The sequence below is a fragment of the Homarus americanus genome, unplaced genomic scaffold, assembly GCF_018991925.1.
Source record: "Homarus americanus isolate GMGI-L3 unplaced genomic scaffold, GMGI_Hamer_2.0 scaffold52559, whole genome shotgun sequence".
Lineage (NCBI taxonomy): Eukaryota > Metazoa > Arthropoda > Malacostraca > Decapoda > Nephropidae > Homarus > Homarus americanus.
In genome coordinates, this window is record NW_024747268.1 from 1 (window position 1) to 72089 (window position 72089).

The 72089-nt window shown below is 44.1% G+C and overlaps 1 protein-coding gene across 1 annotated transcript; it reads right to left on the reverse strand.

The window, feature by feature from the left end:
• Window positions 1-1141: 1141 nt before the first annotated feature.
• On the reverse strand, window positions 1142-27802 carry LOC121879540 (optomotor-blind protein-like). Its single transcript, XM_042386197.1, has 5 exons — window positions 27776-27802; window positions 25672-25818; window positions 22792-22868; window positions 7428-7615; window positions 1142-7223 (listed from the first exon to the last, which is right to left on the reverse strand). Exons 1-5 carry the CDS (start codon window positions 27800-27802, stop codon window positions 6262-6264), a joined length of 1401 nt encoding a protein of 466 aa, XP_042242131.1. The 3' UTR covers window positions 1142-6261.
• Window positions 27803-72089: the final 44287 nt, after the last annotated feature.

The window sequence follows — 72089 nt, forward strand, 5'->3', positions numbered from 1 at the left end:
ATCGTCAAACAATGGCAGTGAACTGTTGCGTTGATTCAATAAATGTAAATAATCGTTGTGTATAACCAATCAGTTGAAAGACTAAAATGATTCTCATAATCAACATATAGTCTTGAGACATATAACCGGAAGCGTAACTAATGGTAACATCAAACAAAGGTAAACACCTCATTAGTCGTCACATTTACTCATCAACAACTAGGCGATGGCAGAGACCGGTATAAGCTATCACCTCATAATATCCGCATCTTATATAATCTATATGATGAGTAAACTTTCCTTCAGTTGGTAAGAGTTAGATACACTTACCTTGTTCTGAGTCTTCTGTGTCCACCTGACCGTGCTTGAACAATTACCAGGTTCCACAATAATCACAAGTTCACTTTACAAACACACTGTTATAAATCGCACTTATAATAGTCAAGAGACAAATTCAATGTTATCTAAGCTCATATATATAGTGCGTAACACATGTTTATTACCTAATGATATTGATCAGCGCACGACACCTCACCCTCCAACAAAAAACACTGACCGACTGGCCAGCTTCAACGAATCGCCCGCAGGCAGCAACAAAACCTTGCTATTAGAACCGATATTAAATTTTTTTGTTATTTTATTTTTTATATTCTTCTTGTCGTTAATATTGTTATGTTTTTAATACTGTTAATGTTGTTATTATTTTGAGTTTACTTAGATATTTTGGTCGAGGATGTTTTCATTGTTATTGTTTGTTACGGCCAATCGTTATTTCCTCAACACTAGGCTGAAGTGCTTCCCTGCGTTGTTTTATGTTTGTTAGGGCCACGGGTTTGATTAGTAAGTGTGAAACGAGTGGTAAAGCCTAGATTAGAAGGGTGGACCCATCCATGGAGAAGTAGGTTGTGCTCACCAGTAGAAACTGCCAGAGAATTCTTTCACAGTATTACTTGTTGCATATGTAGAATTCTAACAAAGCATCCCGATTATCCTCGCTGGATGCAAAAAGTGTACAAAGGTGTGTCCGTAGGTCTGTCCCTGGGTCTTGTCTTACCTGTAAGCAGAAAACGATCGAAAAACAGTTGTGATTCCTCGGGATACATAATGTTTACTTAGGAAAAGCCACCAGTCACATTTTTGAGGATGAATAAGAGAACAAAGATTTCTTCAAAAAGAGTATATTTTCATACAGTACAGACATGACCAGAACATAATTATTATTTACATCAGAATAACCAAATAAATACACATAACTATTAATTAATATTATCAATATCTATTCTCGAAGATGCGTACCACCGACGTCGCCACGGAACGAGAGAAGTGAGCTCCAGGCAAGACAACCAAGCATAGTCTCAAAAGCTCTAACAACATTTGATGTCTTGATTATAAAATTTCCATCCAGTAAAATAATTTTCGATTTCTAATTAAGTTCCTTGAATGACTTTACGTTCATTTTGTGTATTTAAATGATATATTAATTGGCAATTTTGTACTGAAACTAGACATGAGATGTGGTTCGAAGCTTCACAAGCTGTCTTTGAAACCAGGACTTTTTTTTCTGCCTGGAGCCGACCTCTGTACACTGGTGTGCAGAACATCGCTATCCACTGAGAAACACGTCACGTCATGACCAGGTGATGGAAAACATGAGGTGATGAGGATGAATATACATGGTATGAGATGAGTTAATGAATAAGAAAGGTAAATGTTTCTTTTTTCTACATAAGTGATTCCTAAGGGCACGACCTCTGTGTTTTGATGATGACGTAGTGATGACGCGTGGATGACGTAAGAACTGTGGGCGGTGTGAAGTGGAATATAATAACAAATAAAATGGCAATGTTAATAAAGAAAAACGTGCCATCATTGAAAGGAAATGGGATGAGGACCCCGGTCATGGTTACACATCCTTGCTCGAACAAACTGAGTTACCACAGGGAAGCCGAGCTTTCGGCGGTAAACAAAATATTTTTACTTGCTTTCTGTCAGGGCGCAGCTGTTGCATTCCGGCACCGGATATTCACTCCATGCGCTAACTAACCAAAATTCTCAAGTCATATTAACTAACAGCCAATCAGGAGAAAGTAAAGATCAGCACCAGGAGAGTTTTTAACCATTGAATGCATTGCTGGCCAGAGAACAGGATTTTGTATTTACCTTCGATAACCCAGCTACGGCTGGACATGGGCTACTAGTTGGTGCTTTGGTGGGTAGAGAGCAGCACCCGCTGAATTTAGAAAACGGGACGAGAAAAGGGATACTGTACCTATGAAAGAAATGTTTGTTTTTTTGGTGGTGGTGGTGGTGGGGGGGATGGAATAGAAATTCAGTAATTAAAATTTCGTTATTCCAAGTAATATATATTTAATTAAAAGACGATCCAGAAGAAAAATAATAATATATGATAACATGAAAATGTAAAATAAAACAATTGGCTCTTCAAGAAGTTTACAAGTTTACAATAATATTTATTCTTTTTTATGGCTCACAATTCTTATGCAAAATTATAGGAAAACGGACCAACGTGTAATACATCTTTCTTTTTTTTCTTTTCTTTTTTTTTAATATTTGTATGTAACCAAAAAACCCAACGCAGGAGGGATAAATGGGGACAGTTAGGAGTGAATTACCGGGATTATGTGGATTACTGTAATGTTATAATGTTCACAATATCACGCTGACCAATATCTGATGGTTGAATTATGTGTTTAAGTTTATATGTATTAGATGACAACAAGTGAGGTTGAGTTAAAACTGGATATAATGTGTTCCAGTGTCTGATTTTATAAGGAATACGATAGTAATTTTATACAGTTGATCTATACGACTCTGAACAGCCCGATATCATGTATACCAATAACTGATACTGTAATGAGGAAGAGTTTTGTGAGGATCTATTTTTATTTATTTTTGCTGTTTATGGGTTTAAAATTATGACGAAAACCTTGGGAACGTAGATGGGGAAGGGCGATAAAGATGTAACCAAAGAAGTGGAGAGCAACGGGGAGCGGTCGGGGCAGGGCGGGCGGGGCGGGGCCGGGCAGGGGTGCTGCCACCTACCACCAGAGCTCGGGTAAGTTCCGACACAGACAGGAGAGAGAACATTATAGTAATGCGAGGGTTGCGGTACCGGCGGCGCCAGGGATTACAAATAATCTGGGAAAAATATCCGGGGAAAAAAATCACACTTTTTTTCACTTTGAAAAAATATTATGTTTAGTTGTGAATCTGTATGAGAGCCACTGAGCCTCGATGGACAGATCATTGCTGACTCATAATAGGAGCAGTCGGAGTAGAGTTATTGTGTTGGAGGTCGCTGGCCTACCTGACACGGGGCTTATTGGTTTACTCTGGATATACTATACAGTATATCCTCAGTGCTGGGAGTAGTCCAAGACACGGTGTGGTGGTCTGATCAGAGATGCCAAGTAACAATGTTGCCACCGGTCGCCCACCCAGTAGCAGCCAGACCCGTGGTGACTAACAACTGGGCGGTGACCAGGGAGTTACCCAACACGGCCATTCTGTTATATATATATATATATATATATATATATATATATATATATATATATATATATATATATATATATATATATATATATATATATATATATTTGAATTTAGGGATATACATGTCTGCCGTCACCCCTGTAACCTCTGCCTCAGTAACACAACACCACAATGAAACATCTCAACTCACACTCATTATGGTAACAACTTTAACTTGTATCACTGAATGGGAGGTATACCAGGTGTGTCTTACAGTACCATGATGAGAGTGAACAAGACCCAGCTGTGTCCGTCTGTGAGACAGGTGATGAGAGGCTGGTCAGCTGGGACGGTTAGCACTCGGGTGAAACTGTGGGGGCGGGGCAGAGGTGGCAAGGGTTGGCGTCCTCGTCACAGATGGTGAACCTCATGTACTGGTGAACCGTGACGCCATTACTGATGCACCATCGAGTTATAACTGATGGCGAACCCTGAGGTCATCACTAGTAAACCCCGAGGTCACACTCGTGAATCCCGAGGTCATCACTAGTGAACCCTGAGGTGACACTAGTGAACCCTGAGGTTATCATTATTGAACCCCGAGGTGACGCTAGTGAACCCTGAGGTGACACTAGTGCACCCTGAGGTTATCATTATTGAACCCTGAGGTGACACTAGTGAACCCCGAGGTTATCATTATTGAACCCTGAGGTGTCACTAGTGAACCCTGAGGTGACACTAGTGAACCCTGATGTTATCATTAGTGAACCCTGAGGTTATCATTAGTGAACCCTGAGGTCATCACTAGTGAACCCTGAGGTGACACTAGTGAACCCTGAGGTTATCATTAGTGAACCCTGAGGTCATCACTAGTGAACCCTGAGGTGACACTAGTGAACCCTGAGGTGACACTAGTGAACCCCGAGAGTGACACTAGTGAACCCCGAGGTTATCATTATTGAACCCTGAGGTGTCACTAGTGAACCCTGAGGTGACACTAGTGAACCCTGATGTTATCATTAGTGAACCCTGAGGTTATCATTAGTGAACCCTGAGGTGACACTAGTGAACCCTGAGGTGACACTAGTGAACCCTGAGGTTATCATTAGTGAACCCTGAGGTCATCACTAGTGAACCCTGAGGTGACACTAGTGAACCCTGAGGTGACACTAGTGAACCCTGAGGTTATCATTAGTGAGCCCCGAGGTCATCACTAGTGAACTCTGAGGTGACACTAGTGAACCCTGAGGTGACACTAGTGAACCCTGAGGTTATCATTATTGAACCCCGAGGTGACACTAGTGAACCCTGAGGTGACACTAGTGAACCATGAGGTCATCACTAATGAACCCTAAGGTCACGCCGGTGAACTAGCAGGTCACACAGGTGATCACACTAATGAGGCGACCCAGTTGGGATGATCGATCTCTTTAGGTGATGAAAGAAGTCGTGTGCCGGAAGGAGTACTGAGAGGTCATGATCCACACCCAAACAGTTTCCGACATTCTCGTATCTTCAAATGCACTTAGGAGTTCCCGACCTGTGCTTAAGACGCCACCTGGCTGCAGAGGCCACACAGTGAACGGTCCAAGTTCTCCACATTGTCAAAGCTTAACTCTGCTCCACGAAATATCCAAGATATTCATTACAGATAAGAGTTTCAGGTCATTGTAGGCAAGTTTATTAAAATGAAAACAAGAAGACACCCAGAGAAAACAAAGCACCATAATATTTCCATTACACCCCGCCATCGGGGAGCCAGTGCCCTCTAGCGGTGCACTGGGAAACTACCTTAAGTAGAGTTCACTGGATTTTTTTTTTATTATTTATTAACGGTTAGTTCATGAGTTCCTCCAGAGGCCGCTACCCGCGCGAGCCAGAGGCCGCCAGGTAGCGGCTATGAGGTAAGACAGGCTTAGGTTACACATACACGCTGGTGAGAGCTTTGCTTCTCGCCCCAGGAGCTCCAGTCAGAGCCCAGCTAGTTCTCTTTTCTATACACTTCGCCGTGCACGCGGCGCACTAGACACCAGGGCTACTCACAGCTTCCAATTGGGGGTCTTCGTGTCAGCCATTTTCAATGTCTAGGAAGACCACCGCCACGCGAACATTGGGAGGGTCACGTATTTATTAGCCCTTTACGTAGCTTTTTGAAAGTTTCTAAAAGTATTAGTTTTTTCTTTCACGTTTATATAAACTGAACGCTGCCATGTCTCCATCTCGTTTCTAATCCATCTGTACATGTGACACTGTACACATAAACGGAACCATGGTCCACACGCACGCACGCACGCACGCACACACACATGCACCCGCAAAACAGCTGCTGTCGGTCCGCTCTTTGGTATATGCTCTACTAACAAGTAGTTTTACGGACTATATACACGTGCAATATACGACACACTCTGTCCTTCACGCAGCGCGGAACTGGGTTTTTGTGCACGTCTTGAGGTGTCGCACGTCTTATTTGCACTGGTAGCGATAAGCTGGGCGAGGAAGGGTCACCCCGGTGACCAGCCAGGACCCAGGAGCACAGCTTGGGCTCTGCTGGCGCTCATCTAGGTTACCCTGAGCTTGACCTGGGGGTCGTCCGGGCTCTCGTCCGCTCATATTGTTCACTGGGGTGCCGGCGGTCCCCAAGGGTAAGTGTGTGTCCTTAGGTCCCACACCGGCAGAGAAGGGAGGGGGCTAGAGGGGATTGGTGGAGCAGACCGAGCCGCCACTGAGGGCGTGGACGGCCACCAGGTGGGTGTGCAGGTGACCAGAAGCGGCCCTGGGGGCCCGCCCTCATTTGTCGGCCATTTTAAGCGGATCTGGTAAATCTGGACGACGGTCTAGCCCGTTCACCATCTTCTCGATCGACTTGAGTTCTGAAGCGACTGAGGCGGCGTGGGCGACTGAGGCGGCGTGGGCTGCAGAGCGGCGTACGCCCTCCTCTAGACGCGACCCCGCCTTCGGGCTCACAGCCTGGAATGCTGAGGATCCACCTAGCGTAGTCTCGCCAAGCAAGGAGGAGGAAAGCGTGGGCGTGAGACATGACGAGGACAGTGATGAAGACAACGACGAGGAAAGCATGGAGGAGAGGGATGCGGCGGTGGAGGAGGGCAGGTAGGGGGTAAAGCGAGGCGGTTTGAGGCGGTCCGGAAGAAGAGGCGAAGGGGCAGCTGGTGAGGAGGAGGTGGGCGGGGCGGCGCTGAGGGACCCACTGCCACACCCGCTCGCCGAGGAGACTGCCAGTCCTGCTAGGCTCTGATAACTGGGTGACCCTAGCAGGTGGTGGCCTGCTCCTGCCAGTAGGTTGTGGGCCAGCAGGAGGTTATGAGCCACAGGTAAGGAAGTGGGCGGGGATGAGAGTGGCGAGGACCCGTGAGGCGGCGCTCCCCCCGACCCCAGTAAGGGCAGTTGTAGATTGTGATGGCCGAGACCTGTACTGGAGGACCCGGGCATCATAAGGCCGTGTAGCCCCGCCAAGCTCTGTGCCGCTCCTGGGTATAGTCCGTGTGGGTACAGGTAGGGCAGGAGGTGGGGAGGCTGGAATGGCGGACCTAGACTGATGTTGGGAGTCGGGTCCGAACACGAGGAACTCGACGGCTCGTCTTTTTCTGGCGCTGCCTTCTTCAGGGCCGCCAGCGATGATGTGTCATCCATGTCAGAATCCAGATCGCTCTTCCGTTTGACGGAATCTCGACCAGAGTCGTCGGCTGCGTTGTTGTTGGTCTCCTCTCCCGACACGTCCGAGTCCATTAGTTCTATCGGAACAGACACACAATTAACATTACACTTCATAAATCACCGCTGCCTCAGAGCATCATCTTATACATGAGCCTAAGATTATCAATTTAAAGTCAATGTTTACAACTTACTTCCCATCATATGTATTGTATATATCACTGAACAGGTCAACTACGAGACATGCCATTCATTCTCCGCCACCACGTGCGAGAGGTACTAACCGTGTGGCGCGTCGCTGTGGGAGTCCGTCGTCCCCACCACATCTAGCCGCTCGTCGTCGTCATCGTCGTCGTCCTTATGGTTTTCGGACTCCATGGGTGCCGAGTTATCAGGGTAGCTGCGGATGTTGGGGAGAGCGATCTGGTGATCAATCTTCTGTTCTTCAGAAGACCGAGACATCACCACGTTCCTGCAAAATGAAGAACTGCAAAATTTAGTCCAAAATCTGCATTGTTATGATGCAGAAGAGACTATGATGGGACGGAGAGGAGAGAGTAATGTGAGTAAATACCGAGAAAATATTAAATCTATGTTATACATAGTGACAATTGCTGTAAATATGGAAAATAAAAATGATGTGAACATAACGTGAATTCTTTCTTTGGGTTAAAATCTAGAGAATCAAATCTAAATACCGACTTTGTTGTGATTTTTCAAGTCAATAGGATTTTGTAACAGTAACATTCATGATAATAATGACACAGAGAATAAATAAATAAACTGTATAATATTTGTATTTTTCTATTTTTTCGTAGACTACATCATCATGGTAGCTCAGGCACATTCCTCTTTATACCACTATATAACTCGATAACTCACTCAATTATTTAACTCTTGGTGGCTAGTCATGTAATCTTTCCCCATTTATTCCCTCAGATTCTTTCCCTCGCTCCTTCCACCTCAACACTTACATTCTCCCCTCATACACATTCTCACGCTTATCATTCCCTCGCCTTTTCGCCTACACATCCTCCCTATACATTTCTACATCTACATTCATCCTTTCTCTTCCCTTCCATACACCTTTCCATCTCTACAATCATTCTCTTCCACACACACTTCTCGTAATAACCTCCCTACCTACATTTTCGCCTCCCTCACCCATCCTCCCTCCCTCCTCCCCAGCTAGGCTCATCAGCACCTCGCCTCACCGCCCATAACCACTCTCGCTATCGTCACCATTTCCGGCTTGGCCTCCCTCCCGGTCTTCTCATTATCTCGGGCCAGGTGTGAGTTCTGCCGCCTCTGATCCCCAGGTAGGCCGCCCAGAGAAGTGCATCAGCGTCAGTAGCCTCAGGTAGATGAGTTAAAAACCCACCGCCATTCAGGTGTGAAGATCCCCCAGCAGGCGGTTCCTCAGTGGCCCAGACTAACAGTGACAATAATAGGTACTGAAGGGAAGAATCCTCCTAATTTCAGCTCATCTGCAGTTACGTTTCTATTATAGGTAAGAGACGCCCAGTGTGAGATCCCCAGCAGGCGGTTCCTCCTTAGTCTGAACTTCAAGTGGCGAAAGCAGATACTGATGACCAGAGCTTCCCTTAGCGGTTGTGTTTGTGTCTAAGTGTTACTTAGGCTACAGTGAGCAGTGAAGCCCCGAGTTGTAACTGAATCAGGCTGTTTATCCGCTCAAGCTACCACGCCTCCTCTTACACATCATGAAGCGATTACAAGACGTTGCCAAGACTTACTGAACTAGCGAACAGTGAACGCATAAATATTCAACCACAGTAAATATCGCAGATAATTACTAACACATATCAACACTTGTCACCCAGGAGGTTAATTATGTAAATCAGATATAATAACTAGTTCTCGGGAACACTAACTGAGGCAGATATACCAGCACCAATGATAACGTATCGGCAGTAATGGTATAATATTCTCTATGATACTGTTAATAAATACTGATAAAAGACTAATACATTTTTATATTTAGTTCCACAACAGATTAATGTTTGCTACACGCCTGCTGGAGGAGTGTCTTGTGAACAGCTCCTGGCGTCACTATCACTAACACGGTTCAGTTGTTCTCCACTAAGACATATGTCTGACGCTCGCTAAATTTAGATCTTCCCTCTTGAAACATATCAAAGTGTGTGTGTGTGTGTGTGTCGGAAGTTCGCCTATAATTTAAACTCATTTATGTATAATTCAGGTAATCTATACAAATAGTTTTGGTATTATGTCGACAATCAATCGGGTTCTTTACAAATTATCTTAGAAATATTGATGATTTGTTGATATAAAATACTAAAAATACCTCGAATTACATGTCAATTTCTTTTAAGTGATACTCAAAATATACTCAACTATATGTTTCCAGAGAGAGCGTAAGGGAGACGGTGTTAGTTAAGCTCACTAGCAGGTGGTCATCAAAGGAACGCCGTGGTGACTTACAGAGAGGACCCCCTGCTGTAAACACGACCTGCCCTTATTCAGCAGCACCCGGTGGACTTCCGCGACAGCCCTCATGCCCTGTGTGTGTGTGTGTTTGTGTGTGTGTGTGTGACCTTCCTGCCCCTACCTAACCCCTCACCCCTCCATCCCTCCCCTCACACCTCCGCCTTCCCGTCTCTACCTTCTTCATTCTATCCTCTACCCCTATCTTCTATCCTCCACCGTATTCTCCATCCCTCAACTCCCCCTCCATTCTTTTACCTGTTTCCTTTTCCTTTCTATCCATACCTCATCCCTGCCATCATTCCTCACCCCTGCCACCATTCCTCACCCCTGCCACCATTCCTCACCCCTGCCACCATTCCTCACCCACCACCATCCCTCACCTCCGCTACCATCCCCACCCCTGCCACCATCCCCACCCCTGCTACCATCCCTCACCCCTGCTACCATCCCTCACCCCGCTCCATCCCCCACCCCTGCCACCATCCCTCACCCTGCCACCATCCCTCACCCCTGCCACCATTCCTCACCCCTGCCACCATTCCTCACCCTGCACCATCCCTCACCCCTGCCACCATCCCCCCACCCTGCCACCATCCCTCCCCTGCCACCATCCCTCACCTGCCACCATTCCTCACCCCTGCCACCATCCCTCACCCCTGCCACCATCCCCCCACCCTGCCACCATTCCTCACCCCTGCCACCATTCCTCACCCCTGCCACCATCCCTCACCCCTATACCACCATCTTCACCCCTGCCACCATCCCCCACCCCCGCTACCATCCTCACCCCTGCTACCATCCCTCACCCTGCTACCATCCCCCCACCTGCCACCATCCCCACCCCTGCCACCATCCCTCACCCTGCCACCATCCCTCACCCCTACTACCATCCCCACCCCTGCCACCATCCCCCACCCCTGCTACCATCCCCACCCCTGCTACCATCCCTCACCCCTGCCACCATCTCCCACCCCTGCCACCATCCCTCACCCTGCCATCCCCCCACCCCTGCTACCATCCCTCACCCCTGCTACCATCCCTCACCCCTGCTACCATCCCCACCCCTGCTACCATCCCCCACCCCTGCCACCAACCCCCACCCTGCTACCATCCCTCACCCTGCCACCATCCCCCACCCCTGCTACCATCCCTCACCCTGCCACCATCCCTCACCCCTGCCACCATCCCTCATCCCTGCCACCATCCCTCACCCTGCCACCATCCCTCACCCTGCCACCATCCTCACCCCTGCCACCATCCTCACCCCTGCCACCATCCTCATCCCTGCCACCATCCTCATCCTCCTGCATCCCCGGGCGCCGCCGTGTGACTGCCTGGTGGAGGTGTGTGGACAGAACTGATCGCCTCTGCACCATACAAACTATATTTATCCTCCCCATCAGACGACCTCCTCATCCCGCCTGCAGGAACCATCTTCAGTCAAACCTTCAGGGGTGAGTACTTGGACCTCGTCTGCAGGAAGGACCTTGACACTGCCCGTCCAGATGCTATTTAAGATGACCGTGTGTCCTTTGATAGGTACCTTAATATACTTAAAAATATGAGTCTCCCAAAGAAGTGATAAAAAACAGCTGGTATGGAGCATTACAACCTATCAAATACAACCTGTTAAATACAACCTCCTCCTCGTCTACCCCACCTTCTCCTCTTTTCCCCTCCTCCTTCTTCTCTACTTCTCCTCCTCCTCCTCTACCCCCACCTCCTCCTCCAGATGAAGCTAAGTGACCAGAGACAATAAACCAAGGTAAGAGGTTCCTCCCAAATCCTCCTAAATAAATCAATTTTCAGAGTTCCTTCACACAGGTGCCGCCGACACCCACACACACAGACGACCTATTCATAAGTAAGGAATGGGAGAGGTGGGGGGAGGATGATATGAAGAGGGGCAGGAAGAGGGTGATAGAGAGTAAGAAGGAAGAGTGTTAATGAAGAAGGAAACAATGAGTAAATGAAACTAATTACCCATATAAGATTGAGGGGAAACTAATCACATTTTTGTATTAATTGAAATGGTAAATGGTCTGATATTTCCACCTAATACATCCCAGAAGATAATCTCTCTCTCTCTCTCTCTCTCTCTCTCTCTCTCTCTCTCTCTCTCTCAGCAGCCAGCATCTTGACCTTGATCTAAATACATCTTAAAACGAAAACTCACCATAATAAAAGAAGTTAGTGTAGGAGAAAACTTCAAGTGATGCCATAGTGTTGGGTATAAACTAAATGTGATGAGTGTTCGTGAGATAAATGTATAAAGAAGGATTTTAAGTAACACAATAGAGTAATAAGCTGACAACATTATCTTCTTTCCCTGGATCATCATTCCATTCCTTCATTTCCTTTCTTCCTTCCTCTTTCCTTCCCTTCTTCTCTTCCTTCCTTCCTTCCTTCCACCCTCTCTCCCCTTCTTCTACTCCTTTTCCTCCTTCATTTCCTTCCTTCCCTTATTCTTTCCTTTTCTCCTCCCTCTCTCTCCCCTCTTCTTCTACTCCTCCTTCCCTCCCTCCATCCTTCATTTCCTTCCTCCCTCTCTCCCTTCTCCTTCTCCCCTCCCTCCTCTCCATGGTATTTCAGTATCACCACTAAACCAACGACACGGCCGCTGTTGGTGTAAATTCGTCACGTTTTCCGGACATTGTCTCTTCTCCCGTAATCAGAATACATGAAGATCTACACGTGATATATTACCCTGAAGTTTCACTGTGCGAAACGTTTATCACTGAACCACTTATGGCCGAAGATTGGTGTCGTAATTATACCAAGATTATTGCCGTAACTAGAGAGGAAGAGAGAGAGAGAGAGAGAGAGAGAGAGAGAGTAAGCCGGTATCGTCGTCAGCACCACCTACAGGTACAGTAACATGGCGACAAGTCTGATTTACGTTCTCCTCCGTCAGCCGTGGAGGAGGGAGAGGGTCAGATATGAGGGGAGGAGAGTCAGATATGGAGGAGGGAGAGGAGAGGAGGTCAGCTATGGAGGAGGGGAGGGAGGAGAGGAGGGTCAGCTATGAGGAAGGGGGGACAAAGGTCAGCTACCTAAAGTTGACAACCATCCAGGCTTCCTAGTGACTTGCGTGCCATCCAAAACAGATCACTCACACAGCCGGCGAGTTTTTTTTTTTTTACCTGGAAATTTATTAAGTTGGTAATAATTTTCACCCAGGATCTGTAGTTACGATACCGGAGAGTCAACAATTTGCTCCGATCGCACCTAACAATTTGCAAGTGCCTATTCATTCCGATACGACCGAAATTACACACCTGGACTTAGCGACACGAATTGTTACTTAATCTGTAAAATATTCACAACAATAACAGACATGACGAGTTTTGTTTACCTCTTTCCATTTCTTCCTTCCTTGCTTCTTCCTTCCTGCTTCCTCCTTCAAACCTCTAGCTCCTCTTCTTCCTCTTTCTATTTTCAAGACTATTTCCCCTTACATCCTCCACCTTCTCTCACATACCTCCTCATACCTCCACATACCTCCTCATAACCCTTCCTTCCCAACCATCACCTACCCTGCATGATGGCGGCAGGTAAATAACAGCGTTACACCTGTCTCCAGTTGGTGCGCAGGGGTCACCAATCATGGATCTATACAGACGCCATCTTGGTGCTCAAATAGTAAACAATGTGTGGTTGGTGTCCCCAGGCGTCGGTCCTCCCCCCTATAACAAAAATGGAATCGCCTACAAATATCTGTCTTCTCTCTGTAAACCTTCTGACGTAATAATAATAACCCATTGTATAGAAAACACACACACAAAACACACACACACACACACACACACACACACACACACACACACACGCATAAACACACACACACACACACACATTACCTCGCGAGACGTGGTGAGAGAATCATGTAGAATAATTCTCTATTATTCTCGATCAACAATAAACCACATCCCATAACACCCACAAGACCACAGGAAATGAAGACAATTGTTGCCATCGAGTTAAAACAAGAACTGAGTCTCTTTAGTGAAGGGAGACGAGAGATGGTGTTTGAGGGTGGTGATGACGAGACTCTGAGACACCTGTGATGAGCGAGACAACAGGACCAGGACACATGTAATCAGTAAGACCCCCAAGACACCTGTAATCAGCGAGACCCTAAGACACCTGTGATCAGCCTCAAAGCTATTGTAAGTTGAAAATTTATAGTAAACAAAGATATAAAACTATCGATTATGGTCTTAGTTAACCTAAACCACAAAACAACATCAATAAACTTACGATAACTTTGGACGTTACTTTTGGACGATAACTTCGGACGTTACCTTCGGACGTTACCTTTGGACGATAACTTCGGACGTTACTTTTGGACGATAACTTTGGACGTTACTTTTGGACGATAACTTCGGACGTTACCTTCGGACGTTACCTTTGGACGATAACTTCGGACGTTACCTTTGGACGTTCTTTGCTAGGGTTCTTTCTTACCGTAATTGTGTAATGTTATAGCAGTACTTTAAGTCAATCACATTATTACATCTTTTTCCTTACCGAGAAACATGGAATGAATCTCTGGGACTACCACACCTGAGCCGTGACCTGACCTCAACCACACCACCATCAGGAGGTATTTGTGTGTGGGGCACTACCTACTGGTGACAAACTCACAGAGAGGCTCTTGTAAACACACCAACAAACACCCTTCGCTAATACAACCACCACAACATACTTACTAGATGCGATAAATTAATACCTGTTTATGTATGTTTAAATAATACCCAAACAGTCAAACACGGATGACACACCTTCAGTCAAGATCCGGTTAACATCATTACTTTAATCCCTCTTGAAATAAACATGAAAAAAAACACTAAACATTTCCCTCATTCAATCGTGATCTTAGTAAACAGTTTTGATTACAGTCTCCTGCCTCTCCACCAGGTCCTGACATATACAGTGTACAAAAAAAAAAAAACACATTCCCTAAACAACGAGAAAATCCTGTTGGTTCTCTTTGATCAGGTCTCCTCCACCTGGGATGGCTATGTAATATGCAACCTTTAAAGCAGGTAAAGTTGCCTTGTTTACATCTCACCCCCCCTGAGCTGGGCGTTTACAAATAATCTTCAGGACAGTCAAGATCGTATCTATATAATCCCTACACATAGTCACGATCTGGCTAAATCTCTTTGATTGAATCCCCCACAGGATCTGGTTAAATCCCCTTGATCAAATCCCCCTGGGCAGGAGGGTTGAGGATGAGAAGGTGGGGAGGGTACAGGGAAGGAGGATTCCAGTAAGCATCCCCCTACCACCCCTCCCGACAGCACCTTTACCCCCCCACCCCTCAAATTGCTTCGACAACCTGAAAATTTATTGCTTTCCTTGTGGTGAGATCGAGGACGTAACGCGTACCTAGTGCACACACACACACACACACACACACACACACACACACACACACACACACACACACGGGGATAAGGATTGGAGGGGCTTGGTGGATAGTAGTAGTAGTAGTTATGACAGTAATGGTAGTGGTAGTAGTTGTAGTGGTGGGTAACAGGCTAACAAGGGGCACGGGGAGGAGTGTTGTGTTATCTCAATAATAACTTACGAGTGAGTGAACACTTGTGGCCGGGACGAGGTGTGTGTGTCGGCTTAGCGAGGCTTGTGTGGCGTGTTTATGTCCTTGGGTGTTTGTGTCACACTCTCAGTGATTCTCCTCCTCGATGGTTCAGATATATACGTCTTGTGCTGAGTATCCTAAAACTATCGGAATAAATCTATTATGCCGATTTATTTCCCTCGCTTAGTATTTCTTTTAAACTGTCGGAATAAATCTATCACACCGATTTATTTCCAGGGCTTAGTATTTCCTTTCAACGATGGGAATAAATCTATTATGCCGATTTATTCACTCGCTTAGTATTTCTTTTTAAACTATATGAATAAATCTACCATACCGATTTATTTCCAGAGTTAAATATTTCTTTTAAACCATCAGAATAAATTTATTATGCTTAATTACTTCACTTAACACAAACACACTTCTTATAATAATTATGTCAGTGTCTTTCACTCTTGTTTAGTTTTCATTATTATCAAAGACGGACTAATCTTCTCTTGTATAACATATAAACATATTTATACCCAAACTAATGGAAAAGTCAATCAAAAACAATAAAAAATATAATTAAATAATTCAAGGATACATATAAAAAATTAATTAATTACTCAGAATATATATTTTCTTTTTTACTTTGCCTCGTTAACAAACTCAGGTGAGACGGAGGTACAGGTGGATTGACAGACAGGTGAGTGTTACTATGCCGTCTAACTTATCCAATGACAGAATAAACAAAAATATATATTTATACACACAGGTGAACGTCAGTCAGTCATGGTTTAGATATCAGGTCTTGCGTTTTACAAGTCGAGGCGGGTCTTAATTCCATATAATACAGTACAGGTAAAAATGAGCGAACACGAACGATTTATATGCAAACACAGAGAGTATCGATAATTGCATACACATTGACGTAACACACACACACACACACACACACACACACACACACACACACACACACACACACACACACCAAAAACAATACATCACAACCAAACATTATACAATATGCGTGTGCGTGTGTGCGTGGTTGTGTGTTGTTGTGTGTTTGTTGTGTGTGTGTGTGTGTGTGTGTGTGTGTCGTCAACATAACTACAACCCTCTACTTTACACAACCTTCACCCCCACCACCGCTAGGAATCATTAAGAGTTAAATTAAATTGACCCTAAAATTTGAAACAAAATCGAATATCACTACAAAGCCAATTTCCCGGTGGGTGCCATTATGTGGAGGGACGCAGGGGTGTGGAATAGTACTGGTGCCATTATGTGGAGGGACGCAGGGGTGTGGAATATACTGGTGCCATTATGTGGAGGGACGCAGGGGTGTGGAATAGTACTGGTGCCATTATGTGGAGGAACGCAGGGGTGTGGAATAGTACTGGTGCCATTATGTGGAGGAACGCAGGGGTGTGGAATAGTACTGGTGCCATTATGTGGAGGAACGCAGGGGTGTGGAATAGTACTGGCCATTATGTGGAGGACGCAGGGGTGTGGAATAGTACTGTGCCATTATGTGGAGGGACGCAGGGGTGTGGAATAGTACTGGTGCCATTATGTGGAGGGACGCAGGGGTGTGGAATAGTACTGGTGCCATTATGTGGAGGGACGCCAGTCACCTCCTCCAGTCTCAGTCCTCAAGAGTAACTGTTTCCTCCAACTGGTAACGAGAGAGAGTGTCTTAGATCCGATACAGTTAGAATTAATTGTGTATTTTACGATACAACAACAACCAACACCACTACCGAACAACAACAACCAACACCACTACCAGACAACAACAACCAACACCTGCCAGACACAACCAACACCACTCAGACAACAACAACCAGCACCACTACCAGACAACAACCAACACAACTCAGACAACAACAACCAACACCACTACCAGACAACAACAACCAGCACCACTCCAGACAACAACAACCAACACCACTCAGACACAACAACCAACACCACTACCGACAACAACAACCAGCACCACTACCAGACAACAACAACCAACACCACTCAGACAGCAACAACCAACACCACTACCAGACAGCAACAACCAACACCACTGCAGACAACAACCAACACCACTACCAGACAACAACAACCAACACCACTACCAGACAACAACAACCAACACCACTCCAGACAGCAACAACCAACACCACTGCAGACAACAACAACCAACACCACTACAGACAACAACACCAACACCACTACCAGACAACAACAACCAACACCACACAGACAACAACAACCAGCACCACTACCAGACAACAACAACCAGCACCACTACCAGACAACAACAACCAGCACCACTCCAGACAACAACAACCAACACCACTCCAGACAACAACAACCAACACCACTACCAGACAACACAACCAGCACCACTACCGGCAACAACCAACACCACTCAGACAACAACACCAACACCACTGCCAGACAACAACAACCAGCACCACTCCAGACACAACAACCAGCACCTACCAGACAACAACAACCAACACCACACCAGACAACAACACAACACCACTACAGACAACAACAACCAACACACCACTACGACAACAACAACCAGCACCACTCCAGACAACAACAACCAACACCACTACCAGACAACAACAACCAACACCACTGCAGACAACAACAACCAGCACCACTACCAGACAACAACAACCAACACCACTACCAGACAACAACAACCCACACCACTGCAGACAGCAACAACCAACACCACTACCAGACAACAACCAACATCACTACCAGACAACAACGACCAACACCACTACCAGACAACAACAACCAACATCACTACCAGACAACAACAACCAACACCACTACCAGACAACAACCAACACCACTACCAGACAACAACAACCAACATCACTACCAGACAACAACAACCAACACCACTACCAGACAACAACAACCAGCACCACTCCAGACAACAACAACCAACACCACTACCAGACAACAACAACCAACACAACTACCAGACAACAACAACCAACACCACTACCAGACAGCAACAACCAACACCACTACCAGACAACAACAACCAGCACCACCGCAGACAGCAACAACCAACACCACTGCAGATAACAACAACCAACACCACTACCAGACAACAATAACAATAAAACAACTAAAAAAAAAAACCAACCCTACGCAATAACCCAGACAGACTCAACTGTGAATTCACACTTCAGTAACCATACCCTTCCTTCCTTTCCTCCCTCCCTCCCTCCCGTCAGTACCTACCCTCCCTTTCCACCCAGCAGGACTACTGTTACTGCGTGTGACGTGTGGTTGTGACAGAAGGGGTGAGGCAAGAGACGTCAACACTGTAACAACTGGGGTTCGGGGTTCGTCACAATGCCCCCCCTCAGCCTCACAACTCTCTTCTTGGTATTGTTAGCCAGATTGTGTTTGGACTGTGTGGTGACTACCACGAGGGCTGGGGAGGGAGGCAGAGAGAGAGAGAGAGAGTGTGAAAGGGGTAGGAGGGAGAAAGGAAAGAAACAGGAAGAGGAGAAGATGGGGAGAGACAAAAGGGGAGGAAAGGAGGATGAGAAGAGGGTGAGGAAGGAGAAAAAGAGGGCTAAGTGGGAGAATGAGAAACTAGTGTGATGGAGAGAAGAAATATGTGTTGACTTTCTCTTTGTTTTTCTCCTTACATCTTTTATCTATCGTCTTTTATTCACTTTTTATATATATCTCTCTCTCTCATCTCTAGCACCGTTCCTCAAAGGGTCGTGAAATTTAGTTAGTGAGTCCTGATTAGGGCGTGTTTCTCCATGTACTGCATTTGTGTCTACATGTATGTATCTGTGTGCATCTCTATGTAAATGTGTATATGTGTGCACACGTATGTATCTGTGTGTACAAGTGTGCATCTGTGTGTACGTATTTATGTGTGTGTACAAATATGCAACTGTCTACATGTGTATTTGTGAAGTTATGTGAATCTAGATGTTCATTTCTTGTACCGTGTGTGTGTGTGTGTGTGTGTGTGTGTGTGTGTGTGTGTGTGTGTGTGTGTGTGTGTGTGTGTGTGTGTGTGTGTTCCTGAGGTAACAAAACACCTGGGCATAAGGGAAACAGGTGGAAATTACTGATAGGTGAAGACACTGTGATGACCAGGATTACCAGGAGGGTTAGAAGTGGTGGTGTGGGTGATGGTGATGCAGGTGTGGGTGGGTGGATTACATGGGTGGTGATGGTGATGTTGGTAGTATTAGTGTAGATAAGGCAGGTGGTGTGGTGGTGTTTAAGCGTAAGTGTTTGGGTGGTGATGGTGGTGGTAGTGTGATGGTGATGTTGGTAGTGGTGATGGTGATGTTGGTGGTGGTGGTGATGGTGATGTTGGTGGTAGTGGTGTTAATGTTGGTGGTGGTGGTGTTGTTGTTGTTGGTGGTGGTGTTGTTGGAGGAACGCTTCTGTTTCCTTTGAAGACACAAGTTGGAAAGTTGGAGAGTTGAAGGACAGGAGTAAGAGTGTTGGAGGATACGAGAGGTAGTAGTGGAGGAATGAACTGGTGAGTGTTGGAGGGACGCCGGGGGAAGAAATGATGCACAACAGTCTACTCCTGATGATGATGATGATGGTGATGATGATGGTAGTGGAGGGATAATCTACATAAAGGATTGTTACTGGTAGTGATGGTGGTAGTGGTGGTAGTAACTAATGGTAATCCCTTAATGCGAGGTGTACGGCGTCACACTACAATACCACCACGGGAGCTGAGGGGAGAACATGACAATGGCTCGCCCTCTCCTCCTACTCCTCCTCCTCCTTCTTCTTCTTCTTCTTCTTCCCCTCCTCCTCCTCCTTCGTCTTCTTCCCCTCCTCCTCCTCCTTCTTCCCCTCCTCCTCCCCCTTCTTCCCCTCCCCCTCCTTCTTCTTCCCCTCCTCCTCCTTCTTCTTCTTCCCTCCTCCTTTCCCTCCTCCTCCTTCTTCCTCCTCCTTCTTCTTCTTCCCCTCCTCCTTCTTCTTCTTCCCCTCCTCTTTCTTCTTCTTCCCCTCCTCCTTCTTCTTCTCCCCCTCCTCCTTCTTCTTCTTCCCCTCCTCCTCCTTCTTCTTCCCCTCCTCCTTCTTCTTCTTCCCTCCTCCTCCTTCTTCTTCTTCCCCTCCTCCTTCTTCCCCTCCTCCTCCTTCTTCTTCCCTCCTCTTCCCCTTCTTCCCCTCCTCCTCCCCCTTCTTCCCTCCTCCTCCCCCCTCTTCACCGTGACGTCAACCACCATAAGCACTATATTAACAACATACTCTGGGAGTTATAACTTAAGGTTGTAACGCTGGAAAAGTTCATGGTATTTGGGAGTTAGTTGTGTTAGTTGTTAAATTCGTAATCTATGGTATACTCTACCTATCCTAACCTAACCTATCCTATCCTAACCTATCCTAACCTATTCTAACCTAACCTTTCCTAACCTATCCTAACCTATCCAAACCTAACCTAACCTATCCTAACCTAACCTAACAAGGGAACTGTGACTATTAAGCGCGTTGGAAGGGTGACGAGTCGTGTTGTATAGTGCTGTAGCTGATGATGTGTTTTAATAGGTATATGTAATAGGATTGGTAGTGCTGTGTGTTTTCGTACGTACACACACACAGACACACACACACACACACACACACACACACATTTCCACGCTTTGTGAACGCCCTGGCGAGTGTGAAAAGCGGTAGAGCAGTAATTGAAAAGTGTCTGCCCTAAGTACGTAATTCTTTATGCAAATTCTTCAAAGGACTTTTGAGGGAGGGAGGGGGTGAGGTGTCGAGCCTAGCACCTCCCTTAGCCCTAGATAATTTATTTCAAGGCGGAATTTATGATTCTCCTGGATGTAGGGCAGGGGAAGCTCTGGTGGAGGTGTGCTCAGGGGGCAGGGAGGTGGTGTTCTGGGGACACGGGAGAAGGTAGTGCTCCAGGGGCAAAGTGGGGCTCTGAGAGTATATGATGGGGGGTGGTTCTAGGGGCAGGGGAAGGTAATGTTCACGGGGGTAAGGACGAGGGAAGATGTAAAGCCCCAAAAGGTGAAAATGAAAGCTGTTCTAGATGTTTAGTGATGTGTGTGTGTGTGTGTGTGTGTGTGTGTGTGTGTGTGTGTGTGTGTGTGTATCACCCTCTAAAAAGTCTTGTATTAGAGAATTACAGTATTATAGATATACACACTATACATAAATAAACATATATAATATATTATTTAATACAACAACCCTTATTTTTTATACCCTCGATAATTACTAACATGAATTAGTTATACTCCATTTTAATTTCGACTCTTAGTAAAGTTTGCTTGTTCCTGACACGATAGAAAACCCTCGGCCTACGATATAACACAATTATATAATACAACTTCATTTGCATACGGATCACCTGTGAGTGTTTTTTTACAACCTGTTATTACTGATGTCATTTCTATGTGATGATTTCGGGTTAAATTAAGTTAAAAGTGCTAAGTTAATGTTGGGTTAGTAATGTGGAGTGATTTGGGTGTTGGTGGATATCCGGAGTGATGTGTGTGTGTGTGTGTGTGTGTGTGTGTGTGTGTGTGTGTGTGTGTGTGTGTGTGTGTGTGTGTGTGTGTGTGTGTGTGATTCGCGCTCAGGTGTCTGCTTTTCAGGTGTGTTAATTAAGGCGTTTAAGAGAAGGTAGTGAGTGAGAGAGTCAATGAGTGAGTGAGTGAGTGAGTGAGTGAGTCAATGAGTGAGTGAGTGAGTCAATGAGTGAGTGAGTGAGTGAGTCAATGAGTGAGTGAGTGAGTCAATGAGTGAGTGAGTGAGTGAGTGAGTGAGTCAATGAGTGAGTGAGTGAGTGAGTAAGTGAGTGAGTGAATGAATAAATAAGTGAACCGATAACCACACACACACACACACACACACACACACAGAGTTAATGACGTAGACACAACCCCATGATCTGGTATAATTAGCCGTGTACACAACTAGCATAAAATGTTCAAATTGTTCATAGCTGCAGTTAACAAAAAAAAATGTTCCTGTTCCAAACTGTCCGAATCAGAGTTGAAATTGTTAATGTTTGTTATTATTAAAATACCTGATTCATAATAACATAATATCATGTGGACTCCATATATATTTGAACAATACAGTATTTTTCACAACTATATAACTGTACTCATTTACAAGAGCAAATATCATTAGTGTATATTTCTAAGACGAAGTTATTCTAAACTCTTTATTTTGATTTTGAATTTCAACATATAACTGTGTCATAATTCCCCCTTGAAGTGTCATAATCTTTCACCTTAAATGTGTCGTAACTCCCCCCTTCAAGTGCGTCATAAGTGCATCATATCTTTATAAGTCCCCCTTCAAGTGTATCATAACTCCCCCTTCAAGTGTATCATAACTCCCTCTTCAAGTGTCATAACTCCCAAACTCCCCCTTAAGTGCGTCATAACTCCCAAACTCCCCCTTAAGTGCGTCATAACTCCCAAACTCCCCCTTAAGTGCGTCATAACTCCCAAACTCCCCCTTAAGTGCGTCATAACTCCCAAACTCCCCCTTAAGTGCGTCATAACTCCCCTTTAAAATATCGAGATACTTACTTCTTTTCCCTTTTGCCAGCACCAGTGTCCCGGAACCCCTTAGCGAACGGATTGTTGTCAATCTTCAGTTGCGTGATCTGGAAATAGAAGGAAATACCTCAATTAGTATAGGTCATAAAGTCTTGATGGGTAGTAGTAGTGGTTGGTAGTTAGAATGATGGTGGCAGTAGTAGTAGTAGTAGTAGTAGTAGTAGTAGTAGTAGTAGTAGTAGTAGTAGTAGTAGTAGTAGTAGTAAGCATGTCGACTATGAGTAATTTTTTTGAATCTAATTACTGTATAGTCAAGACAAAGTAAAACAATGATGGAAAAAATAAATAAAATAACCTCTAAATAATAATAAATATTTCACAAAGACTTTAAAAAAATATATCTAGAACGACATAACTTCATTCAAACAAAGACAATGAAACAATGGAAACTCCTTAAATAAACCCAATCACTTCCTAACACACTCAGAACCATTTATTTTCCAACCTCTCCATCAATATTTGGCAACTATAAACTCATATAGTCTTTACACTCAATTTCAACACCCCCTATTACCAATTTCCAAACCTTTCTGTAATAATCTACACCAATATTTGAATACCATTACGTCGGCACCCATCCAAGAGGTGTGAAATTGGAATCGGGTTGAGATATTAGATAATAGATTTCTTTATAAGACGAGCGTTTTCTCTCACCCCACACGGAAAGGTCTGGTGGGAAGGTCATTGAAGAGGAAAGATATTATAGAACACAACTAAAGAGTTCTGATCACTGAGAAAAAAAAAATACTGGAATTAATCGGTCATGGAGACACACACAACACAAGAATCAACAAAGGAAATGAGATGAAAATCGACTATCCTATACTCTAATACTGTTGGTGATTTAGAGTGCCAACATCGCCTCTCCCGTAGTGCCACACGATCAACTATCTGGCACCATCATTCTTTCGGGTCAAGAAACATGGCACCAATGACGTTTAAAATTCTGACGTGATATTTAGCCATGTCAGGTTTTAAAGGGCAGTGTGGGGGGGAGAGTTAAGGGGTGTAGCTAAGGGGAGGTAGAGGAGAAGGGTGTATAGTTGAAGAGGGTAAAGTCTTCAGAATTGGGGTGAGGGGAGGGAGGGTGTAGGTAGGGGGTAGGGGGGGTCAAGCCCTATCTACTGACAAATAAAAAGAGCAACTTGGGAAGGCCTTTGTTGTCGTCTGTCAAGCTGGACGCGATAACATGCAAATGCCGCTGTCGACCGCTCCTACAAAAACACCAGTCGAGATGCGGTTCTGTTTTTGTTTAGGGAGGGGATAGAGGGGATGTGGGGAGAGGGAGGGAGGCTTCCTTGTTCCGGATTTCCGTGAATTCTCATGTAATTCTCTCCCCCTATTATTCCCCTTTACTCCCCCCCTCTTCCTCTTTATCCCCCTCTTGTCCCACGCCACCCTCCTCCTCCCCTACTTGTCAAACTCACCCACAGAAATGACGTTTTTTGGGGGTACTAATCTTTAATTACCACAAATATAGAGAAATCACTGAGATATATAGACCACCGCCAGCCTGTAGACGGTGTTTAATAAACTATTTTATCACCCCATCAAAGTTTCCCATTAAAATAAAATTTGTAGAATAATATAAGGTAAAGACTGGCCCCCCTCTCTCTCTCTCCCCTCCCGCCTTTCTTACTTAAAATTCAGTGAGAATAAAGATGATGAAATGGCTATAAAATATCATCGGCGGGAGAGTGTAATTGAATCATAACATTTGGGGTCGACCTCCATCCTCCCTACGACGACATGTGTCAACACTGTTCCCTCATCCTTATCCATACACGCGGCCACGACTACAGCCATCATCACCCTCCCCAAAACACGTGTAATATCTGTCTATACTCTTGTACTCAAACTCAAATGAACTCTTGATGTTAGATTCGAATGATATAGAGAGTGAAGTAATAATAATGGGAAATTTACTGATAACAAAGGATTTTTTTTTATCTTCTGTTTTTCAGGGTGTGAGGATCGGGATGAAGACAATTTGGGTAAAGAATACGACGCAGTGATCATTTCCAGCAAGTGTCAGTGGGGCGGCGTGAGCTCTGGCCTGCCTTGACTGACGCCCGCACCATTACCATCACCTCCCTCCCTCCCCTGCCATGCCCTCACCACATCATACACACGTCTCTAACCCCCCTCCCTTCCCCCCAATACACACACATGCACAGCACACTGACCCATACACACAGGACAGTGACCCATACACACAGAATACTGACCCATACACAAACGATACTGACCCATACACACAGGAAACTGACTCACACCTCCATATAGTGACACTCCGACGCATGGACCCACGCCATCTCATGTGGACAGTCGGACACAAAACCGACAAGACATGCTAACACAGACACACACATTCTTACTCAGATAAATGGGCATTCGGACACGAGAGAAATTCATCTGCGAACTACGATACAGTCACACGGACGCCCACACAAACATAGAGACACCCTGACACAACTCGAAAAGGTTCTACTCTACAGAATCAATTTCTTACCAACATTGTCATTTGATACAGTCTAGAAATTTCTATTGCTTATAGAGTCAATGTTAGACAACACATCTTGGTAAATGATACAAAAGCTCTCACAATCTAACAAAAGCTCTCACGAAAATCAAAACTTCAAAAGCTCTCACAATCAAAACAAAAGCTCTCACAATCTAACAAAAGCTCTCACAATCTAAACAGAATCTCTCCAATTTAAATAAAAGCTCTAACAATCTAAACAGAAGCTCTCACAATCCAAAAGTTCTTGAACTCTAATTAAACAAAACAAAAAGTAAACAAACCATTCCTCATGACACACACACACACACACACACACACACACTTACCTTTTCATTTTGGTAGGCGGTGACAGCAAGGAACTCGGTCTCCTTGAACACATAAGTCCTGAAGGTGGAGTAAGGTAACTTGAGGATATCGTTGGCCCGCACCAAGTGAAACCGAGGCTGGTACTTGTGCATGGAGTTGAGGATCGTCTGGAACAAGCGAGAGAGAAAGAGCTCGTTAATAGGGTGTAATTGGAGTTGGGTTTCGTGGGGTGGGGGTGAATAATGGCATTGGTAATTGGGTGTAATTTTTTTTTTTATATGGACGAGAGAGAGAGAGAGAGAGAGAGAGAGAGAGAGAGAGAGAGAGAGAGAGAGAGAGAGAGAGAGAGAGAGAGAGAGAGAGAGAGAGAGAGAGAGAGAGAGAGAGAGAGAGAGAGAGAGAGAGAGAGAGAGAGAGAGAGAGAGATTAAATTCTGCACAAATAATCTAAATATCACGTGAACATTACCACCACCACCATCACCTAATCTCACAAAACCAAGAATACTTCAACCTATGGTAAAAAAAAAAGAACAAGAATCATTGATAAGAGTAGAGGATAAACGTGATAAAGACAAGAAGAAAAAGAAGAAGAAAAAGTGATGCTGATTCCAAATTCATTGAAGAGGAAGAAGACAAGATTATCACCATTTCCTCCTCAAGGCAGAAGAAAAATATTTAACACTAGGAAAAATATCGACTCACTTAATGAATGTAAATACAATACGAAAAATACTGAGGAAATATCCATGACGCAGAGACTCAGACCACTATCTTGATCAAAGCCAAAAAATAAAATAAAATAATAATAATAATAAAAACCAAAGTTGGACAAATGCGAGGAAAAGGAAATTGTATTTTGGGAAGGGTTGGGTAAAAATACTTGTGTCAATTGTATTTCTATCTGGGATTGAAAGAATGATAAAAATAGGTCTTATATTCTAAGTTGGGATCAGTAGAATGATGGATTAGATCTAATATCCTAAGTTGGGATCAGTATAATGTTAAAAATAGAATCTAATATCCTAAGTTGGGACCAGTAGAATGATAAATTATATTTAATATCCTAAATTGGGACCAGTAGATTGATGAATTCTTTTAATATTCTAAGTTGGGACAAGTAGAATGATGAATTATTTTAATATCCTAAGTTGGGACCAATAGAATGATAAACCTAATCAAATATTTTAAGTTGGGATTATAAGAATGATAAAAATGATCCGGTATTTTACGCTAAGATTAATAGAACGACATAACATTTACATCAAAATGTAAAAAAAAAAAAAAAATTCTCTCCGTCAGTGAGTGAGTCCCTGTCAGAGCTAAACATAGACAAATTTAAAATACTCGAGTTTTAGCCAGACAACATTGAGGTCAGAAGAAGCCGCACACACACACACACACACACACACACACACACACACACACACACACACACACACACACAGTGGTTATTGAAGGAGCAGCTACTGGGGTTAGGTTAGGATGGTCAGGCAGTTAGAGTGAGTGTGTGGCATCCACTTGGCACTGATGACACTCAATAGGGCCACTGCTACTGTTGACCGTTCTCTCCTTCTCTCCCGTTTACTTGGGTTTCTCTGCTTCTCTCAGTATGACCCGGTTTTATTGATGGTCTTTCCACAGTGTGTGACCCGGTTATATTATTCTCTCCCAGTGTGATGCGGTTTTATTGATGGTCTTTCCTCAGTGTGTGACCCGGTTTTATTATTCTCTCCCAGTGTTACCCGGTTTTATGTGGTAGGAAATTGGTTTAATATTCCAGATAATTTTATAAGGATTTACATGATTCAGTTTTACAATCACGTACGATTAGAAAATTAGTTATTCTTACTTATCTTCTTATTCCTTCGTTTATTTAACAACCTTTATTCCCATGTCTCCGTTTCTGTATTTATTTATGTTTGTGTTTATTACGTATTTCCTATATTCGTTATCGTATTGTCGTCTTTTTTCCCTTATCTTTCCTTTCTCCTGTTTTTTACTGTCTCTTCTCTCTTTTTATTATCTCTCTCTCTCTCTTCTCTTCTTTTGTTCGTGAATTGGTCTAACCTTGGTGTCTATTCCTATGTATATTCTATTTTTTCCCAGTTATTTATATTCTTACATTTCCTTGTTTGTCTCTTGTTTCCATGTCTCCACGTCTATATGTGTCTGTGTTTTTGTTTGTTTGTTTCTTCAGCAACTAGTGTGTAGGTGTTTTTCTTGTTACACCCACGTGCTTTTTTTGTGTTTGTATTTGTTTATCTAATTCGGTTTATTTGTTTTCATTTGGGTTTGTTTTTTGTTTGTTTGTCTCTGTGAATGACGTGGTATCTGAGGGATGATTAGGACATCTTTCTGGACACCAAAGACACTATCCTCTCTTGGCTAATTGGGACACCCTGCATAGGTTGATCACGATGCCCATGTCAGCGCTGAGGACATCTACGGGTGTCCTTAATTAACTAGGACACCCCTTTCCCCCTTCCATGGATACTCAAACTTAATCCCCGAAGGCGTCCTAGACTGATGAGGACACCCAAGATAATAATAACCCTGCAGGACGCCCCAAAACAACCCTCTGAAGATGTCCCTGGCTATAGTTAGGACACCCTGTAAGCCCAGTCCCTTTCTTCCCCCACCGCCCCTCCTCTTTAGGGCCGCCCGCCAGGACACACTACACAGCCAATTGGCCCTAAAGACCCCTAGTTAACGAGACCACGCCCACCCTCAGACCAGCCCTACCATTTAGTTTCAATTGGGTCAGATCAAGGCGTAAGGTCTTTCACTCTTCCCCCATTTTCTCTCGGTCCAATTTTCTCATTTCAAATAATCTTATCCTCTAGACGTGTGACCCGCCGGGAGGAAGGATGGTAGGAGGCCACGGAGGATGCCCTTGTCTCCTATAATGTAACCCGCCAGGAGGCCACGGAGGATGTTTTAAGTCTCCTATAGTGTGACCTGCCAGGAGGCCACGGAGGATGTCTTAAGTCTCCTATAGTGTGACCCACCAGGAGGCCACGGAGGATGCTTTGGTCTCCTTTAATGTAACCCGCCAGGAGGTATAAAGACATAAGAACACGGAGAACATCCAGATCTCCGCTAAGTCGGGAAAATATTTTGGAGACACAGACAACATTACCATATCTCCAGAGGTAAACAAACTGTTCTAGATGTAAACAGTAAACTCAACTCTTAATATATCATCATCAATCTCCACAAACTGTATCGCGTTAAACAATACCACAGGATAGTTAAGGAACGCATGAAAATAAAAACTGGAATGTATAAAAGTCTCTTAAAATTTGTGTTTACATTCTGATTCGCAAAAATAAACCAATTAACAAACAAGATACCGATCTTTATCTCTAGTTTAGTCACCCTGATTAGGAAAAAATCTTCATAATATTTGTTTATTCGAAAAAAAAAAACATTATCTGTTTTTAAATGTTTGTTTACTAATTTATAGAAAGGAATAAAAAGGGAAAAAATATTGCAAAATTTATGATGTTTACAGAATACCAAGACTCTCCATCTCTTCCCCCCCCCCACGTAAAAAAAACAACAATAATAAAAAAATTCTCATTCGTCATTTTTTATACGAATGAGATAAAAATAAAATAAAATCACAAAACTACATTTTAGTTTTAATTTTCTTCCAAGATAAATAACTAACGAAGATAAAACAAAACTCTAAACTAAACACACAGGAAAAAAAACCCATAAAACCTCTACAAAAAGTAACGACTTGATTTTCCTCAACTAATTCCACTAATACATATTTTATTGCCCTTGAACCCGTCACTATACAAGACCTCCCACACGAGATAATGATTCCTTAATGTATTTCCTCTCAGTGGACAATTTTCTCCCCAAACTGAATGTGCGGTCAAATATAACCAATTCTCTTTATATTTCCCACTGATGTAAGAACTGGTATCAGAAGTTAGCGTCAGTCAGGGGTTATACCATGGAGGGGCGAGGCGTAGAGCGTTGGTTTATGGGAGCCTTGGCGATGAATTTGGTCACGTATTTATTTAATTTTTTTCTGTTCATGGCGAATATTTTTATCTTGCTGACGTGGGCGAGTGAGTACGTCCAGACATACATAAGTACATATACCCCCCCCATGTACATACACGCACGTACACACATACAAAGTACATTTAAATCAACTTAATGCCTGTGTGGTTTTTGAGTTAATACGCTCTGGGAATGAAATTTGAAGTGGACGAAAGGACGGACGGAATGATAGACATGGAAACGGACGGAATGATAGACAAGGAGACGGACGGAAGGAAGAGAATAACACAACACGTTAGCAATAGGATGGAAGAGGAGGATGAAGTAGGAAGATGGAGTCATAAGGAAGGAGACAAAAGGAGAATGAGGAAGAGGAGGAGGTGAAAGAAGACGACGAGGAGGAGAAAGAGATCTAAGAAGTAAATAAAATCATAAGGGATGGAACAAAAGTAGAAGAATAAGAGAAGAAAGAAGAGGCAGAAGAAGGAAGAAGAGGGAGAAGGAGAGGAGGAAGAGGAGGAAGACGAGGAAGAGGAGTCATAAGAAGGCAAGCCACGGGATCATAATAACAGGCCTGGCCCACAGAGGCGCCTCCGACAATAGCGGGGAAATTTGGGGCCGACGCGACCTGCAACCTCAAGTAAGGGGAGGACCACGTGCCCCTTGTAGATGGGTGATGGTGGGGAAGGGGAGGAGGAAGAAAGGAAGACGGGTGGGGAAGGGAAGTTAAGTAGAAGGGAGGGTGGTAGGGAGGGAGAGTAGAATAGGGAAGGGGAATTGGGTGGGAAGGGGGAGATAAGTTGGAGGGAGGGAAGAAGAGGAGGACGTGGGGAATGGGAGGAAGTGGGGGAGGAAGGGGGTGGAGGGAGGGAAGAAGAGAGGAGGAAGGAATGGGGGAATTGGGTGGGAAGGGGGAGATAAGTTGGAGGGAGGGAAGGAGAGGAGGACGGGTGGGGAAATGGGAGGAAGTGGGGATGGAGGGAGGGTTGGGAAGAGGAAAAGATAGGAAGGAGGAAGAATGGGAGGGAGAAGAATAGAAAGGGAAGTGATGGAGAGGAAGGGGAAGGGGAGGGAAAGAAGGTAGAAACAGGCAGAGAGGCAGGCAGGCAGGCAGGCACACGATCCTTGAAAAAACCTTCAACTGACAGGAAAATTGATTCATTGGTACATATCTGAACAACAAAGACGAGGGAAAAAAATTTAGTCCAGAGACGATTGGACAGAAGGAACGTAGCACACACACACACACACACACACACACACAACTTCGCCAGACGCCACTAACCCTTGATAGATCTACTGGAACATGAAAGAGTCGTCTCGTCATCACGCATATTGAGGGGAGAAAACCGTACAATAAAATACTCCTCTCCCTCTCTCTCTCTCTCTCTTGATGTTTAAGAGGGAGGAAGAGAAATAACACAGAAGAAGAAGAAGAAGAAAGAAAAAAGAAAAGAAGAAGAAGAAGAAGAAGAAAAAGAAGAAGAGAAGAAAAAAGAGACCCACTGGAAATCCCTCCCACCCTCCCTCCCTCCCCAAGGTACAGTAAAAGAACCTTCCCTTCCATCCTAGATTCCTGCCCTCTTCCCAGGACCTCTAAATCCGATCTAGGCAACATGTTTACATATTGAACGCCATTAATCCCCAGGGCAGGGAGATCGCACAGATCCCAGAAGCTAAAGAAAACCCCACAAATTCCTCCCCAAAAAGAGTCAAGCTTTCTCAATCACACAGACGAACCACCTTATTTATGTGGGCTTGGTGCAGGTGGGGAGAGAATGGGGAGGGAGGAAGGGAAAGGAAGGAAGGAAAGGGAAGAAGGTATGGGGGGGGAGAGGGGAAGAGCAGGGGAGAGAAGCCTGGGTTAAGAGAGAATGAGAGAGAGAGAGAGAGAGAGAGAGAGAGAGAGAGAGAGAGAGAGAGAGAGAGAGAGAGAGAGAGAGAGAGAGAGAGAGAGAGAGAGAGAGAGAGAGAGAGAGAGAGAGGGAGACAGGGGTGGAAAAATGAGACAGAGAGGGAGAGGGAAGGAAGGGGAGGGAGAATGTTGAAGTAATCTAGTTAAGAATGAAAAGGATTGATTTAATAAAACAAGTAACCCTATGTGGAAGGGGAGGGAAATTACTCTGGAAGAAAAAGTACTCTGGAAGGGAAAGTACTCTGGAAAGGAAAGTACTCTGGAAGGGAAAGTACGCTGGAAAGGAAAGTACGCTGGAAGGGAAAGTACTCTGGATGAGAAAGTACTCTGGAAGAAAAAGTACTCTGGAAGAAAAAGTACTCTGAAAGGGAAAGTACAATATAAGAAATCAACCACCTTATGTTGTTTGAGAAGAAGTGGAAGGAGGAAGAAGAAGAAGAAGAAGAAGAAGAAGAAGATGAGGAGGAGGAATAAGAAGAGAGGGAGATATGCAAATGGGCAAGAACTAAAATAAACCGGGAACAGAAGGAAGAAGAAGAAGACAGAAGAGAAGGACAGAAGAAAAGGTAGGAGGAAGGTGCATGGAATAGAAAGAAAACCAAGAGGAAAAGAAAGAGGAGAACTAGGAAGCGAACGAGGAGATAAAAGAAAATAAGAGAAGAGATAAAACAAAATGGCTGGAACAGAACGTGGAAGAGAAAGAAGATGAAAAGAAGCAGGAACGGAATGTATAAGAGGAAGAGTAACAGGAGGAGAAGAAGAAGGAAGGGGAGGAGGAGCAGAAGAAGGAAGGGGAGGAGGAGCAGAAGGAAGGGGAAGAGAAGCAGAAGAAGGAAGGGGAAGAGGGGCAGAAGAAGGAAGGGGAAGAGGGGCAGAAGAAGGAAGGGGAAGAGGGGCAGAAGAAGGAAGGGAAAAGGGGCAGAAGGGAAGAGGAGCAGAAAAGAAGGAAAGGGGAAGAGGAGCAAGAAGAGAGGAAGGGGAAGAGGGCAGAAGAAGAAGGAAAAGGGGCAGAAGGAAGGGGAAAAGGGGCAGAAGAAGGAAGGGGAAGAGGAGCAGAAGGAAGGGGAAGAGGAGCAGAAGAAGGAAGGGGAAGAGGAGCAGAAGAAGGAAGGGGAAGAGGGGCAGAAAAAGGAAGGGGAGGAGGAGGACAAAGAGGAAGAGAGAAGAGAAGGCAGCAGCAGCAATCTTCCTCAGATATCATGATAAAAGCTCAAGAATCTCTGGAAGGGAGAAAATCTTCAAAGATTCGATCCCTTCCAAAGAGGATTTTGATTTCCATATGGATGTGGCCTGACATGAAAGAGAGGGTTCTTATATAAGCAGAGGCAGAGGGGCGCTACCACCTCCACTACCCCCCTCCCCCAACACCACCCCCACCACCTGGAACTACTACTACTACTACTACCACCATCCCCCCCACCACCTACATGCCCTTCCACCACCGACCATCCCCTTGTCATACCACTACCACCACTTGGCCATTCCACCACCAATCACAAATATTATAACACTCCTCAATGAACAGCATCCCGACATCACCCTTCCTCCCACCCCCAGGCAGTACCACACCCACCCTCCCTCTCTACCTGATGACACCTGCCTCTCACCTGTACACCTCCCTAAATCAACATGTAACACAGGTATACTGGTAACTCACCTGTTATAGCATCTTACAAGGTGTTCTATGATAATTACGTTACTTATAAACAAAAATGCAATAGAATAACATAATTAGTATTATTCCTTCACTTGAGAATTATGATAACCTGGACTAGAACACCTTAGAGTTGTAAGATAGCAAAATAGAATCACAAAAACAAATACAAATTTATATAACCAACAACAACAAACTGACAAATACACAAAAAAACAAAAACACCAAAACAAAGAATTTAATCCTGATGACTTACAACCATAGTAAAAACACAATCCCATAATCTGATGATAACGACATAAACACTAAGACTTTGAGGGTGTTATTGGTCAGAGAGAGAGAGAGAGAGAGAGAGAGAGAGAGAGAGAGAGAGAGAGAGAGTGTTGCTTGTAAACGTGTCCCTCTCACTTTCCTCTCCAGTCTCACCCGCCTACCAAAACCACTTTCTCCCCCAATCACCCCAACGTTTCTCCCCAAATCACCCTCCTACAACGTTTCTCTCCCTCAACCACACTCAAACCTCCCTGCACCCGTCACCCGCCTTCACCCATCTCCCTGCACCCGTCACCCGCCGTCACCCATCTCCCCCATAACGTCATCTCTACATTGACACACTAACTCAGCGAGGGTGTCGCTATATACCTCAGGGAGACATTTATTGCATTTAGAATTCCACTGTGTTGTGTTAAGTGACGTGTGATTGAGATTAAAGTCACATTAAAGTATAAATAATCGAAAAGGAATAATCGCACGGTGTCCCACGAAGCCACATCAGATAACACACTCCCCCTCCCCTACCTCCCCCTCCCACCTATGCTACTCCCCTCCTCACCCCCACCTAAGGATATAATCGCTCACAAAGAGGCAGAAAAGTGACAAATTATCTTTGATCGAGAAAGACTCCCGCAATTTTGGGCCTGGAAACGCGGTGACTAAAACGCTCAGATAATCACATCCCACCACTACTACTATGGTCGGTTTTCCTTATTCTTAACCCTGGGAAAAACCACCTCTTTTGCTGGAAGTCTATGGATGCGTTTTATCTCTTCTTCTTCCTCCTACTCCTCCTACGCGACCTCGAGGGGAAAACTGATGACCAACTCGCCCTATTCTCGTTCTCTGTTGAGTAGTCTCCGGGTTGATTCCCCTGATACTACTACTACTACTACTACTACTACTACTACTACTACTCGCTGTAGCCCCTACCCTCTCCCCCCCTCTTTCCGCCATTAAAGGTTGCCGCATCCTTGCCCGTCAGATAAGGTTTGTTTATGGCCCTTATTGCGCCCGCACATAAGGGCAAACCTCCTGGCCATCAACCACTTGGGGGCTTACGACTATAACTCCCGTCTTATCTGTGATTCCAGAAGTTGATACACGAAAATGAACTGGGATGGGCCTCCTCTGTGGTCCTCTTGGGGGTGGGGCTAGTGTGTCTGTTAGATGTGTGTGTGTGTGTGTGTGTGTGTGTGTGTGTGTGTGTGTGTGTGTGTGTGTGTGTGTGTGTGGACGATGCCTCTCTCGATGTGAGTGCAATTGCCACAGTATGGGCGGTGTAAGTGCCTCGTTCCCGCTGCTGCCCGGAAAGAGGTTAACGAGAGGAGAGGATTAAATACCCAGGAAAAAATGAGGAAAGAAGAAATAATAGGGAATAAAGTATCAGAGAATGGGTATAAATAAACCAAGAATAATAATAAATGACGAAAATGGATCCCGCACTCTAGTTATGCTTCAGTGCGCATATTGTCCGGCACTGTACTCGACCGCCTCCACTTCCCCAACTGTACAGTGAGGTGGATTATACTCCCCGGATCGGACCAGAAACACTTACAGACAGAAGCCGAGCAGTGTATCTACTCGGCCGCCGCAATCCTAAAGACAATACGATAGATAAATAGATAGATAAAGATGGATAATCACATGGGTATAGATAATAAAAAAAAATAAAAAATACCTGTCCACACCTTTCGTTAATTAGGAGATTTGGTCAGGTCACGGGCTACAGTTGTACGTACAGAGATATAAATATACAGAACGATAAAGGTAAGAGAAATAGCCACCTTATTTCCCCCCCCCCCTTCCCCTCCTGAACCTCTCTTCCCCCCTCCTCAATCTCCTGTCCTCCCCACCACCGCCTCCCTATCTCCCCGGATACACTCTTTCCCCCCATTTTGTCTTCAACTTCCTCCCCGTATCCATCCCAGTTCTCTCCCAATCCTTCCCATTGCAATGCATCTAAGGTCATTTTCTTCTTTTTCCCTCCCCATCACCCAGAGCTCATTTCCTTTCTCCCCTACCCTCCTGGCCCTTCACCCCCGTCTTTCCTCCCTCTCTGGCCCGTCACCCATCTTTCCCCCTCTCTGGCCCATCACCCCTTTTCCTCCCCTCTCTGGCCCGTCACCTCCCTTTTTCCCTCCCTCCTGGCCCATCACCCATCTTTTTCCTCCCTCCCTGGCCCATCACCCCCTCTTTCCTCCCCTCCCTGGCCCATCACCCTCTTTCCCCTCCCTGGCCCATTACCCATCTTTCCTCCCTCCCTGGCCCATCACCCCCCCTCCTAGGTCAGGTTCAGAGACCAACAATTCATTTAGCTCAATCTTCTCATCTATCTTGACCTCATATCAACTGGAGGCGAGGGTGACCACCACCTCGCTACAGCGGCCACCGGATAACAGAGGAACGAGTCTACAGCGAACACTGGATGTATGTAAGGACAGATAATTTCTTAGATGTAGCTACAGCGGCCATCGGATAAGCGAGGAGTGGGACGATATAGCGAATACAGGATGACGTAAATGATAGACCAATACCGAAGGTGAAATTCGGGTACAAATACAGAATCTAGGGAAAAAATCACAAGAAAAAAAAGGGGAAAAAAGTCAGCGTAAAAAAAGTCAGAGTAAAAAAGTCACCTAACCAAACCCAAAATTGCGACTTTTTTTCCTTTGACTTTTTTCCTGTGAATTTTTTCCCCGGTCACCAACACACGACGGTGAATATTAAAAATGTGCTCCTCTTCCTCCCCATATATCCACACCTTGACCACTCCTCAATTGTCTAACAACTGATACACACTAATGACACAATGAGATGATTGACACGACAGTAAATAAGGGAACTAAATGACCTAAATAAAGATGAGACAAATGAAAAAAAAACATAATAATTAACAGAAAAAAAATCAACAATCTAATTATCTGTCTGTCTGTTTATCTTACACCAACCAATAACTTTATACAAATATACTCTTGCAACTTATAATACCCGTATGTATATCATTTCACTCGTATAATTCTGTACTAGTATTATAGGCAGCTGTTCAAGGTAGTTACACCACACAAACAGATATATAATTATCGTATATGGGTATAACACTCGCCTCTTGACTCAAGGATCATCGCTTCGAACCTCGCGGCAGGACATTGAGATGGACGGTCCCCAGTTTCAGAAAGGGAACCTAACGTTACAGTTGAGAAAGTGAAAGGTAGTCGAGTGCAGTGCCAGCTTCATTGGATCATTGTTATAGGTAATTCTCTGGCTAAATAAACAAGTCTCTCTCTCTCTCTCTCTCTCCCAGGGTGATGGTGGGTGAAGTGGAGGTGATGACAGTAAGAGGAAAATGAGGGGGGAGGGGCAGTGCCGGCACTTCACCACCCACAACCATCACCCCACACAACCGCCACTTCCTGCTTGCTCCCACACGCTCCCTGCTCCTGTCCTGTTGGCTGGCAGAGGGTGGCTAGTGGCAGGGGGTGATGGCTGGCAGAGAGGTGGCTGAGTGCAGGGGTGATGGCTGGCAGAGGTGGCTAGTGGCGGTGATGGCTGGGGGGTGGTGAGTGATATCTGTCCAGCTCACACATTAAAACTTATTATATACAGAAGCCCCAACGTTAGTGTAACAGCTGATGCAGTAAACAATTTACATCAGCCTCGACCTTAACTTCATCTTCATCTATAAGTACAGCCAAGGCCTCTCTCTCTCTCTCTCTCTCTCTCTCTCTCAGCCACCCCGCCCTCCTATCATCTGCCTCCCTCGTGGCGTGTGGCGTTATCCTCCCAACAGAAGGGTCAACGGTAAACAAGGTCATTAGCGGTGTCGGTGGTCCTTATCAAACGACCTGCCCACCTTCCGCCGCGATAGTAGTGGGGGGGGGGTGGGGGTGGTTGAGGCGGCTGGCTGGCTGGCAGTGTCCCTCCCACCTGCCTGCCGTACGGTTATGGCCCATTTGTTGGTTAATGGCTTTTAGGGAGAAACTAGATCAAGGTTAATAAGATAATACTGTAATATTTTTCACCCCATAAAAAAAAGTATAATGATGATGGGTTAAATGTTTTGGTTAAATGTTTTTATCTTTTCTGACTTACGAGTGAAATAGACCAGCAACACCTCAACTTCCTAACTAAACAGACACTAACAGACACAAACCGTAAATAATAGACTAATAACCATAAAAAAAACCACTTATATATAAAATACACTAAAGTTTTCCCCACCATAAAATGAGAATAAAGAAAATATTTACAGAAATAACTGATAATTGGTGTGGGCGGGGTGACGGAACGGGCCGACCCAAGTACAGCAGCGGCCATCACTCACCTACCCACCACCCCTCCTTCCCCGCCCCCTCACCCACCACCCCTCCTTCCCCACTCCCCTCCATCCCTCTACACACCATCCCCCTCCCAGGCTTATCTTTCTTATCTCTTCCCGAACGACTGCCAATCGACTGTGGATTGAGCTAATGACCTGCGATAAGGGGGGAGGGCAAGTTGGGATGGGCAGAGGGCAAAAGTACGGGGTGGTTCTGTGTTCGTCAGAGAGGCTATTATCACGAAATTCCTATTTATTTGTGTTAACGCTCTCAGTGACGGGTATTAACTCAACGTTTAATGACGCCACGATGTAATCTCTCTCTTAAGACTTTACAAATATTACATATAAACCTTAATACAATAATTTATCTACAATATATAATGCTATTTCTTATAATCGTGTTGAGTTTTTATATCAAGGAATATAATGTAACGTCAGGTGTAAAAACTAAATTATTATGATTAAAATCTAAGACACGTCGTACGCAGGTGTGCATCATTTCCTGGAAGAGATATATGCCCATGTCCGGTATAAGGGTCTCTGGTCCCCATGTCCGGATATGGGTTAGAGGTTACTATGTTCAGACACACTAAGAACCCACTAGTGTGAACCCCCCAGCATGTCAAACTTGTATCATGCACGCGGAGTTCCACCTTAGTATGACAAAAATGACATACCCATTGCAAAGTGGAAAGGGGAGACCCGGTAAAAATGGCAACACCGGCATGTCCACTGTATGACGGCATGTTCTAGTAGACATATGGAAAAGGGGAAATTCTGCTGACATGGCAATACTGACATGTAAAAAATATGGGGTTCCTGTAGACATGGCAACACTGTTAACAAGGCACAGGTGTCCAGTTTCAACGAGAGCAATTAGCGATGGCGTCAAGTGATAAGGGAGGTAATAAGTGTTATTTATTGACATAATTCACTTGTTCTGTTTGTTTTAGGTGAGAGGTGAGGCAAGGCTCGGTGGTGGTGTGTGTGTGTGTGTGTGTGTGTGTGTGTGTGTGTGTGTGTGTGTGTGTGTGTGTAAACAGGAATATATAACGAGCATCGGAATAAATAAAACACGAAAAAAAAAAAAACGAAAACATAAAAAGCAAAAAAAAAGAAACCAGAGAGAAAGTGAGAGACGGCGGTCCTCCTCCCCCACCAGGCACCTCCAACGGCCACAGATAAGCCCTGTCAGGATCAGCTGCGAGTCCCGGCGAGAATTGCTCAGCTGATTGCAAATTGAAGGCGGTAACCCGATCACAGGCCCGCGGGAGCCATCAACCCCGCACCAATGGAGGAAATTGCTAAGCTCGATTAAGTAAAGGTGGGCAGATGGCCGGGGTGTCGAGGCTGAGAGCTCAACTTGTAATCTAACGAAGGCTATACAAGCGACTGAGTGAAGCTGGGTTAAGTGAGGTTGGCTGCTGCTGGTGGACGGTGCCAGGTCAGGTGATGTGTATACAGTGACTGGCACCAACAGTGATAGACTCGTTCTGGTACAGCATTGCCTACGGTAAAGTGGCACTGTAGGAAAGGGCCTAACAGTGATATTCATTAGAGCAGAAAAAGAAGAAAACAGTCAATGATGTGTTGCATGGGGCTAGGTCAGGTCAGGTTAGGTCAGGTTAAGTAAGGTACCAACTCCTATATGGCAGTGGCACTATTGGCATTTTCAGTAACAATAAAATCGGTAAATGTTTTGTTTTTATTCCACAAACTGTAACTAAGGTAAACAGTACATTACAGTCTTACAGCATTCTCCACTACGACTACTACTACTATGATTACTACTACTACTACTACTACTACGACTGGCGCTACAATCATCATTATAGTTTGTGTTGTTAGTGTCAGCGGTGCCACTTACGTCATCAACCACCCCTCATGGCGGCCACTAATCCCCACCACAACACTGCCATCACAATCATCATCCTCACACTCAAAAAACTCCATCCATCCCTCCCTCCCTCCCGCATCTAAATAAATTGAACTTCATAAAATCTTCTCACGACATCTCCCTCTCCCTCCCTCCCTCCCTCCCTCCTTCCCTCTCCTGAAACTCCTGGTACATGAAAAACTTTACCAGGGGGGGTTAGTGAGGGAGGATACTTAGGAAGGAGATGAAATGAGGGAGGATGCTGGGGAGGTTAGATATAGGAGGAAAGATGCTGGGGGTAGATCATAGGGTGAGAGATGAGGGAGAAACAGGATGGAGGGAGGAAAGATAATGCTACAGATCATTGGAGGGAGAGAGGAAGGGAGGAAGGGAGGAAGGGAGAGCCACACTAGGGGAGTGACGTAGCCTCAGGTGTTAAGGCCGGGGATAATGGTCAACACAACAAGGTAATATGATCAACACAATGACCCTCTGCTGTAATCACAATATCCGATGACTGCCCACCGAGAGCCCCCTTCACCCCCCCCTCTCTCTCTCTCTCTCTCAACAGTGGGGGGAGGTAAATAGGAAGTGTAAATGAGGCTAAGGAGGTGGTAAAGAAGGGGTGTAAATGAGGCCTAAGAGGTAGTAAAGAGGGGGTGTAAATAGAGGCTGGGGTGGTAAGAGGGGGTGTAAATGGGGACTAAGAATTAGTAAGAGGGGGGTGTCGTGGGGCTAAGGGTGGTAAGAGGGGGGTGTAAATGAGGCTGAGGAGTGGTAAGAGGGGGCTAAATGGGCTAAGGGTGGTAAGGGGTGTTAATGAGGCTAAGAAAGGTGGTAAGGGAGGTGTAAATGAGGCTAAGAGGTGGTAAGAGGGGGTGTAAATGGGGCTGAGACAGTGAGGTGTAAATGGGAGGCTAAGGGTGGTAAAGAGGGGGTGTAAATGAGGCTAAGGGTGGTAAAGAGGGGGTGTAAATGAGGCTAAGGGTGGTAAAGAGGGGGTGTAAATGAGGCTAAGGGTGGTAAAGAGGGGGTGTAAATGAGGCTAAGGGTGCTGTTGGATGGATGGGGTGACCGAGATAACTCAACGGGATGTGAGGAGGCAATAAATGATTCACTCTTACGAAAATTTTTAAGACATCCAATCACCTCCCTCTGCAGATGTGTGTAGTAGAGTATTGTGATTATAACTCCTTGTCTCTTCCTCTCCATTCTATCTCTCCCCTTCTTTCTCTTTCTCTGTTTCTGAATGACTGTCTGTCTATCTATGGCTCAATAGCAAGACCTAACTGAACTATTCCTTCAGATTAAACAAAATTATACCTCAATCTTACCAATAAAAAAAAATAATATAACTACTGTATCTCCTTTTCTGTCCCTGTCTGTCTCTCTGTCTGTCTGTCTGTCTCTTTCTCACACTACACCCTTCACCATCACTCGCACGACCAAACATACTCGCAGCCCTCCTCCTCCGCCGACGCCGCCCGCTGCCACGACCCACACAACATGTCCCGTTAAGTTCCACGCAATTTGCCATCACTCAATTGCCTCCCGTGCTTCCCCTTCTCTGTGCTTCTCCCCCTCTACTCCCCTCATTCATCGGTCTCTCCCTATTTCCTCCCCCCAGGCGAACATCCGGTCTCCATAAATAGCCGTGTCGGAAATAGGGAGTAACGGAGACAATTTCAGACCCATTATATTCACGAAATTTATCCTGGTGTTCTTCGTATATTGAGAACTTGGTGAATAGGATGATAATGAATGAAATTGGGTGATGGGGTGTAGCCTATTTCTTACGGAGGGTGTGTGGATGTGGTAGTGGGTGTGTGGATGTGGTAGTGGATGTGTGGATGTGGTGGTGGGAGTGTGAAATGTGGTGTAACTTATATAGTGGGTGTGTGGATGTGATGGAACTCATATGGTTAATGTATGAAACCACACACACACACACACACACACACAGCATAATCCTATAACTAAAGACAAAAAAAAAACATATACATGCAGGTAAACGATTTTCTATCTCTCTCTTTTCCACATGCATGAACTAACAGGAATCAGGAATGAGGAATTGGAGTCTGGATCAGCCCAACAGCTCCCGACTGGAATTGATCAAATGGCCGGAATTTGTAGATTCGTCATCAATTTCTGGCTGAGGAAACACGAGCGAAGGACGAGAATTGTTCATAATTGATTAAAATTGATGGTGCGATAAATGTGTTACGTGTGTGTGTGTGTGTGTGTGTGTGTGTGTGTGTGTGTGTGTAAAACAGAGGATATACGAGTAGCCTTTATCTTTCAATGCTGAGATTAAATACTAGGAAAATCTACTTACATATAATAAACTAGAAAAGGAAAAATATAATACGTACCACGAGAAATATTAGTTTAGGTTAGGTTAGGTTAGGTTAGGTTAGGTTAGGTTAGGTTAGGTTAGGTTAATCTTTAGGTGAAAATAAGCTGCGGTGGAGATTCTTCAGGTGACTCAAAAAATTGACGTTTCTATAGTATACATAAATTAACTACAAAAATACTACAACTACAAAAACAATAACAACAAAAATAACAACAACTACAAAAAACAACAACTACAAAAACAACAACAATGACAATAACAACAACAACGTCTCCAAAATATTGTACACTGGAATATTTCATGACTGTCATTGTCACGTCTGTGTTAAGGAGGAGAATAAAGTTGTACGGCCATGTTATCTCATCTATCATTCCTCTCTCTCCCTCCTTCTCCCCTCCCTCCCTCTCTTCCTCCTCCCTCTCTCAATCTCCCCTCCCATCTCTCACTCACTCCATCACCCCTTCCGTCCCCTCTCCCTCACTCTACCACCTCTCCCTTCTTCTTCTCCTCCCCACTCCTTCCCCTCCCTCTCACTCACCCCTCTCCCTTCCTCCTCCCTCTCTCCTCCCCCTCCTTCCCTCCCTCACTCACTCCATCACCCCTTCCGTCCCTCTCCCTCACTCTACCTCTCCTTCTTCTTCTCCTCCCCCACTCCTTCCCCTCCCTCACTCCTCCATCACCCCTTCGTCCTCTCCTCACTCCCCTCTCCCTTCTTCTCCTCCCCTCCTTCCCCTCCCTCCTCACTCCATCCCCTCCCTTCTCCTCCTTCCCTCCTCCCCATTCCCTCATTCATCCACTCCCTCCGCTTAAATGAATAACCCCACGGGTCGGTAACACAGTGCTATGTAAGGAAATGAAAACTAATTCGGCGTACAGTGATGGGCGTCGTGGCGTGAGAGGGAGAAATACCACCCACCCCTCCCTCCTCCTCCCTCCATCCTCACACACCCTCCCTCCATCCTCCACACCCAACTCCTGTCTCCCATTTGTCCTGAGCCCCACCAACCAAAATACGTAGAATAAGGCAGCGTTGTGGATGGTGCAAGGAGGGGGGGGGGTAGGAGTGTGAGGGGAGGGAAGGTGGGAGGGAGTGAGGAAGGAAGGAAGGAAAGGAGGGAGGGAGGGAGAGAAAGAGGATGGAGGAGAGGGAAGGAGAGGTGGAAGAGGGTTAGATAGGAAATATAGAGAATTTTTATTATCATGGGTGTTTTTGCGTGTGTTATTCTCTCTTTCTCTCTCTCTTCTCTTAAATCATATCTCTTCCTCTACTCTTTTTCTCTGCCTCTCCCTACCGCCATTTCTCTCTTATTCTCTAAAATCATATCTTTTCTTCTCTGCTTCTTTCTCCCTCCATCTCTCCCTCCCTCCCCCATCTCTCTCCCTCATCTCTCTCTCCCTCCCTCCCTCCCTCCCTCACTATAACTCCTACCACGGCCATAACTCAAGGAATACGCGCTAAATGAGGCGTCTTAGAGGTTGTGGGAGGAGGCGAGGAGCGAGATACACCTCCCACACCCACACCTACACCCACACCCACACCTACACCCACACCTATACCTACAGCTAAATGTAAAGTGTGTGGCCATATGTCTGGCCACACACTTGAACACTATGTCCTCGACTGTGTGAAGATAGAACCTTTTAGGGACAGGTCCAAGCACACTGTGTGAAATGGCACAACACTTCATCTCTAATGGCAAGATAGCCGACATATTAAGATTGTATCCACTTTTTTGCACTTAGTAACTATATCAGTTCTCATGTACAGAACCAAATACACAATGTGCTTGAATACCTCTCACGTAAATGTGAATAACAAAGTGTGAGGCCAGACATACTGCCTCACACGCCTGTACTCACGCATTTGTGAATACGTTACCCTTTATGTATAGAACTAAACAAATAATGTAATTGAAATACTGTGTAACATTCAGTGCCATAATATCCTGACAACGGGGGTTAATTATTAGGACCCTTTGTAAACTCTACTCTGTAATCCTTTTGCGCTACCGCTCACAGGATGAGTGTGGGATGCACAATAAAGTAGCCACTGTAAGCGACAAAATCAAAATCAATCACCTTTCCGACTAATTAATAAACCGTCAATTTGAATCCCATTACAGTAGTCTCCTAAATATTACAAAACAGATTACATATAAAATGCCAATTACATACACTGTATTAAATAGAAGTATACATCATACAGCATACACCATGACAATAATCAGCGTGTCACTAATATTATCAGTATACATATGAACATTTATTATCAGCATACTTAATTAATGCATAAGAATGACCTAGTTACATCATACACCCTTATGAATAATTATTATACATTAAACATCCCTACAATTATCATACATTCTCTACAACCATCACCGTACACCTCCTACAATCATCACCATACATCATACACCCCCTACAATCATCACCATACATCATACACCCCTACAACCATCACCATACACCCCCTACAACCATCACCATACACCCCCTACAATCATCACCATACATCATACACCCCTACAACCATCACCATACACCCCCTACAACCATCACCATACACCCCCTACAATCATCACCATACATCATACACCCCTACAACCATCATCATACACCCCTACAACCATCACCATACATCCAACATCATACACCCCTACAACCATCACCATACATCATACACCCCAACCATCATCATACACCCCTACAACCATCACCCCACACAACCATCCATACACCATACCCTACAACCATCACCATACACCCCTACAACCATCACCATACATCATACACCCTACAACCATCACCATACATCATACATCTACAACCATCACCCATCTACATACAACCATCACCATACATCATACACCTACAACCATCACCATACACCCCACAACCATCACCATACACCCCTACAACCATCACCATACATCATACACCTCTACAACCATCACCATACACCCCTACAACCATCACCATACATCATACACCTACAACCATCACCATACACCCCTACAACCATCACCATACACCCCTACAACCATCACCATACACCCTACAACCATCACCATACATCATACACCCCCTACAACCATCACCATACACCATACACCCCTACACCATCACCATACATCATACACCCCTACAACCATCACCATTACACCGCCTACCTCACCATACATCATACACCCCCTACAACCATCACCATACATCATACACAACCATCACCATACACCATACACCCCTACAACCATCACCATACATCATACACCCTCACAATGATCAGCAACAAATGTCACACAAAAAGCCGTGTTTGGATGAGTGGACAAACGTACAGATGCGCGCCAAACACTGGATCATTTTCCTTCCCATTTGTTTTGTGTTAAGTGTCGGGAGAGGGAGTGGGGAGGAGAGTGGAGTGGGAGAAAGGAGGAGAAGTGGGAGAGGAGGGAGAGGAGAAGAGAGGAAGAAGAGAGAGAGAGAGAGAGCCAACGACTCGTTCTCCCTCACTCTCGTTGACCGTCCATACGTTTAACGACCCCTCCTCCCCCTTCCCTCCCTTTCCCTGTATTTCCCCCCTTCACACACCTCGTTAACTACCCCCTCCCTTCCTCTGATAGCGTTGGGTTGCTTCATTTATCTTTACGGTTGTTCATTATTCCTCACTCACTGCCTGACCCCGGTTCTCTGTCTGTCTGTCTGTCTGTCTCAAACTGTCTGCCTCTTTCTCTCGAACTGTCTGGTACGCGCCGACACACAAACACACACACTTTCACTGTTAATTCTCGTACTATAATTTGTAATCCTCAATAGTAATCCCCATTTACTTAATAATCTCTCCCTGACACCCCACTGATAAATCCGCTTCACCTTACAGACACCGAGATAACCCTCCCCCTCCCTCCCTCACCCCTTACCCAACCCTTATCCTCCCCCCTCCCCCTCACATCGAACCTATCCTCTCTTCACTCACGTTAGAAGGTAAAATTATATATTTGGAACAGCAAAATATAAAAGCTATGTGTTAAAATACTCTCGTGGTTTAAGAACTGACGGTAACCATAATAAATGTAAAATAATAATAATAATAATAATAATAATAATAATAATAACAATAATAATAATAACAATAATAATAATAATAATAATAATAATGCCACAATACAACTCAACACCTCCCCCACACCAGCTCGTTCCATAAGCCGCTTTATTTACTGTAGTTAAAATTAATGACCTTGCCAGTAGCGCACTAAACATAATTGTCCCGGTAACGCCCGACTTCACCGTGGTTGTCCGTCCGTCCGACCCACTACAGACGGAAGCTCAACGTCCGTAATTCACATCTACAGATTGATCGTATGTAACAATTTCTTCAGGATTTAGTTAATTTTTTTTTTTATCTAAACTTCCATAGTTGTATTATTGTAAGACGCACCTGAACGATATTTTAAGGTGATTTGTTATATTTAGATCATTCATACAATAGATAGTGAATGATGTTTGGTAAATAAGTTAAAAGGTATATTGAATAAAATAGTTTATATAGGTGTTAGAGTCAGCACACTGTTTATCACTCTCCGTGTCAGAGGGTTCACACGGACACTGAACCACCAGGAAACGTGTTCATAAAGTGTTAATAATATACATAACGTGTTCATTGAATTAGAGAGGGGGGAGTGGAGTGATGAGTGCACGCGCGTGTGGGTGTGTGTGTGAGCTGCAGTACACTACAATGACCACAAAGTGCTCTGGTGTGGTGAGGATGGTACCCCTGCATGACAGTACTTCACAGAAATAATAAAAACTAATTACACGTGTAGTAAAAAGAGCATAATTTGACACAGCCGGCGGGGGTAATAAAGTAAAGGCAGGCAACGAGCAGAGTACAAGCAGCAAAAACCCCGCCCCGCCTATCACCGCCATCACAACAACTATGTCACACACGCAAATTGGCCTTATTTGACACCCGCCACCAGGACCTCCTAGTATAACCTTTCATGATTGAACACGAATCACTGTGCAGCTCGAGAGAGAGAGAGAGAGAGAGAGAGAGAGAGAGAGAGAGAGAGAGAGAGAGAGAGAGAGAGAGAGATTGATGACTCACACAGAATTTTCGACTTGTATTCGCTTTTGGATATGTGAGTGTGACAAATTGCTCCCCCTCCTCCTACTCCCCCCTCCTCACACACACACGAGGGCTCCGATACGCTCCACTGTTCCCCCAGGGGCTCTAAAAACATTATTACCGTCGTCACGTTTATGTACAAGCTTTAATATCCGTAAATCAGACACAGGAAGAGATAATGCAACTCTTGACACTGGAATATTTCACGGCATACTTGCACGCCAATCTCCTCTTATACTTAACATCAACTCACAGCTTATGTAGTTCACTCGTCGTGTGGTTAAGTCATCAAGTGCAGTAGTTACTTCAGTTGTGTTGGGTGTTATCCCACTATCACGATGACAAATTCTAAGTGTGGGTGTTAAGACTTGTTTACCTGTCAGGTGTAACGTCTGGGATGTGGGGTGTTAAGACTCATCCCGCTGTCAAGGTTTCATAACAAAACATATAGCTGTTAAACTACCGAGTCGTTAAGTTGTTGGGTCCTTAAATGCTCACAAAGAGGAGTGTTACAACATGTGTCACCATGAAGCTGGTTCACTGAGGGACAATGACCAAAACACCAATAACTAAGGCTTCACTAAACTCAACAGAGAGTGACGCGTTTTAGGTACACACATTAAGCCTCGTCCCAGATCCTCAAAGACTCTTGGGTTATGATCTTATTTATAAACTCCTAAGATACAATACATAGATGACTTCCCGGATAACCTCCAAGAAACACTCGTACTCCACCGTAACTAAAAACATCCTTTGACGAATCTTTTGAGAGTCCGTACTTTGGGTCTGCCTAGAGAAAAAGTGACCTTCACACGCCATTGGTAATCACCCAATTGAGGCGCCTCGTTAACACGCTGGACAATTATCACAAGAATGGATGGTACAGAGGCAGAGGGGGCTGAGGGGGGCTGGCTGAGGGGGGGGCTGGTACTCTCACATCTATCGTCTGTATATGTTCGTATCTTAGTTCTTAATTAACTCCACAAAGAGATAGTTTTCTCAACCTCCACTCAGCAACCCCCGTCTAGCCATTACACCCTCACCTGACCGATCACTGGGTCTGATAATTCCCTTGTGTGTTTTCTTTCATTCCCTTCACTTCACTTTAACCCAAAGATTATCAACATTTGCTTATTCCTTTCTTGGTTAATTTGATCTCGATTTAATCACCTGGTAACATTCCCTCAAAGGAGTCTCTTTCTATAATCCCAGTGGCACCAAATAAGTCTCTCTATAATCCCAGTGGCACCAGATGAGTCTCTCTATAATCCCAGTGGCACCAGATGAGTCTCTCTATAATCCCAGTGGCACCAGATGAGTCTCTCTATAATCCCAGTGGCACCAGATGAGTCTCTCTATAATCCCAGTGGCACCAGATGAGTCTCTCTATAATCCCAGTGGCACCAAATGAATCTCTCTACAATCCCGGTGGCACCTAAGGAGGCTCTTTCACAATACCAGCACCATAAACATCAGCGCCATCACGGGCAATCAGAAATGCCTGGCGTTCTCCTCCCACACTAGAGTTGTGGTATTGTTAATGATTAAAATATTACCCCTTTCTCTTCTCCCGTTTCCCTCCCCCCTCCCTCTTCACTCCTATATCATTTCCCCATTTAACTCCCTCCTACCTCACATCTCCACATCCAAGAGGACTCCCCTACCCCCTCTCTTCCACCACATACACGAGCTCACCCCCACCCCCTTCCAGCTGCCCCTGGTCGCTGGGGGTGATGGATGACCCAACAACACAGTGACCAAGTCCCCCACACTTGGTAATTGCACTGTCACTTGTCACTCTGATAAAGCCTGATAAGCCCTATCTCCCAGCTTGGCCACGTGGTGAGGGGGGAGGGGGGCGTTGTGTCGAGGCAGGTGAGGGGAAGAGAGAGAGAGAGAGAGAGAGAGAGAGAGAGAGAGAGAGAGAGAGAGAGAGAGAGAGAGAGAGAGAGAGAGAGAGAGAGAGAGAGAGAGAGAGAGACTTTTATCGGACATTCGGTGTCGTCTGAATCTTTTGTTTATTTTCGTCTTTGGCTGGAGGACAAATGGTTTTGTAGTTATTTCGCGAGTGGCCGCCGCCGCTCCCCGCCACACCACAAGCAATATTTCTCCGGTCTGGACGGCCCAAATTAAAACCATTGGCCCTCAAACGTACCCACATATAAATACCAATAATGCAAGTTTAAATTTGAGAAAAAAATTAGAATTAGGTTAGATTAGGGGTGGTTATGTTAGGTTTGAATTAGGTTAGGGCTAATTTTGACTCGATTAAGTTAGTTTAGGTTAGGTAGATTTAATTTATGTTAGACTATGTTAATTCGGTTTCAGTTAGGCTCGGTTAAGTTAGTCTAAATTAGCCTACGATAGTTTAAATGAATTCAACATCGGGTTTGGATTCGAGGTTATCACTTTCCTATTGACAGTAGTTCTTCCCTGGACTCCCAACTCCTCCTATGTGATTTAGCTTAGCTTGGCTCGAGAGAAAACAAGGGTATAGTCTCAGAGCAACAACAACGCCATTCTCACCGTAGTATTTATGTCATACCTGGAGTGTCTTAATTAGAAACGTCGAAGCGTCCTCACCTTACTAGTTACGGGAGGAAGGGGGGGGGATGTGGGGAAGAGAGGGGTTGGAGGGGTGGAAGAGAGGGGTGGAAGAGGGAAGAGAGTGGGAGAGGGAGGGGGAATGTAGGTAATACTAACACACGAACCACTCAATATGTACACTATGTTTATCACACACATGTATGGAGTTCATATAAAAAAAATCACATATCGGTGTCTTGGTTATTTTTACTATTTTTTGGGGTGTGTATGTGTGTGTGTGTGTGTGTGTGTTCGTTCATAACTGTCACGCTGTTGGCTGTGCCTTGTGATATATGGTCTATAAACAGGTCATATATAAAATATTATACTGTGTGTGTGTGTGTGTGTGTGTGGCGTGTGGTGTGTGTGTGTGTGTGTGGTGTGTGTGTGTGTGTGTGTGTGTGTGTGTGTGTGTGTGTGTGTGTGTGTGTGTGTGTGTGTGTGTGTGTGTGTGTGTGTGTGTGTGTGTGTGTGTGTGTGTGTGTGTGTGTGTGTGTGTGTGTGTGTGTGTGTGTGTGTGTGTGTGTGTGTGTGTGTGTGTGTGTGTGTGTGTGGTGTGTGTGTGTGTGTGTGGTGGCATGGTGTGGTGTGTGCTCAACCGACCCTAACCCTTGCCTCACCCAACATTATACCTCGTTGCCAACACATGTCTGATGCACCTCACACGCACCTCTCTTACTACCAGCCCTAACTAACACTCAAGTGACAGTCAATACTCTTACTACTACTGTACTGCCAACACACACACGGTCACCAACACGAACAATGCTTGACCTAACTAGCTTTCAAATTAGTTAGAACTTATACTAACACTTGAGTTGTAGATGAACATCACTCATTGTTTACCGTCAACACTACCATCATCATCATCATCATCATCATCATCATCACCAGCACCACCATCATCACTTCCACCATCACCACCATCATCATCATCACTACCATCATCATCATCATCAACATCACCATCATCATTACCAACATCACCACCACCATCATCATCATCATCATCATCATCATCATCATCATCACCACCATCATCATCACCATCACCATCACCACCATCATCATCACTACCACCACCACCACCACCACCATCATCATCATCACTACCATCATCATCATCATCATCATCATCATCATCATCATCACCACCATCATCATCACCATCACCATCACCACCATCATCATCACTACCACCACCACCACCACCACCATCATCATCATCACTACCATCATCATCATCATCATCATCATCATCATCATCATCAGCCTGTCTTTGTCAGTGTGGGCTCCAGCAACCCATGGCTCCGGCTCTCAGTGTCTTTGTCGATTTCTTTGTCGCAGTTGTTGTTGTCGGAGTCTTTTGTCGACGCCGGGTTGTTCTGTATGCGTCCAGGATTTGAAGGAAGAGTGAAACTAAAAAGAGTGAAACTTTATAGAAGAATAAAACTTTTGAGAGTGAAACTAGACGGAATGAAACTTCAGATTGAAACTTGAATGGAGAGTGAAACGACGAAGAGGTGATCGTTTGACACCATTACACACACACACACACACACACACACTACATGGACGACTACAGCCATAACGACGCAGACAAGTTCAACACTACACTGACCACCACGACAAAAAATCACCCAACCACCACTACAACGACCACAGCCAGAACAACAAGGGCAACCACGACCAGAGCACGACCACGACGACAAGGAGCATATAAAAATCTGAAGGGGGCGACGACGGTGTAAGATGAGGGCTATCCTAACTAGTGCCGGAGAGCTAACAAGGCTGTCGGAAGGCGGATCAGGTGGGAGCTTCGGGTGTCACTGGTTGGAAGAGGAGTGGGAAAGAAGAGGAGGAGAAGAGGAGGAGAAGGAGAAGAGAAGGAGAAGGAGGAGGAGGAGGAAAGAAGAAAAAGAGGAGACGGAGGCGATGAGAAAGGAAAATTGCGAGGAAAAGGTTTGAAATGGAAGTCAAATCAGGTCAAGGAGACACGGATATTACGAGGAGCAGAGGTAGTGGTAGACGAGGAAGAAATGAAGAATAAGACCAAAACTGGGAAGAAGGAGGAGGGGAGAGGAAAAACAGGAAATAAAAACATAGAAAATACGTAAGAGGAAGAGTATAGCAACAGGTGGAGAAGAGAAAATCAATTTGTATATCCACCTGCTGTCCATTTCAATAGGTATTATTATATTCACACCTGTACTGTAGTTTTGTTGTACCTGTACCTGAAAATATAATTATAGGACTTTCATCTCTACCTAACAATAATATTCGGCGCTGCCTTTTATATTCTGTTATCATTTTTATTTCTATTGTGATTCTTTTTATATACACGAACGATAATAAAAACAGCACACCTCACGTGATAGGTGAGGTGTGTTCCGTGAGAGATGTGTGGGAGGGGAAGGACAGGTGTACCAGAGCTTTGATTGGCACCTGTTGTCTGTATCTGTGGCGCCACCCTCTCCTCTCCGCCAGCAGTGAGTCTCGGCATAACAGAAGAACGACCAATCATAGATATATTACCTTAACTCTGATCTACACTTTACATCTCCCTATCTCTTCAATTTAATCTACCTATCCCTTCATTTTAATCTCCCTATCCCATCATTTTAATCTCCCTATCCCATCATTTTAATCTCCCTATCACTTCATTTTAATCTCCCTATCGCTTCATTTTAATCTCCCTATCCCTTCATTTTAATCTCCCTATCCCTTCATTTTAATCTCCCTATCCCTTCATTTTAATCTCCCTATCACTTAATTTACATCTCTCTATCCCTTCATCATTAAGTCTTTCCTTTTATTCATTTATCTCTGCTTCTCAAATTACTTCCTTTATCTTAACTCTTCATTGTTTACTCTATTTGTTACCCTATCCCCTGAAACACTCCCCAGGTAAACAAACAATCACGATTATGACCTCAGCGAAGACAGCCTCCTCACTGCATGCTATTTAAGCCACCCCATATACACCATGTCTGACAGTCGGTTGTTCTGTCATCTGGATTCTCTCTACAGGTCTAAACTCTACTCGCGAGGTTATATTTTTCTCCCGTTCTCTAAAACATTAGACTTTATGTTTTATCTTTCTCATATCACCCCATCACACCTATTGTACTTTTTCTCTGATAAACCAGACTGGAGGGATCTATGTTAATGATCCCACAATAACCTTACCTGTAATTTACCTGAACGATACCTGTGACTTCCCTCCTCGATACAGAAGATAAATATAACAGTTTAAAGACAACGTATAGCTACTAAGACCTAAGATAATATAATGAGATAATATAAAAAATCAATTGAAATAAGTAAGCCACAAGGGATATCTATTTTGATTTCCTATACCGTAAACCCTAAAGGAAAAGGTGTATACAATAGACACCCCTGATGTTTTGTCAAAGCCTTATCATACACACGCTGTGGTTTCCCTTACCTAACTCCACACAGTCTTAAACCACCTGGACGTAATTTGTGAAACTCATTGTAATATAAACTTTAAAAGGTAAATAGACAAAATACCAACACATTGTATATTGTTTTTCTATTACGAACTAAATCCTTGTTGAGACTTGTAATGACCCCCAACAGTGGAAGGAGTGTCGCTTCTTACTCCACTCATAACATACAGCAGTTAACAGAAATCTATAACACTGGTCAGCTATATCAAGGTTTCTATTAGCATTAATCGTGGTAGTGGTGAGGAATGTGACGGTGGGGTGGGTGGGTGGGAGAGGGAGGAGGGTGAAGAGAGGGGCCACAAGCTCAGTAACACACACACACACACACACACACACACACACACAATAACCGATTTCAATTACGCACAAGAATTTTCCATCATCCCAGGTCTGGCGGGTCTGCAACATGAGGTCCTGATTCGCAGTGATTCGTAAGTTGTTTTTTGTTTTTGTTTTTTACCTTAACTGGTGATAAGAGAACACATCTGGCTTGTTACTCTACGATATTTTCCTCCATGCCTTTGTGTCGCATCGTAATTGAGTCACTTTAAGGCATTTTTTTTTACTTCCTCAGTCAAGGTCAACTTAAGAGCTTCTGAGAATCTTGGCTCGGGTCTTGAAGGAGGTCGACGCGACGTTCTCAAGGGTTCTTCGCGTCATAGTTTTCACCTAACTGGAGATGCGCAACTAATCACACCTGACTCACTGACACAACAGGCACGATAATGGTAGCTATAATTGCGTCAGAACTGAAGTCGAGAGTTGTGTCGTAACTTGATGCCTTCTCTTAACTCACAGTTACGGGGGGAGATATTAACTACGGAATGTGTGTCTCTCTGGACCCGTGTTGTGTGTGGCCTCAGGACCTTGAGAGAAGATCAACACAGAGACAGAACCCAACACAGGACACGGCTCCAACACTACGAAAGTCACCGACAGTCTGAGCAGATATATCCATCCGTCCTACAAGTTGCCATAGAAGTTTGTAGAGGACGTACAGGATGTGTATGTGTGTGTGTGTGTGTGTGTGTGTGTGTGTGTGTGTGTGTGTGTGTGTGTGTGTGTGTGTGTGTGTGTGGTGCGCAGTCTTAAATATTTTAGAGGAGTCCCGTGTAAACAATTGTTGTATAGAATAATTAAAAAAAAATAGATAAAAAACATTACATCCAAAAAAGTGAACCGCAGAAACAGCTTCTTAGGGAGGCGTCACTCAGAGGCGGCCCTTCACACACAGAGAGATAGGTTACATAGATATATAGATACACAAAGAGATAGGACTGTTAGTGTACCAAATATGTGAGTTTACGACACAAAATGCAACTGTCACTGTCTCTCACCCACTCGTAAGGTCTCGTCTGAAAATGACAGTCCGTCTTGACAACCCCAACCGACGCTGGAAGGTTTCAGTCACAAAGGGTGAAAATGCAGGACCCTGGATGTGTGTTGTTGAAAGATTCGTGTCTAGTCTATCGTGGGTTGAGCCAAGGAGGGTGGGAGAGTGTCAACGGCGTGGAGTATATACCCAGGACCATTCTCTAGTGCAAGGGAAGCAACAACAGCTACAACCTGTCTTAAACAACACCCAGTCATAAACAGCTACGACACCCAGTCATAAACAGCTGCGACACCCAATCATAAACAGCTGTGACACCCAGTCATAAACAGCTGCGACACCCAATCATAAATAGCTGTGACACCCAGTCATAAACAGCTGCGACACCCAATCATAAAAAACGGCAACACCCAGTCATAAACAGCTGCAACACCCAATCATAAACAGCTGTGACACCCAGTCATAAACAGCTGCGACACCCAATCATAAATAGCTGTGACACCCAGTCATAAACAGCTGCGACACCCAATCGTAGGCAGCTGCGGCACCATTCTTACGCAGGAATCAACAATAGCAAGAAAAAAACAAGGCAAGCAGGAGGGAGAGGAGCCTAGCGGGCCAGCAGGCAAGGAGCTCCCGTCCGTCTTCTTCCTCTTGGCCGTCATTTGCAAGAGTAATCATTGAGGATGGGCGAGGAGCGGTTCCTGATGGCCCCGCTGAGACGCCGCCAGGTCACGTCGACCCATTACGAGGTCATGTCGGGTCGTTAGGGGTCGTGTAGCGCGTCTGGAAGAGCTAAAAAGCCATAAAGAGGCGCCATCGTCAAGCTAAACGCCGCGCTGCTGTTCCCGGCATGGCGAGGCGAGAGACACTGGCGCTTGAGAAATGGTTCCCCGAAGCCGTATCACTCGTGCTCTTTAGTGCCGCTTATTCTCCCCCCTGATGACCCTTACACAGCGGCCGCCCCCCAAAAACTTTGTAGCCGAGAGACAAAGAGATCCGATGTATATATAAATGTTGGCGACCGTCGACACATTCACTGTTTACACTCACTCACTCACACACACATACACACACACACACACATAGAGACATTTTTAGCTATACATAAGACCTGATCGTCGTGGACATACTCAAGTATTGGTTCTTTCCTCTCGTTAACACAACAGTTCATTTTCTAACTTTCATCACCGCACAAAAACAGATTACAAATTTCCCTATGCTAACAGATTCTATATTAATTTCATTTTATCCCTATTATATAAACAGACTCAGCTGTGTAGGTAAAGATAGAGAGATAGATATAGCGGGAACACAAAATTATACTGTCTATACATCCTTCAGGAGCTATACATCACCATACAAGGAAGATAAGAAGGATACATTTATTCCCCTAACATCAATCCTACTACACCCTGTAATGTAGGTACAGCGGGGAGTGTTGAACCGGGACACAGCCAACACAACACTCCTCACTCTGTGTAAGTTCTCGTAGCTGAGGGAAATGGCGACGGAAATTTCAAGAAGTTTCCCTCCTAACTTTCCAGTCCAGTTAGTCATTTAGTTTAGTGAAGTCTTTGAAACACCTGGAGGGGGGATTGGGGGAGGTTACCTTTAATCATCAGAATAAAATAATTAAAAATCATTAAAAATTTATTGGATTTAATTGTCATATATTTTATTTATATGTGCAGCTGATATTTATTAGTTTACTTACATATTAAAAAAAAAGTTAGAAAGATTAATTTATCTTTTGAGGGAAGTTTGAAGAATATGATGCGATAGTCAACACAACTCAAGCATATTATCTTGTTGTAGAGTAAATTGTAGTGGTGGTGTCAGCATGAGTTGTGATGGTGGTAGTAGTGTCAGCATGAGTTGTGATGGTGGTACTAGTGTCAGCATGAGTTGTGATGGTAGTAGTAGTGTCAGCACGAGTTGTGATGGTGGTAGTAGTGTCAGCATGAGTTGTGATGGTGGTAGTAGTGTCAGCATGAGTTGTGATGGTGGTAGTAGTGTCAGCATGAGTTGTGATGGTGGTAGTAGTGTCAGCATGAGTTGTGATGGTGGTAGTAGTGTCAGCATGAGTTGTGATGATGGTAGTAGTGTCAGCATGAGTTGTGATGGTGGTAGTAGTGTCAGCATGAGTTGTGATGGTGGTAGTAGTGTCAGCATGAGTTGTGATGGTGGTACTAGTGTCAGCTAGTGTCAGCACGAGTTGTGATGTAGTAGTGTCAGCACGAGTTGTGATGGTGGTAGTAGTGTCAGCAGCATGAGTTGTGATGGTGGTAGTAGTGTCAGCATGAGTTGTGATGGTGGTAGTAGTGTCAGCATGAGTGAAGGTAGTGATGGTTAGTGTCAGCATGAATGTAAAGTATCCCCGCTATCCTCAGGGACCTCTCCAGCTATCACAGACCCAACACATCAACACACAGATCGTCCGCTAATACACCCGTCGGTAAATTGTAAGAAATTCAGTGTTTTTACCCCCGGCTTCAGGTATTTCCCTCGTGTTTCACCAAGTTCTGAAATATTCACGTCTTTGATGAACACTCCCTGGAGGTTGGCATTTTTTTTTTTCCCTGGAACTCCACTACTAACTTCCGCTTCTTGGTGCCCATGTTGAGGTGCAATTGTTTCTCTTTGTTGATTGTTTATGTTTGTAGTTTGATGAATTATTACCAAACAGGTAGTTACGTATGGTATATATATATATCGTATTTCCTTTATAAAACTAATATTCAGTATCAAATTGTAAAAAAATACGAAGATTTTATATTTGAATAGACATGAAATTTAAGAAAAAATACTATTATAAAATATTCTGCTTTGAACTCATAGATAAAAGGTGTTTAAGTAATTCAATACAGTTATAAGGTTACACAAAAACTTGGATTCACAAAGGACCTTAAATTAAATCTCTCTTAACTAAGGCTGTAAGAACATTAATTATCTTACGACAAATCCTGCTGACACAAAATGGCGTCAGAACAGAACGGTATACTAAGATCTTCCTGTAGTCCACCAATACGAGTTTTTTCGCTTGGATATTTACGTCAGGGTTGCCATTTTGAGACCGAGGTGGGTTTTCTGAGGCTGGTCACTATCTTAAATAATAACTATAACAACCCTCTTTACTCCTCACACTGACTTTACTGATTAAGATACGATACACCTCCCTGTACCCTTAGTTAACTGATCAGCCAATATAGCCTGGATATAGTTTAGTTCTCACTGTAAATACTACTAAGTCCCAGCCCTTGTGTTTACATTGATGACGTCACGTGAAAGGGGATTGCGATAGCACCAAAGCGATTAATTTATTTTATCGATTATTTTGTTCTAATGCAACTGTTTATTGGAAATGATTATATGTATTTATAGGGAAAACTTAAAAAAAAAAATAATAATAATATCGCTAATGAACGATATAAATACTCCCTCCTGGTGTCAGTAAACGTCTTACAGATTTAACAGATTAATATTTCCGTAAAATTACCAAGATACCAAGATAAGTTTACCGTGTTTAATGGTGAAGAGAGACACACCTTATAAAACACCTCCTTCACCTGTCTCTCATTAGCGACCACCTAACCTAACCTAACCTGACCTGACCTGACCTAACCTAACCAAAAAACAATTATGTGAAGGATGATCAATGAAAGGAAATGAACGAGAAAATAAGTCAGAGAGAGACTAAATTGGTGGAAATATAACCCAAGATTATAGTTCATCAAGAGGTTTGTTATCTTATTTTATCTTATTTATATGGCTCTATTATTTAGATATAGAAGCCACACCATCAGAATATTCCTGCTATAACACCATCAGAATATTCCTGCTATAACACCAATAAACTTGTATAATATTAGCCTGAGTGTTCATCAATAATTCTTTAGTATTTTTCTACATAACAACTGTCCTCGCACCGCTGTTCCATCTCGCACCACCTATCCCACCTAGCATTGCCTTTTCCACCTAGCACTGCCTTTTCCACCTAGCACTGCCTCTTCCACCTAGCAGCACATCTTCCACCTAGCAGCACCTCCATCTAGCAGCACCTCTTCCACCTAGCAGCACCTCTTCCACCTAGCAACACCTTTCACCTAGCAGCACCTCTTCCACCCAGCAGCACCTCTTCCACCCAGCAGCACCTCTTCCACCTAGCAGCACCTCTTCCACCTAACAGCACCTCTTCCACCTAGCAACACCTTTCCCACCTAGCAGCACCTATTTCACCTAGCAAGCAGCAACTCCTCCACCCAGCTTTCCTGCTCCACCTAGCATATTACCTCCACCGTTCCACCTTCTTCGCCTGGTGTCGCCTTCACAGCTCCTGCTCCTCCAGCTCTCCGATATATGCAAATGGATTGCCTCACTTTTACGACCTGCCTCTGAATCTATCGGCCGAGTCCGGAGTTGCTGGTACGCGCTGCGGCACTGCCTTCCAGTTTTCCAGAATGGCGCCTCGACTTTCCAAATTGGCTCAGTCGACAACGCTTCCAGGCATCGGGGTTGTCAAATTAGGAGGTTAGAGGCAGGCAGGGGTCGGATTTGTGGCATTTCAGGCTGGCAGAGATGGTTCTAACTTTAGTTTATTTATTTACAAACTCGGAAGAAATACAAAATGCAAAAGATGTTGCTAAGAGAAGTAGTCTGTGTTTCCAGCGGGCATTCCAGGCGTAGGGAAGCGCGTTGTCCTGGGGCTGAGAGTGACACTGCCACCCCGAGCGATCCAGGAGGCGCGGGGAGCGATAGCCAGAGGCAACGGCGACACGCAAGCGAGCCCGGCGACTGGCTTTATGGCGACAAAGGCAATAAATTTGTTGCCTGTCGTGGCGGCGCGGAGGACGGAGGCGCCGCGAGATGGCCGGAGCCCGCGCCCAGCCACCAGGCCCCGGGCAAGAAATGGCGCGCGTCCCAAACACCCAACCACTTGTCACTGACTACGGCTTCGAGTCACTTCACCGTACGATTTCCTCCGCCATTGTTTCAAACATGAACATCATTCTACTACTACACGAGCATTAATTCCTTACCTTCGGGGATATAACTTACATAAATGGTGTTAAAACCGATCCCAAAACTACAGAAAGCGAACGAAAACAAACCGACCTTCTCTAGCCGGCTGCATGCACACATCCAGACGCGGCGATGGAAATTTCGGGGGCAGGACCAAGAGCCATCGGAAATGTGATAAAACCCGAGACTGCGAGGCTACACGACCGCTGCCCAATTACAGAGACTCCTAGGCAGTGCCAGCTCTGGTGGCCCTCCCCGGGGCCTCAGGAAAAGTTAGGGGGAAATTACTGACGACGAAGAAGGGAGCAGATAGGGAGGAGGGAGGAGAGGGAGTGAGGAGAGGGAGTGAGGGGAATGAGGAGCAAGTAGGAGAAGCGTGAGGGGGAATGAGGGGCGAAAAGGAGGAACGTGAGGGGATTAAATTGGAAGGTAGGGGAGTGAGAGAAATCGAAGGAACAAGAGGAAAATAAGATAATGGTAGAGCAGTAAGGAGAGAAGAGGAGGTGAAAGAAAAATTAGAGAAGTGTCAAGACAAGAGAAGTACGCTTAAGTATATATACAGTATATATATATATATATATATATATATATATATATATATATATATATATATATATATATATATATATATATATATTAGAAAGGAGGGTGTAATAAAAATGATGAAAGGGAAATGACAAGGAAAAGAATCAGAGGAAGACGTCTTCAAGGAGATAAAACTGACTTGTAGAGAGGAGGAAGATGAGAGCAAAACACTTAGAGGGAAAAAGAAAAGAGACAGGAAGTATAAAGTGAAAGGAATGAGAGAGAGAGAGAGAGAGAGAGAGAGAGAGAGAGAGAGAGAGAGAGAGAGAGAGAGAGAGAGAGAGAGAGTGAAAATGCGAAAAGATGAGATGAAAGACAAATAATAATAATAATAAATTAGTACCGAAAAAATGGAGGATAAAACGAAACCAAAAGAGAAGACAAAGAAGAAAAGGTCCGAGAACAAGAGAGAAGAACAAAAGAAAAGAAATGGAATAGAGGAAAGAAGAAGACAAGAATGATCTGAGAAAAAGAAGAGAGAAGAGTAATGAAGAAAAATCAATAACTACAGATAAGAAAGAAGTATAGGGGAAGGAAAATGGCGAAGAAAGAGGAAGAGAGGAAACAACCAAGCAAAAGTACGAGAACAAGTAAGAATATAAGAAAATAAGGAAGAGGAAAACAAACGATGGCGTAAGCTCAGGGTGGAGGAGGAGGAGAAGAAAGATGCAGATGGATGAGAAAGAGAGAGGTGGAAGAGAATAGGGAGGTGGAAAATGAGACAGGTGGAGGAGGAGGGGGAGGCAATAACAGGTAAGGCTAAGGAGTATGACGTCATCATCTTCAGACGAGGAAGGAAGGAAAACAAAACCTAAAAATAAAAGCAATGAGAATAACCAATACGGAAGCTAACAGGGCGGCACCTGATGACGTCATGGCCAATAGGGCGGCACTTGATGACGTCATGGCCAACAGAGCAGCACCTGATGACATCATGGCCAATAGACCGGCACCTGATGACGTCATGAGCGGCTCTGTACTATACTAGAGCCAATAGAGCGGCCAGAGACGACCATGGAAAAAGAGGAGACAGAAGGAAGAGGAGGAGGAGGAGGAGGACCCAGCGGGCAGTTCGTCAGGAGAAGGAAAACAATTAGAGGCGAGGCGAGGCACCGTCACCCGCGTCCTGAGCACCAGCCGGAGTTAAGAGGAAATTACTGAGCACTGGCAAGAGGCGCCTGTCCCACTAAACTTACCACGATGGAAGGGGTCGCATACTTCAAGCTCCCTCCCTCCCTCCCTCCCTCACTCACTCCCCTCCCCTAAACCCGTGTCCTCCCCTCCTTCCTCCTCCTAGACCCCTTCCCTCCCTTCCTTCCTTCCTCCCTCCTTTCCTTTCTCCTCCCAGATCCCTCCCCTCATCCTCATCATCTGAAAGAGAGGGAAGGATAAACTTGGATGTCTCTCAGTGTCTATCTCGCTCTAGCTTCTCTCTTTCCTTCTCTTGTTCTGAAAGAGACATAAAATTAATTCTCTTCTCTCTCTCTCTTTTATTTTGTACTTTTCCTTTTTGCTCTCACCCCAATTTGAATAAGAAAGGAGTAAAGTCTTGTCTCTCTCTCTCTCTCTCTCTCTCTCTCTCTCTCTCTCTCTCTCTACTAAACATCCGTCCCAATATTAATATCCCATTCTCGGAGGCTCCCCAGAACATTCCCCATCTCTGCACATCATCAGGATAACGCACATAACACGATGCACATCTCGCTAGGCACCAACGTGGAGGTGATGTGACGTGACGCAAATTCTCAACACCGACCCGGAGAGTTACACGAGATGCCGCCAGAGAAACACAGGTGGGGGTGGAGGGGGAGGGGGGATGAGGAGGGGGTTGGTGGGGGGGGGGTCGTACAGGTATTTATAAAGAAAACAGAAAAAAGCTTCGGCAAATACGCGTGTCTTGGTTGTGTGTGTGTATTGCCGTGAATATATGCGTGCTTGTGCATACATACATATCTACATGCATGCATTAACTTTTGCGTATGTGTGTGTGTGTGTATAGGTATGTACGCAAGCATACGTTCGGCATGCATATTACTTAGTGTAGGAGGTAATAGTGAGTGTGTATATACTTTACTGTGTGTAGGAGGTGAACATGTATGTGCGTATGTATACCTAGCTGAAGGTGCACTCCTTTGTGTGTGGGGTGTAAGGTGTTTGTGTGTGTGTGTGGGTGGAGCGTATGTTAGGGTGGAGGGTGCGTGGGGGTGGAGAGTGTGTGTTGAGGATGGAGGGTGTGTGAGGGTGGAAGGAGGGTGGAGGGTGGGAGGGCATGTCCACGCCGTGGCCACAAGACCCTGGCAGGACGAGAGCACGCGTACTGACGGGGCCCACAAAGGCAGGCTGGCAGGACCCAACTGGGGTATCTAAGCATTAAATCCTCTAACAAAGACGCAGATTAGAACAACAAAGAGAAGAGAAAGGAAAGGAAAAAAGAGGCCGCTTATTACAGCGTCGTCTGCTGGTACGGGGGTGTTGAAATACGATTGAAATTATACCATCAAAGATCAGCTGATATCGAGGTCCGAAAGGCTGACCCCGCTCAAGCAACCCCCTCTAGCGGCGACCACCACCACCACCCTCACCCTACCTCCGCCAACTACCTCAATCTGCACCAGGTGAGAGAAAAAAAACTCCAGGTGACAAAAAAGATAAAAAGGAAGAAATAAAAAAGGAAAACAGTCGTCCTGCCATCCATCAGGCCCCTGGATGGGAAATAAAAAACGAGCTGCCAATAAAGGGTTCAGCTATATAAATCTGACGGAATTATGAACATTGTGTGTACGATGTTTGTAAGCGATACCTGTTCTTACGAAATCAATCTCTAACAAATTGGACGTTCCATCTATTTATCCGGTGAGGGACGGCCGGTACTCAAGACCAGGCAGAGATACCATCGTAATTTATACTCGCTTAATTGATGCTTTGATGCTTATCCTCGCCATTTCGAAGCGACACCGGTGATTTCTACTTAAACAATGAGCCCGCGAGAAGCCCGAGATATAAACAGTGCGAGATTTACCGTAGGAGCGAGCCCAGTGCGACAGCAACACGATAGTCTACAGCAAACGCTACGATACCTTGAATACCAATGAAGCCAGGTGTACGATGTCTGCCGTAGACGTCAAGGGGAGGGGGTGATGGGGGTAACCATATGGGGCTCACGAACACGGCTCCATAACCTACCACTTACCAACACTATCTATGCGTATGGGAGATGAGAGCCGTCAGCACCACACACAAGATTAGGGAAATCTATACAAGATGACGGCGCCCCTCATGCACGCCTTGATATAGGAGGTATTTGTGATGAGTGCTTGGTGATAAGACGACACGTGATAGCTGGCGTGGGCAGAGATGACGGACGGTGTGTTGTCTCGAGTCCTCCACCACCACCTAATAACTGACGATTAAGGAATAAAGTCCCTCATTATACACATAAAACACGACAATAGTAATCAGCAGGTCAAGTGTTGCCATCGCAGGCATAAAACCCTTGTATATGTCCTCCAACAGTTGCCACCACTCACGGAGGTATTAAAAATAATCCTGTCAACGCCAGCGTGTGTTCCTAATGAGTGTTTGCCCTGGCAGACACGGCACGCTGCCCTCCCGTCGCCTCCGGGACAAGCACTGGGGAGGTAAAAATGGCAAAGTAAATCTGAACAGCACCTGCCATCACAAAGAAAACGGCGCAGGACAAACGTAATCATGATATTAAACTCTGACAGCGAACGCAGGCTCCGGCCAACACCCATCTATATCTGACGCTCAAATATCCCATTCATATCTTTTACTGAACTGTTCACTACGGATATTCCACTGATAAGGAAATTATAAACTCCACGTATTCCATTACACTTCCTCATTACAGTAATCTATTGAGATGTCGTGTTGATCAGTCATCTCGACATGTGAAGAACACCGTGCATTATTAACCTTTACCTCCGGCCTCGATACACAATAAACTGTAACCCTGAGAATATTAAGTAACACTCTGGACCAAGTAAATGTCAAAGGTCACAACCAGCTCTACAAAACCCCATACAACCTCAAGGAACAATAACAATACCAATTCACATCTAAACATAGAAAACCAACTTAGATTTGTAATGAAAGAAGAAACATAATGAGTTTTCTATGGATAGTAAATACCACAACAATACTCATATATCCTTCAAATAAACACACACACACACACACACACACACACACACACATAACATCATAAATATACAAAATACACAAAATACTCAGGGCAGATACCATACTCTCCTAAAAAAAAAAGACCCAAATACCCTCAAGCAGAAATGTCTGAACCGCAGCTACCTAGAGAGAGAGAGAGAGACACAGAGAGAGAGAGAGAGAGAGAGAGAGAGAGAGAGACACACAGAGAGAGAGAGACCCAAGCACATAAACCATCCATTTAGAAACGGGCAACGTAATCTCAAGCCCTTAGGCCAAAATCACATAGTTATTGGCATGAAAAACAAACACGCTGGCTGGAGCCCTGTAATCGTCCACCACCACCATCACGCAATCGTCTGGTCATCTTGTTGGGGCGCCAGGTCATGCAATGCCGGGGGTATATACCTCTCCCTCCCTCCTACCTCCTGCTACCTCCCTCCCTCTCTCCTCCTCATTTATCGAATTTTGCTTTCGTTTTACACCTTTCTTGTTCACAAAAGAGGACAACAAGGAGACAAGCTAAACTCTCTTTTATAATAATACTCTTAAAGACGACTATTTCTATTTCTTCTTCTTTGTTGTTGTCAAAGTATTCAACAAGTTGTACAGAGGAGTATGACGTCACCACTCCATGATGATGTGTGTGTGTGTGTGTGTGTGTGTGTGTGTGTGTGTGTGTGTGTGTGTGTGTGTGTGTGTGTGTGTAGACAATTTCTTCTTTCCTCTGTTTTCTTTCTCTACCAAGACGTTGAATCTCTTAAATGCTTATCCTGGAAAAAAAATGTACAGTGTTTCTTGTATGCTCTACCATTACCACTGCCAAGCAACTTATACCGTGTCTAAGTTTACTGGCTAAAGGAATTACGGTCATCACTTTTCCTCATATCAAGAAAAACAAACAAATGGTATAATCTTTAGAATACGTTTTGGAGTGTTTCTATATATCAACAGTCTCGTCACTCAGTTAAGTTACACAATACAAGTTTTCTTCAGTCTGCCCTCCGAAAGTGAATCCCTTACATAGGAACTTAAAATGTGTTTGAAATTGTCGCTTAAAGTATTACACCAACAACTTGTAAACAACTTCAAGAAGAATACAGAGTTAGAATAGTTGTAAAAAATGAAGAATAAGGGGTGGAGAGGTTCTTTTAGATACAAGAGCCTGAAATATTTGTAAATCCCGTATACATTATTATTTAGCTGTGGTAATTGGGATATCAAATTTCTACCTGTACAATTCCAGCTCCTAGTAAAATTTCTATCCGGCACTTAGTATTTCTATTCCCCTGTATCAACAACAATAAACAAACCCCCTTTATAGAGCAACAATCACAACCTCCTATACGATAATAAAATCACAACCTGCTGTACTGACCCACGCTTATAACACTGTCTCTCTACCCTGTCCATAAAAGAGACAGGACACATCTGGAACACCTTCCCCACACATGTCTCACCTTTATGTCCATTACCTGTGTCTTGAGTACTGTCTTGAGTACTCTTGATACCTGTTCGGTGACCACAACGCTTCAGTAATGGTCATCTTAAGAGAGGAATCTGACGTTACCAGATTTTTTTTTTTTTCGTCTTTCAGTTAACCCCTTTGAGGACGATGGTTTAACCCCTTTGAGGATGATGGTTTAACCCCTTTGAGGACGATGGTTTAACCCCTTTGAGGATTATAGGGTAAAATTATCGTTCTCAATGGCTCAATCCGTAAGTCATTCCTAAGTTTGAACTGTTAAGAACGTGTCTGTTTGTGTCCACTGTTACCAACACCTCAGTATATCACCCCCCCCCCCTCATATACCATCAATCTTGTTACACCCAATCCATTGTTGCCATATCCAGGGTGTTAATCTCACGGCTGCCAACACTTAGCTACTGACCACACTGTTGCCAACTCGACGCTACACTTCATCACTCGTTATCAGTTTCTGGTCACTGATCCCACAATTATTTAACTCCGTCCGCCTTATCATTCCCCCCTCCTGCACGTTGTTACCAAGTCCTGACCATCGTGTTAACCCTCTGGCGGTGAACACTCGGAACTAAAACAACACTACCTCAATAAAATGTACTGTATATCTTTATGTACAAATCAACTCTCTCTCTCTATTACCTCCCAAAACAAACACCCATTCCAAGACTGATACATATACGGATAAATGGAACAACAAATAAACTTACGACAAACACACAATCAAAACATCCACATAGGTGTACTGAAAAGGTTATAATATATATATTTTTTCTAACCCTAACAGAGTTAAATTTCCACAATGTTAAGAGACGAACGTAAAATTAAGGACATGACATTACGTACAAGGTGATGACAGGGGGGATATAACAAGTACAGCTGGTGCCAAGGAAGGTTAACTACCCAAGCTGGTTGAGGGTATGATAGCCCTAGACATAGCTGGTACAACGGTTTGTCATAGGTGGTCCCATTGCGTGTGTAAGCGGACAGGTGGAGTGGTTGAGGTTATCCAGGTGTAAACAGTGTTCTTCCCCCCACAGGTCTAGTATACATACCTTTATATATGTATGTTTACGTATATACGGAAGAGTATACAACGACCCTATATACATAAAAAATACATTATATATATACTGTATACTTTGATGAATTTACAATACACTAAAAAAAATATTATTTCTTATTAGCTTCGTATCAGGATTTTAATACAACAAAAGACCTACAGTATTAACAGCAATAAATAAATAAAAATAACAATAATAGCACAATAATAGCGATAACAAAAGCAACAATACCAATAATAATAATAATAATAATAATAATAATAATAATAATAATAATAATAATGAACCAAAACAAAAGCTAGTATAAAGTAATATCCAAACAATCATATACTCAAATAGCTTTTTTTCTCCTTTTTTTTTACTCAATCCACGAGGGTAGGAATCTTTACCTTAAAATAAAACATTCATTAACTTTCAGGTGATTAAATTTATATCATATATCACTCAAGAGAATCCTTTAATAAATTTCTAATATTCCTAAATTTTCGCCCCAAAAATAATATATGACCAAACAAACAAACCAATAGGCCTAGTGGAGGGAGTAGGTCGATTAGGTTATCACAAACATCAAAACACATTATTCCTAGGCCTATTACAGCCTATTAATGATAAATACGGTCATTTAAACATCAGATACAACAGGGAAAACTATTTAGGTCTATTATGTGTTTATGTTTTCAGTCATAATTAATGAAATAAATAATAGTATAAATAACAATGCTGATGATAGTATTAATAATAATAATAATAATAATAATAACAAACAACAACAACAACAACAACAACAATAATAACAACAACAACAGACCTCGAACACAACACCATAACAGTAAGAAGGCGTTGAAGGTCCTTTGATAACGTAGTAAGGGTAATAACCCGGTTTTATCTCCAGACTACACCACCTCCCCATCACCACCTGTCCACCTTTCCACAGTTCTTTTGTCAAACTTCTTTTTCTCTTTTTTTTTTTCCTTCCCCACCACAGCCGTCCTTCATGTCGGTAGAGCTTTAAAACAATTTTGGTATCAGGTGTTCGCGGATACTCTTGTTATTCCGAGATACCAGATACCATCACAGATTATACGGTACATGACGGGATGCATGGAATGTTTCCGATAGATAGCTGACGCCATCCTTTCTTCTTCTCCTGCTGCTGCTGTGCCCCTGGCGTTATCCCTCCGTCATTCTGTCTGTCTATCTGTCTCACTGTCTCTGTTTAATGTCTGTCTCTGTTTCTCACTGTCTCTTTCTCTCTCTGTGTTTGTCTCTAGTGTTCCTTTCCATTTCTCACTGTCATTGTCTCTGACTCTCTCTGTATATCTGTCACTGCATTCTGTCTCTCTTTATTGTCTCTAATTGTCTGTTTTTCTCTCACATCTCACCCTTTACTGTTTCTCTCTCTCCCCCAACGCACATTCTCCCGCTCCTTCCATCCTCACAGTCATTCCTCTTACTGATCCTAAACAAACATGAGCTCTCGAATCGCATACGAGATCAAGCTAATCCCAATCATTACCATCCGGTTATTACGGTGGAAATAATATACAATAAAAGGACTCGAGCCCGGGCCGGAGATGGTAAATGGCAGGTCGCGGCCCTAACATCGAGACTCGGCCTTAATGCGTGGTGGTCGCGACGACGTAAAATCGTTTCCAGTTCTACCTGGACGCCACGTCGCTGGAAATTACACCCTACCGCGTGTACTGTTGGTTAACGAAACACGATATGTATAATTTGATTGACGTGAGATAAAGGTTGGTGGTCTCGGGACGTATTCCAGGGGACGGTAGTCGGCCTTGTCTTTCACGACTCCCACGGCCACGATGGTGTGATGTGTAGGGAGGTGCTGGAATGTGGAGGGTGTGTACAGTGCATGGAGGAGTCGGAATTGCGTGTAAAACGTCTAATATTTGAATGTGATAATATCGGGTCTGGAAAAATACCTGCAGAATGATACAAAGGAAATCATCGTGAACGAATCATCTTAGGAAGGTATGATAAAAGTTAAGAAGGTCTGTAGTGTAAATGTGAAGACTTTATGAAAAAAAAACAGATCTGGTTAAAGTCACTAGTTCAAGGGTGTGGAGGAGGGAGCCTGGAGCACCAATATATTGAGGGGGAAGGGGAGGCTGGAAAGAACATGAGCATTACTGTAGGGTCTACGAGGCAACAGGGAACATACTTGCGAAAACTTTGGGGATTTAAATACGATGGAGGAACGCCTGAACGAGAGAGGATGTCTGGAATGCGATTGTGAATGGAAGGTTGAAATGTAAGTTATAATATATGAAAGATGAAACATAAATATCATGGATGGTTAGTATGGAATGTGTGTGTGGGGGAGGCGTCAGGGAGTGTGTGTGTAGAAGAACGTAAGTGTAGACATTTTGTTCTGAAAGTGAAAGGGAAGCAAGACTGAATGGGATTTTAAAAGTCCTATACCTATCGAAATGGGTCATGGAAAATTTTATACCAATAAGAACGATACTGGAATCCAAGACAAGAGAAATGAGACAGTGAGAGGAAGGAGGGCGGTGAAGAACTACTGCTGGTGGAGAAGGCTGGTAGATGTTAACTCAGAGTTCCAATCGTCTGTTAAGTTTTATCATACGGATCTCCTACCCAGCGAGGCTTAAGCTGGAACCATGAACAAGCAACTCACATTGGTTCAGCTATGGTATCTGTCATGTTGATGGCGAAGATACTAGACTTTATCGGGAAGTTCTCTTGTCTTCTGCTATATTAAGACGATGAACTGGTCTCTAATAAGACACCATGACTGACTTCAGAACTATGGCCATACTAAATATATAGCCCCTCCTCCTCCTACTCCAACCTCCCCACCCCCACCTCCTCCTCCCTGACACATGATACAAGGGGGGGTCTGAGTGCCACTTGTCCTACGTCAGCCTTCCAGAGCCTCCCCCTCCAACATCATCATTAACTTGTACACAATGTTGGTCGTCCTGAAGCTCTCGAGGAGGATAGTTAATCTTGTCCTCCTCACCACATCCCACCGCCACCGGATGGAGTCGACACAATCACTACCTATTCAAGTGTTCTTATAAACTCTCATCCACTATCACCGCTGTCAACAACCATTCTCATGTGTTAAAGTCTTCCTGTTCGTTATGACTTTCCCTCCCGTCCCCCCCCTCCCCCTCTCGACGTGCGGTAGCCATTATTATTATCATCAAAAACCATAACTTTCCCCATAATGGCTAACCACCACCATCAACACACACACACACACACACACCTCCAACATCGACAAATGCCCATAATCATCCCATCATAATAAATAAAACCAAACTACACGCTGTTGTCTCTCTCTCTCTGAAGGTCGCCTAAACTTATCACCTGTTGTCATTGTAATTAGACTTCCACCTGAGTCGTGAGTGGAGTAACCATGAGCCGAAGAACAACGTTACCAGCTCCCACGACTTTCATCACAACAATAACAACTACCGCTTGAGAGTCACCACGAGAGATTCATAAGTTATTTCAAGTTCCTTCAAGAAGCCAAAACACGGTGATAATAATTCAGAACTGGTGGAATAGATTGAAGCCAAAACACGGTGATAATAATTATTTAGAACTAGTGGAATAGACTGAAGCCAAAACACAGTGATAATAATTATTCAGAACTGGTGGAATAGACTGAAGCCAAAACAGTGATAATAATTATTCAGAACTGGTGGAATAGACTGAAGCCAAAACACAGTGATAATAATTATTCAGAACTGGTGGAATAGAGTGAAGCCAAAACACGATGATAATAATTCAAAATAAACTCAAAATAAAACATAAACCAACATTAAGTGACTTGTTGTTGATGTCTCGACGGTAGAGGAACAACATAATCAACAACAGGTAGAGGTACAGGTAGAGGTAAAGGTACAGGTAGAGGTAAAGGTAGAGGTAGAGTACAGGTAGAGGTAGAGGTATAGGTAGAGGTACAGGTATAGGTAGAGGTAAGATACAGGTAGAGGTAGAGGTACAGGTAGAGGTAGAGGTAGAGGTAAAGGTAGAGGTATAGGTAGAGGTAGAGGTACAGGAGTAGTAAGTAGTTGATGTTGTGGGAGCCAGCCAGCAACACACTTTATATTGAACAAACACCTATGTAAGGTAAACACACACACACACCACACACACATACCACACACTTACATCCACATACACACATAACGTACACATACATACACTTATATACACATACACACACTTATATACACATGTATGTATGTATGTATGTATATGGTAGTCCCCAGCAAGCACTCATATCCTAGTCTAACACTGCCATCCCCTCCCCCACCTCCCTCACACCAACACTCCTCTCCCTCACACCGCTCTCTCTCCCTCACACACCATCACCCTATCCTCCTACCCTATACCCCCTCTTCATCCCCCCTAGCTTTGCCTCCAACGTTCATATACAGCTCAACACCTGTCCTCAGGAGCTCTTGATAACTTGCCTATATAACTATCACTGAATTAGTACATGTATGCTAACTAACTAACTCTCTCTCTCTCTCTCATACCATACACGAAAAACAAAATACATGATTCTGTATTTTGTATATGCAATAGATACATATTATACTTGATATACATGAAATATACAGCAATATATTTTTTTTTATTAGATGCGATATTGTATTTTGTATAAGCGATAAATACATTATTCTATTTTGTATAATATTCATATAGATATAATAGAGAAATACGTCAAAATAAAATGGAAACTCACGATAACAAATGAATAACATGAAGTAATGAAAAATAAGATTATGTCTTAAAATAATATAACCAATATAATATAAAATTAAATGAAAAAGAAGAAATTAACGAAGGAAATTAAAAACACTGATAAATCAATGAATAATACAGAAACTAGAATAACAGGGAGGAAGTAAAATTAAGAATAAAAAAAATTCCAATAACAACAATAACAGAAGAAGAAAACAAAAGCATGCAGAACAACAAAAACATCAGCAACAACAACAACAATAACAAGAATAGTAAGAGCAGTAAAAATAAATGGACAATAACAAGTAAACAAGGAAAATAAGATGGGCAATAACAACAGAACAAGGACAACAGCAAGAACAAGGACATTTACAACCACAAAAAATACTAGTAGCAACAGCACGAACAAAAGAAGA

What these genes read in the sequence shown, in the direction of transcription:
- LOC121879540 (XM_042386197.1), bottom strand. Translation starts at nt 27,802, where the DNA reads ATGGAAACAAGAGACAAACAAGGAAAT. An exon ending in CAAGAGACAAACAAGGAAAT is followed by an intron (nt 25,819 to 27,775) that starts GTAAGAATATAA and finishes CGCTTGTTCCAG; the next exon opens with ACGATCCTCAACTCCATGCA. An exon ending in CCGCCTACCAAAATGAAAAG is followed by an intron (nt 22,869 to 25,671) that starts GTAAGTGTGTGT and finishes TTCTATTTCCAG; the next exon opens with ATCACGCAACTGAAGATTGA.